At 45.4% G+C, this 50,999-nt stretch overlaps 1 protein-coding gene across 1 annotated transcript; it reads left to right on the forward strand.

The window, feature by feature from the left end:
* The first annotated feature begins 519 nt into the window (after window positions 1-519).
* On the forward strand, window positions 520-29,711 carry LOC121576763 (midnolin). Its single transcript, XM_041890197.2, is given in 9 exon segments — window positions 520-811; window positions 3,302-3,530; window positions 4,916-5,003; window positions 5,228-5,290; window positions 14,388-14,774; window positions 14,777-14,869; window positions 17,415-17,544; window positions 18,010-18,339; window positions 26,142-29,711. Coding segments are annotated over 9 exon segments (1,659 nt in total). The 5' UTR covers window positions 520-735; the 3' UTR covers window positions 26,405-29,711.
* The last annotated feature ends 21,288 nt before the right edge of the window (window positions 29,712-50,999 follow it).

Below are 50,999 nucleotides of genomic sequence, written 5' to 3' on the forward strand. Positions count from 1 at the left end.
CCATTGTTTGATGATTGACTGGGAAGTCATCAGTTGCAGAACTGGTCCCTTGCCAAATAAACCTTTATTTATATTCAGGTAGGCTTGTATCCATGCACTGTGTTTTCCTGCACTGGTTGCCTAGTGATGTTTTCTTCTTTTATTTTTTTTCTGTCGTCATTGGAAGGTTACACCCCCCCTGAAATCGCTACTTCGTTTACTTTTTGTTAAGGTTGTAACTCAGTTGAATATGATTTATAATGTCTTTGTTCTTCTGGATAAAAGTCCTTAGCCTTGTTTACACTACAATAGAAGCGCACTCACAGACACTCTACAAATCCCGTGCATGATTTAAAGCTTTGCCCAAGCACATTCTTTCCAAAGGTGGAGAATGAATTAGGCAGCAGGTCTTGGAAACGAACTCGCATGTGAGGAAGAATTCCGTGGCTACCTTAAATTACATCCTGACATAGCAAGAACCGTAGCCTAATCTCCACCCATATCCGAGAGGGCTCGTTTAAAAGGTGTCTCGCCTCCGGAATTGCGCTTGTAATACGAAAGACCCTGGTGCGTAAACGTCACACAGGCATTTTAGGACAACTGGAACTCAAGCGGTGAGCAAGAGGAGTACAGAGCTGTCCTTACTACAGTCAAGACGCACACATTTGTCTGCGAATTTACTGTCACAGTGGATAGCCTACTGACCTATCTGGATATAGGCTTCTTCCGTCTTTCTCATAGTTTGGGAAGATTTACATGCCAAAGCTGGGGAAACATGTTGGAAAAGCCCAAGCTTTATCGCAAAGCTTTAAAGTTCTCGCCACAATAATTGGTAAGTTACATTCAAACTTTGGACTCATGTCAAACCTAAAGGTAGTCATAATTAATATTTGATAACCATGTACATTGATGATTCTAAAGTTTTAATTGCCTACCTTTGAATAAAGGTAATTTGAGGTGGGTTAGATTTGGAAATGTAACTCTTATCTTTGTTATGTTTATAAAAGGCAACCTGGGGCACCTATTTGATAACGGAAATTGATACATTGTCTCACCGTTTGTTTTGGTTACATGTATTGCATTCCAATGGAGTTCTGCCAACTTCTAAGAGTTTCTAAATTATGCAACTATATGTAGCCAATTAACTTAAATATGAAATTGATATTGTCAACGGAATTGGTGTTATCTGCAGACAGTGAATGTGGTGTTTTTTAATTACCTATGGAATAGCTGATGACAGCACGCATCCATGGGTTATGTAATTATAAGCCGACAACACAGCCTAGCCTACCGCCTAGCCTACCTCTATATAGACGCCAAGTGCAGAGTCTGTGATATGATATCATTATCCCGACTGACCTTAGTCAACTGCAGCTATACTCAGAGGGTAATTGCCGATAGGCTAGCCTACTTGTATTCTCATTCGAAATGTGTTATAAACACCTTCAACAACATATAGATAAGGCTCCCCAAGTGCCTCCATTGACCACTGGATGGCGAGCGAGTATCTTGTTTTTATCAAGCGCCTATCATAAAATCTGTCAACATTTGCTCTACATAGAATACGTGTTTCGCACTTTACTATGTAGGCTACGGTATTTACAGTAGTCAAAGCGGCCCGTTTTAAACTTTTCTCTTAAAGCTATGTAGCCAATGGTTCGGTCAAAGTTAGCTTTTCCAGGATCAGCAGGAACGGCTTAAAACTGGGGTTGGAGAATGCACTTATCTTAAGTAACCTGATGTCTGTGATATTTAGCGGTTGACAAGCATAACAGTCGCCCAAGTAGGGTATGTGAGTTTATGTTGCAGAAGAAATAGTATGTGCATTCAGAGAAGTCAGTGTATAAACATAGGGATAGTTTCCCAGCAGTTGGCAATGAATGTGCGGTCGAACTGATTAGCCAATATTGGCACTTTTTCTTGTAAAGCTGATTGTAGGAATTGCATGAGGTAGGAACCGAACACTGTATATTTCCAGTGTACATTCTCTCCCGAGAACATCTCAAAGATCTGATGAAGAACCGCACTTCCTGAAGGGAATACCCCATCGAATGCGTAATTTGCATACGGTGCGCGATTACTTTAATGGTTTTGGATGCAGCCAGAGGAAGGAAGGGGATGACGTCAGCACGGTACTATTAGTAATGATGATGATAGCCAACGTGTGTAACCTGAGGTTGCTCAACATTGAATAGTACATTTCGTGACATAGTTATAGGAAATGGACAATGTGGCAATTTAAGTGCATTGTGCAACCTACGTGCATTGTTGCCATTGTAGCCTGCATAACCTATAATGAAACATAATCCTAAATTTAAAGACCTACCCACATAAATTATCTATGTAAGAATATGAGGTAGGATGTTTTCAATAGCGCAGTCTTCGGTATTGGATTTGAAATTCCACCACATATAGAGCTGTCTTCTGTCTTCTGTGACTAATATATTATGAATGGCCTAAAGTTGCCTGAGTGCTGGAACGATCCTATTGCTTGACGCTCCAAGGCCTCGCCCCCTTCAAGCCGATTGGTTCTTTGTGACAAAATGGGGTGGGAGAGAAAAGGGGCGGCATCTGTCCTCCACGTGGGTGTAAATCTACTTTTACCATTGGCTTAGATCAACAGCGTCTTCGAGAACTTCTCTTGTGATTGGGTAGAATGTCTGCGGGACTGTGAGAGTGTTTTTACCATTGTGGAAGTGAGCTACTTTGTGACAATGTTCATTGTCGATTTTTCATTGGAGCTGCGGTGGTCATGGATGCACAGCGGAGAGCTATACAGTATTAATCTTATGAGGCTTTTGCATTCTGTAGGTCTTGTATTTGGCTTCAAAGCAGCTTTCAGTCCCATGCATTTTAAACAATAATAAGGACAGAAAGCTATATCCTATATTGCGCATTTTCTCTCAGAAAGGCAATAGTTATTTGCGTAATTGATGGTCAGTGGCATATTGCCTGTGAAAAAAATACTTGTATTGCTGCTTGGCATTCATCCACCTCTGTAGCGTTTAAAAATCTGGAACATTTGGAGTTGTCGTTGGAACCTCTCTTGAGCAAGCTGCATACACAAGAAAATCGCAATAAAGCCTTTCTCTATAAGACTCGTTCTGGGAATATTCTCATGATCTTATCAGAAGAGCGAGGACTCGGGTTTATTGAAACTCTTGATATACAGAGAAAGAAAGGCACCAGGAGAGAGCCTCTTTCTCTCTTTTGAATGCAAGCAGTTTCTCTCTCTGAAAACAAGGGACAAGGGTCTGCGTAAAGGGTCTGCTCGTTCTCCCCAACCCCGCTCCACTCGCATTGTCTCTCCCCCTGACCACAGGCTATCGAATGGACCAACATCCTAGCGCCCGGAGCTGCACCAGCCGCGGGGCTCCGTCCTGCGAGGCCGTCCCGAGTGAACCCTCCATGAATTTGTACATCCATTCCACAACCGGCACACGCTTCGAGCTCTCTCTTCCTCTGGAAGAGACTGTGGAAGGACTGAAGAGAAGACTTTCTCAGAGACTCAAAGTACCAAAAGAAAGACTCGCCCTTCTACATAAAGAAACGTGAGTACACTACATCTATAAACATAAGTATATCCCACTGTCAAATGGTATAACAATGCGTACATTATGTAGTATTTGCTATGTACAAATCTCTGATTTCTATAGGAATCTTTTGCAGTTATTTACATGGTAGAACATTGTGGAGATCAAGAAGTGCATAGGTTGCATATCAGCACTAAATTCAAGGGAAGCAGATATTGGCCAGTATTGGAATTACGCATGGAAACGCACACTGGTCAGTCACGGTTTGGAGCGGTAGCCTATTGATGAGGAAGTTGCATTGATTCCTTCAGCGTTCATTATAAATACCATTAATGATTAAATATATTTTACAAATTATTAACAGCTGAGATTGATGCATTTGCTGAATGAAATGCATATGCGCAATGGTGCATGTTTACTTAATTTGTCCAGCTACCGTCTGATCATTGGATTTGATCTTAAATAAATACACAATTATACTGAGGCTTTGGGTTTAGAATCTAATTGATGCTATCGATACGCAAGGAAGGTTAGATGAAGGCAAAACGCAAGGCATCCCTTTAATTCCTCTTATTTCATGATATATGGGTACAACCAGCTTTCTACAATCTCCTTGCATGCCAGGGAACGCGTATATATTTGTTTCTGCTCACGTTTTATTACGAGGAACCCCCCTGGAGACAATCCCAAATGAATGGAGAGAACATCATTGCCATTTTGAAAAGGGGAGCTCTCGAGAACAATGGTGATAGTTTAACAACGCTTTACAATCGTGTGTTGCACCTTTTTTATTTAAAGTAAACTGAAACTGTATTAGTCGGTTTTCAGTTGAGTCGGATTTTCGTGCATTAAATGACAATGTAAGAGCTGTGGTATGTTAAGGGTAGTCTTTGTCATTTGATGCAAATCGCCCTGTTGCATAGTTTTTTCTTTTAAATAACAACCATCCCACAGCCCCCTAGGATAATCGCCTCCAAATCAAATCATCCCCTAAAACCGAGTACCTTTTTTAATCCTCTCTCCAAATAGCTGAATTTAGGCGCTGCTGACTGCCTTTGTTCAGCTGGAGGTGACATTTAGTTCATACTGTACAGTACAGTAGGCTATGCTTCTCATAAAGCAACACCTCCACTAGCCTACTGTCAGAGTTAAGAAGAGTGACATTAAAGTGACAATGCTAGTGGTCTATGTGAATACATTATCATTCATCAACCTGAACATGACATTAACTTTTTTCCACTTCTCTTTTTTTGACATGATGAGGTCCTGAAAATTACCATTCAGAAAGACAAATGAACCTATCCAGTAAATAGGCTCACAAGTGTTCCTAAATGCATGAGTTAGTGAGTTAAAATGTCAGTTTGGCTCTAAACTAATATGGTGTTTTTTTTTCTCCCCATCAGGCGTCTGAGTTCAGGAAAACTCCAGGACCTAGGAATATCTGATGGGAGCAAGTTAACACTTGTACCTACAGTTGAAGCAGGCTTAATGGTGAGGATAATCAGACAACTCAAAAGTGTGTGTTGTGCTATAAACCCAGGTGGGTTGTTTGGGCTCAAGATAATAACAGTGATATTAATATTAGACAGATTAATGTAGGTAATTAAGTCTGTGTTGATCTCATCTCAGTCATATCTTTGAATGCACAAGCCTTTCTCCTTTGTCTACTAGGCTTACAAGTAAATCATGTTTTTCTCCTTGTCCTTTCTTTGAAGTCTCAAGCATCAAGACCAGAACAGTCGGTGATGCAAGCTTTGGAGAGTTTAACAGAAACTCAGGTAAGAACTCTCTTAAATAATTGTATTTAAGTGGCCTTCATGAATAGATAATTTAGTATACCTGCTTTAGATATCATACAATGATTACATAATTCATTTGGCATACTCCTGGTTTAATGTGAAACTTAAACAGGTTGCCCCTGGAAAAACATGGAGAATTGTGTTTTAAAGTGCATGAGATCTGTTTGCATGTCAAGCTGGAGCAGTCAAATATAGTTTAGAGAAGAGCTAAGATAAGAGTGAGGCTGCTGATGAACACAAGGCTCTTTCCATGTTTAATGTTAGCTTCTTAAACAAGCAAGCTCGCCACTAGGCACTGTGGATATTAAAACCAACACCCTCTGGTCTCCTGGCAACTTCTACGCTGGGTGTATGGGGAGGCAAGCCCAGGCAAACCCCACCCAACATGGGCTGGATTGAGAGTCAAGTCAAACCCCCATCTGTGCAGAGCCCTGGCTGGCTCTCTCTTCTGGCTCTCCCCTCACCACAGAGACTCACAGAGAGCTGCCTCCAGGAAGCCAACATAGATAGACTTAACTCATAAACAGATTAAATTGACAGATGGGCGTTTCGATCAATAGTAGCCTATGAACTTGATGTACCTTTGTGGACCTGTTGAAATACAGTAAGAATATGAGTCGGTGGTTTGGTGTGAGTCACTGATATGATAAATAGTGAAAGTAAAGGGATCAGGTCTGATCTCACCTCCTCAACCTCAGAGAGAGAGCGAGAGAGAGAGAGTCGATGGCACTGACAACAGCGATGACGTACTGTCTCAGCAGCTGACGGACTCCAGGTGTGTTGTTAAGTCTGTGATGCACATAGTTGCAGTAAAAATATGTCACTAATGTTAGATAAGACCTTGTCATAAAATGGACCAGTAGCACACCTATATTTGGTGGTTTTGTGAATGTGTCATTGATGTAGCAAGTTTGACTTCCTAGTAATGTCAAGATAATAAAGATTGAGGACAGAAAACACATACTGGTAAAACACATACTGGTAAAACACATAGTAGCATGTCAAAATCTCAGTGTGGCTTCTCTCCCGCTGATATTTTTCACTGGAAATCCTGGCGTTAGTGTGTGTGTGAGCTCAGCGCCTAGCCTGCCTGCGCACAGCACAGCGGTGACGACAGATGAGTGAGTGTGTTTGTGTGTGTGCGTGGGTGGGTGGATGGGAGTTGGGTGGGCTGGAAGCACGCCTTTCTCATCATGCGGTACGCCTTCGCTGGGCAGCCCACACTGACTGCTGTTTCCACTAGTCAAGGCTTTCCCATAATTCAACAGTGCCAATCTCACAGTCTCTACCCTGACTTGCCTCAGCTCTGCATTCAAGGCCTATTGGCCTCGCCTCTCCTCCTCTCGAGGGGGGAAGGCAGGCAACAGGAAAGGGCATGTACAACAGTTAAGACCTACAGTCATTTTGAGTCACATTGGTATGACTTCCTTCTTCATCAAGCGTGCCTCTTGTCTCCAATACTTTACTGTAAGAATGTGAGCTGGTGGAACTATCGCCTCGTGAGTCATTCAATGGGCTCATATGCACAGCCAAGAATGAAAGCCCAGTAAAAAGAGAATGCCAGTATAAAACTGATTTTATGTGTTTCTATCCGGGATAATTGATTCCTGCTTTATAATTCATGAGGCGGAATGGGACGATATAGATTGGGGAGAGATTACAAATACCGGGTAAGATAAAAAAATAGGAACACAAGAGCTTTCCCATTCGCTTCCTCCTCCAACTTGGGGGTTATCAAAAATCAATCAATGCACTTAGCTCTTAAAAGTGTCTGATAGGTTAACAGATACCCCCCGTATTCCAAAATAGCCAGGCTAGTGGCTGGCTGGCTGGTAACATTAGGAAAAGTGGTAGGTTACACTTCTCTCTCCCTCGCCCTCCTCCCTCCCCCCAAATATTTGTGGTCTGGTCGGGGTTGGAGATCAGGTTTTGTGCCAGGAAGTCCAGTGTGTTCATAGAAGCCCAGCTTATAACGGCTTCTAGTCTGCTTCTGCTTCATATTGGGATTCGGAGGAGGACTCATCACCCTGCCCAGCCGGGTGGCTTCCCGGAAGAGATCTATTTCAGACTTCCGTGGAGCAGGATAGAAAGTGTTTTATGGAAAGGGAGGCCAATTATCGGAATGGCATTCCCCCCCCTCTCTCTCTCTCTCTCTCTCTCTCTCTCGCTCTCTCTCTCTATCTCTCTCTCTCTCTCTGTGTCTCTCTCTCGCTGTCTCTCTTTCTCTCGTTTTTTGCTTAACAACTCTTCCATGGCCCTATCATTTGAATGTGCTGTGGTTTGCAAATCTTGTTCTCTGCCCAGTGCCTGCCTGCTGCCTGCAGTCAACTGTAGGTCCTGCTGTATTCTGGCTGTGATAGAATAGGCTGGACTCTATCAAGGGCACTGGATCCCTTAATTCCTTTGCTTGGCTTCCCAGGCAAATTGTCTCCTGACATCTAAGCTGCATTAAGCCACCACCTCCTGACAGTCCATCAAGACTGGGCTGGTTTTCTCACTCTGTCTCCCGAGAAAGGCTTAGGTTGAGCTGAGCCTGGGATTGTGTCTGTCTGTGGAGCAAACTGTATTTAAGAGGCTTTCTTCTGTTGATGGAAGAATGAGAAAATGCCCCTTCGAGCTTGGACTCAGACAGAGTATAGTGATGTAATGTCTGTGTATGAAAAATATGGTAGGTAGATGAAGAGTAATGTTTACCATGGCTGGTCACAGTCAGCTTCATTAGCTGCTATTGCTTGATGTTGTTTTAGTTTGGAAAATAAGGATTGTCCAGTCCTTTGTATGTTATAGTGAGTGTTTGCTCATTGATGCTTGTATGAAACCAAGCCACCTAACCTAACCATCCCCCATACATTGCCCTTCCGTTCCCCCACCTCTCCCTTTGTTCCACTTTTAAAGCATAAACCCCAGTCAAATCCACAAAACCTGCCTAGCTGACCGACCCTCCAATACAAAATAATGACAGAGAGTCAAGATTTAGGTTCAGGTCTCCACGATGATTCTGTTTTCCACATAGGCTGGAGCCAATTGAGTGAAACAGCACTACAAGGCCATTTCAAAATCAATGTATAGCCCAGCTGGAAGGATAGGAGGGAGGACATTAGGGAGGAGAAGATTGCCATATTGTCCTGGAGGAAGTACACATATTGTCTTTGGGGAGGCGATGTCTTGGCCAAGTCCCTGAGGAGTACATTGTTACATTTCTGCTCTACGTTTTCTCACCTCCTTCTCCCAACACCCTCTTCCACCAGCCTCCGCTGGGCTCTGAATAAGACCCAGCATTGTTATTGTGTCTGAAAACGGACAGATGCAAATAGTGGGATCTAACAATATGAGTCACCTCTGGGTCATATGAGTCACCTCTGGGTCACCCTTCTTGTCATTTCCACCCACTGCCCTCCCACAGGGAGCGTGGCGGGCCGGGCCAGGCAGGGGGAATGCAGGGATGGAAAGGCAGGGAGTGGAGGGAGGTATAGATGGCCTTGGTGAGTCACGGCATTCGTTTTAAGGCATTGTGGCGTGTTGTGTACAGGTTGTTCTGAACCACAGAGGGAGGATGTTTGGAAGGATAGGCGTGACTCAAAGATAAGCAGATGGGCAGAAGGAGGGAGGGTGATAAGGAGGAGGAGAAGGAGAAGGGAAAAGGTCACCTCGAGGTAGAGGAGTGTTCTGTGTGCTGATGGTGGGCTATCTCAGATCACTCTGATAAGGCCTTGTCTTGTCACAGGTCTATTAACTATATGGTTCATTCATGTTCATGTGCTTAGCCACACCTGCACCTTATAGTCATATTTTACTGTTATTTTCTAGATAAGGTATTAGAAGTACATCATAAAGTGTTTGTGTGTGTGTGTGATGTACTCGTGCGTGTTTGCGTGCACACGTTTGTGTCTGCTCAATGCAATTGGTCAATATGTTTCTTTTTCCAGACCCCTGCCCTATACTCACCTTATCAAGATGGTAGTTCATCAGCCAGTCAGACGCTACTGGAAATCATTGTTCTTTAATTGTATTGAGGATTCGGGAGTGGAAGAAATTGAAAAATGACTGAGCCACCATTTCAATATGAGAGCATCAGTCCATCTATAAAACCAGCCTGCTGTCTTCCTACTTCAAATCAACGTTTTCTGTATGCAGGCAGTAGTCTTGCCTTTAAAATGGTAATTTCCCTTTCCGCGTAAATGAATGCTATTAATTCGGAGCTGAATGTGTAAATCTAATTGTATATTGACTGACTGAAAGACAATAGTGAAAAGAGGGACTATTTGTTTCTGTTCCCTATAAATCCTAGCCTGAGAATGCATTAATAAGCTGCTGGAGTGTTTCTGCACCTGTGTAATCTCTTTGTGATTCAGACAGGCACATAGAGGAGGGGTGTCAAGGTGTATTTGAGAAATGGGGGAGATGGATTTGCTGATATTTTCTTTGTCCTATTGTGTGTGTGTGTGTGCATTTGTTTGTTTGTGTGTGTGTGTGTGTGTGCTTGTATGTGGGAGAGAGTAAGAGCGAAAGAGCCCGTGAGTGTGTGTATGATGTCGTGACCATCACTGTTTTTCATCGGCTGGCCACCTTTGTGCTTCAAGTGCTCCTGCAGCATGGTGATCGTGACTGACTGGGCTAGTGTCTGGGAGGCGGTGGAGGCCATGAATATCTTGTTCGGTAGAACAGATAGCCCATCTCCCTGTGTACAAAATATACACACAAACCCTACCGGCTACCGCATCTCAGCACTGTGGAATAATAACGAATGAGGTTTCAATCTACTCCAAATGTTTTATTCATCTATGCTCCTTTCATTTCTCTGTCCTGTTGTAGAGCCAGCATGTGGTTAAGCCTGGCCCTCGTTCTCTCTCTTTCTCCTCCTCTTATCACAGAGACTCGGTCAGAATGTATTCATCAGTTGGAATCATAGGCCTTGTGCATTGGTGTTGCACCATCTTTGATCGCCCAGAGAATGGAAAGAGTGTGTATGAGCGAAGGACGCATTCGCAATAGCAGCAGGTGCTGTGATATGGCAAGGCGAGCGAATAGACTCCGTTTTTAAGTGGATTGCTTTGCCTCTGTTGCCTTAGAACCTTCAAAGCCATTGTGCTTGACTGGAAACAGAGGTAATGTAGAGGGCCGGGGGGATGGAGGGGGGGATGGAGGGCTGGAAACAGGAACCTGATCATTATGCCATTCTGTCTCTTTTTTTTCACCCAGCTCATCAAATTCACTGATGGACAGCTGGCTTTCTGTTTCTCATTCACCCTCTTTGCTTTCTGTTTCCTGTCGGGCACTATTACAGACGGCTATCTCTCCAATGATGGGGTCTTTTGAAGACGGGGCCTGCTTTTAGGATTTGGAGCATGATGCAAGCGGCATATATTTTTTTCTTCTCTTTTGAGAACCATGTTATTGCTTCTTAACCCAGCACCTTTCTGCACAAACAGCGTATCAATAGTTTCCCGGTGCGATCAAAACATCTATGTCGATAGGTGGGTTAATAAGCTGGTTTCTGAACTCCAGCCCTCCCCATCCCTTCTTCACCTGGCTGTTTGATAGGTTGACCAGGAGCTTCTCAGCTGTAATGCAGCTGAAGGAGAAGGGCGATTCCTTCGCTTGAACCCTCCCACAGATCCCTATCCTCTCTGGTCTCTGACGCAAACGCTGCTCAGTTGTTCATGAATGTCAGCTCAGTCCTGTTCCCAGCTCCCTCTCTCTCTCCCTCCCTCCCCCCGTCTCTCCGTCTCTCTCTCAGTACACTTAGTGTGCAAAGGAAAAACATCTGCAAATGAGTTCCTTGAACCACAGGGACCCCAATAACTAAAACGGCCAGCCACAGAGTTGGAGAAAAAAAGAGAAAAGCATCCAGAAGCACACTCTCACTGAATATTTCATCACCATCCACCACCATCTCCTCTCTGACACCCTACCCCCATATCCCTACTACATCCCCCCATCCATCCCCCATCCCTCCTCCCCGGTCTCTGCTTATCATATTCTCCTTTCACTGCATAGCAACCAAAGCCTGCTGCTACGGCTACACAAAATGCCACCCCAGTCGCTACTCCCCCAACAACCAAACAAAATGGCAGATGGAGCAAGATGGTGGGAGGTCAGGTTGAAATGAACAGAGAACCGAGTGTCGTTCATAAAGTGCTATTGTTCCTTCTCAAACACCCAAATAGCTGATAGGCTATCATTGACTTATCACAGCACTGTCTATGAAATGTACTGATTAGAGTACACTTTTTGTCAGACAAATGGACACCTTGTTCTTATGGTTTGTCCTCGCCCTTCGCTCCGCATACCATTCTCACTGCGTCAGGATGATAGGAACAATGAGGAGGCCATTCCTTTCTGTCTAAACATAACAAAACTGGGGCCCTAGCTCACTGCCATTCTCCTCTACTGGATCTGATGTCCTGCCTGACAGGAGCGACTGTCTTCCTAGGGCTTTGGAATTTGTAAAGACACCAAGGAGGAAGGCGGTTGAAGGCTCAAAGACAACTCTGAGAGAGGCTCTTTGTCTGCTTGGTTCTAGAAATCCTATAATTTTTGTCCCTGACATCAACGTCATACTGACTTGTCTCAGGAGAGCAGAATGGCGTGTACGGACAGGGATTTGTGGTTTTCTAGGTAGTGATACTCTATTTGAGACATCTCTGTTTTTACATGATGGTTTCAACAGCCTCTCCTGCAGCATGTACCCCCTGGCTGTTAACTGTTAGTGTTACCTCCCATCTCTCCGAAGACTGACCTATTTCAGGTGTTCCAGTCCACAGCCTCTGGCTCCACCCCCGGCTCCATCCCCGGCTCCGAGTTGCAGCCTGTCCCGTCTCCCGTCCTGTCCTCCCCTTTCAATCTGAGATGGGGGTGCGGAATGACTGATCAGACCCAGGTTGGAATTCCGAGCCCAGGGGCTTATTTGGGTTCCTCGTTTATTTCTGGTGGGAAAATAAGGCATGGACCACAAAGACCTGAGAGTGAGAGATTTAAAGGGCAGGCTGAGAGTTCTGTAGCCATTGCTGAAGTCGCTTAATGCTTTTGTTTATGTGGGCTTGTGGCCTTTTCAGTTATTACCTAATGGGAACATTGTGGTGGGCAGTTGGCGTTGTGTGTGTGTGTAAGCTGATGGTTACAGAGGGGAGAGCTCCACACACACACAGTGTTACGTGTGTGTGAGACACACAGTCTCGTTCGTGGGGTTTAGGTGAGAACTTCAGAATCAGAATTGGCTTTATGAGTCAACCACTGAGACGCCAGGGCCAGGAGTGACAAATGTACCAAGGGAGTGAGGGATGTAAGAAAAAAAGAGAGAGAAAACAGGAGAGGGGGAGCTTGCATATATGAGAGTCTAATTAGAGGTGGGGTTGGGAGCTCAGTATGAATGCATCATGAAGCTCATCTTGGTGTTTTTTTAAATAATCCACACTAGTCTTTAAAGGGAGATGGAATGCCTCTCTCTTCCTCTCTTTCTCAATTGTTCTCTCTCCTCTTTCTCAGCGCAACCACACTGATGTGTCATCCCCCTCGCTCTTCTCCTCTTTAGTCCCACCCCCCCTCCTCCACCCAAATCAAACACAGCGCTGTGACTCCCTCAAGGCCTTTGGCTTTGTGTGTGTGTGTGTGTGTTTTTTTCGTTCTCTTTTGTGTGTGTGACGGGGTTTTGCAAACTGCCTACTCATTCTCCTGACAGCTGTCAGTCAGGGACACAATCAGCTACCCCCTCCTTCTGTTCCATCCCCCTCTCCTCTCCTCCCTCCCTCTCTCTTTTCTCCCTGTCCCACTTGGTTGACTCACAGGTGACCTTTGTGTGAGGAGTTTACTAGAGCCATCTCACCTCATGCTTGTCCTCTGCTTTCTCATGCCTGCCCTTACTAAGAACAGCACTATTATGTTTCAGTGCTCCTATTAGTCATCATCACCATCATAATCAGTCCCTGGGTGTTTCTCAAAATGCGTACTACCATGCTCTGAGCACGTAACTTGGAGCACGGGAGGGTCGGAGTATGAGTCCAAATCAAAGTATGCAAAACGGAGCACAGAGGGCACTTCTCGAATGCTTACTCAGTTTGTACATATTTTGTAGCATCGATGCAAGCTTCAACAGAAAGTATACACAGAAATCTGACGCAACCATGTAAAAAATTACACAACATTTCTTGAAATCAATGGCGGACATTATTTTAGCTGAAGCGAGATAAAATACACTCCAACTTCGGAATGATGTCAATGTTCTCCCTTCACCACCACCACCAGAGCAGTAACAAGGTCTCCTCTGGGCATGGGAGGGTGAGACAACAGGGAGATTGTAGGAGCAGTGTGGCACTAAGTCGTGACAACGCTCTCTGTGGTGTGCCCTGGAGTGAGTGGGTCAGGGCCTCCATTCTTGGCTCAGGGGCCCATTCTCGGTGCTACTAAAATGGGCAGCCCTTCAAGATCTGCCGCAGACCATCAAACAATCGGGTATTATGAGTGTGTGAGGCTGTGGGGCGGGTGCATCCTGTATCGAAGTTCTGATTTTTCAGGCCGGGGGCCAGACAGAAGGGTGGCCTTTGTACGTCTGGGAACGAGGTTCAGACTCTGGACTATAGGGGCATTGGGAACGGGAGTGGGTGGGCGTGGTGTATATGTGTGCACCAGTGTGCATGCTTGATTGTGTGTGTTTAGATGTGTGTGTGTTCTGTGAGTTTTCCAATGGCTCCCTTCATCCCCTCCAGCAAATGTTAATAGCCCAGTGTTTCAGTGTCCAGGGCAGTGATTGATTACAGGATGGGATAGTGTGGTGTATCAGCCTCTCTGCTGGGGCAATTCAATGCAGCTCAATGCACTGTTCTGTCTTTCTGCTCTCACATCCATACATGTGCTTTTGTTCAACTCATTAACAAAGCCCCAAGCCTGGAAAACAATGATGTAGCGCTAACAGGCCTTCTCTTGGTGTGTACATATAGACCTACCTATATCTGGTATATTAAACATTTTGTTAGTATGCATTTAATGTATGTTGCATAAGCATTCAATGTATAGTGAGTTTTTGTAGTCTGTAGTCCATGAACTAGGTGACTCAACTCTCTCCTCTTCTTCCTGTCTCCAGGTCAGTGACTTCCTGTCCGGCCGCTCTCCTCTGACCCTGGCGCTGCGAGTGGGTGATCACATGATGTTCGTCCAGCTGCAGTTGGCTGCCCAGCAGTCTGGAGGGCAGCACTTACAGCACAGGCAGCTCATCGCCCGCGGGGGTGCAGAGGGCACCATGGGACCGTCCACAGGAGCGTCTGGAGGGTTCAGCCGCGCCCCCACCCCCCACCACCACCACTCTCACCCCCACTCCCGCCCCCATCCTAACCTGTCCCAGCCCCACCCAGTGCCCTCCCCCTCTACCAGCACAGTGGCCTTCCCCCCTGCCTCCTCACACCAGCGCTCTCCTCCCATGTACCCCTCCTCCTCTTCCGCCCCCTCAAGTCACTGCAGCACCCCTCCTCCTGCTCTTCGTCGCTCCCACCAGCCCTCCCCGGGCCGACCCAGCCCCAGCCCCGCCTCCGCCCCAGAGCACCCCCCACTGCAGCCCCCTGTCCTGAGGTAAGACCCCCGCCAACCAATCAACCTACCTACTGCTTTATAACACTGTATTACTCAGTGCATACCACGCTTACACAAAGGCGGGCCAGAAAACAGCACACACCATCATTACCTCGCCAGAGACCAGGAGAGATGAAAGGATGAAAGAAAGAGAGGGAAGAAAGAAAGCGGGAGAGGAGTTAATGAGTTAGTCTGTGTAGGTTGTTGTCTTGTTGATCATTAGCCCTCTCGCTGGTCAGCAGGCCTCTATCTCTCTGCAGCATGGAGCTAGGCTATCTATGACAGTTGATTTCCACCAACTTGGTAGTTTTTTTCCTTCTCGCTCTCTTCTTCTGAACTCACATAGAACAGTGAAAAAAGGAAACGGTCATATTTCTTCTTCACTCTGAAACATCCCCCTACCACTCCCCTTTTCGCTCCCCCTCATCCTCCTGTAGGTTTTCACTTTCAGTTCACAGAGCAGAGCAGGGCAGGTAACAGATAGGTCTGTTGTCAGGGACAGTAAAAGGAGCTCCCAGGACTCAGGTTCTTCTGAGTCTTATGTGTCCCTATACGAGGAACGACATGGTTTACATTAGGGTTACTTACAACATCACTCGCTGTTACAACATGGCTGTTATAAACTGGGTGGTTTGAGCCCTGAATTCTGATTGGCTGAAAGCCATGGTATATCAGACCGTATACCACGGGTATGACAAAATGTTTAGTTTTACTGCTCTAATTACGTTGGTAACCAGTTTCTAATAGCAATAAGGCTCCTCAGGGGTTTGTGACGTTGTGTCGTGCATAAGAACAGCCCTTAGCCGTGGTATATTGGCCAATACCACACCTCCTCGGGCCTTATTGCTGAATTATAACATGCATGTTACAACACGAGGTTCAAGTCACTGCCACTTCATCACTTGTAATAAACTGTTCTATTTCAGTAGCATGTTCTATATGCGTCTTATATGACCACGTACAGTGGCCTGCGAAAGTATTCAACCCCCTTGGCATTTTTCCTATTTTGTTGCCTTACAACCTGGAATTAAAATTGATTTTTGGAGGGTTTGTATCATTTTATTTACACAACAGGCCTACCACTTTGAAGATGAAAAATATTTTTTATTGTGAAATAAGACCAAAAAAACAGAACTATTCACCCCCCCCAAAGTCAATACTTTGTAGAGCCACCTTTTGCAGCAATTACAGCTGCAAGTCTCTTGGAGTATGTCTCTATAAGCTTGGCACATCTAGCCACTGGGATTTTTACCCATTCCTCAAGGCAAAACTGCTCAAGCTCCTTCAAGTTGGATGGGTTCTGCTGGTGTACAGCAATCTTTAAGTCATACCACAGATTCTCAATTGGATTGAGGTCTGGCTTTGACTAGGCCATTCCAAGACATTTAAATGTTTCCCCTTAAACCACTCAAGTGTTGCTTTAGCAGTATGCTTATGGTCATTATCCTGCTGGAAGGTGAACCTCCGCCCCAGTCTCAAATTTCTGGAAGACTGAAACAGGTTTCCCTCAAGAATTTCCCTGTATTTAGCGCCATCCATCATTCCTTCAATTCTGACCAGTTTCCCAGTCCCTGCCGATGAAAAACATCCCCACAGCATGATGCTGCCACCACCATGGATGGTGTTCTCGGGGTGATGAGAGGTGTTGGGTTTGCGCCAGACATAACGTTTTCCTTGATGGCCAAAAAGCTCAATTTTAGTCTCATCTTACCAGAGTACCTTCTTCCATATGTTTGGGGAGTCTCCCAAATGCCTTTTGGCGAACACCAAACATGTTTGCATATTTTTTTCTTTAAGCAATGGCTTTTTCTGGCCACTCTTCCGTAAAGCCCAGCTCTGTGGAGTGTACGTCTTAAAGTGGTCTTATGGACAGCTACTCCAATCTCCGCTGTGGAGCTTTGCTGCTCCTTCAGGGTTATATTTGGTCTCTTTGTTGCCTCTCTGATTAATGCCCTCCTTGCCTGGTCCGTGAGTTTTGGTGGGCGGCCCTCTATTAGCATGTTTGTTGTGGTGCCATATTCTTTCAATTTTTTTATAATGGATTTAATGGTGCTCCGTGTGATGTTAAAAGTTTCTGATATTTTTTTAATAACCCAACCCTGATCTGTACTTCTCCACAACTTTGTCACTGACCTGTTTGGAGAGCTCCTTGGTCTTCATGGTGCCGCTTGCTTGGTGGTGCACCTTGCTTAGTGGTGTTGCAGACTCTGGGGCCTTTCAGAACTGGTGTATTTATACTGTGATCATGTGACAGATCATGTGACACTTAGATTGCACACAAGTGGACTTTCATTTCACTTCACCAATTTGGACTATTTTGTGTATGTCCATTACATGAAATCCAAATAAAAATCCATTTAAATCACAGGTGGTAATGCAACAAAATAGGAAAAACGCAAAGGGGGATGAATACTTTTGCAAGGCACTGCTAATAACTACTGTCGAGTGGCTGTATATTTCCTATCACGCACTGCAGGCAGAGTGTTGGTTTGTTGAAGGTTTATCTCTAACATTAGACTGATGTATCCTTTCCTCTCCTCTACAGGCTAACTGTGCTAAGAGCGCCAGTAATGGCACTAGTGCTTCAGCGCACTCCTCCTCCTCCCGTAAACCAGGTGCCATCATCGAAAGCTTTGTCAACCACGCTCCTGGGGTCTTCTCAGGGACTTTTTCAGGTGAGTGAGGGCCAATAGCATTACACTAACACTAAGGCATTAACTCGAAGACTATGGCGTTGCACTCTATCAGTGGCTCAGATTACTACTGTGTCCTACTGGGCCTGGTCTGGGGGTGTTATCTGGGGTTAGATTGGAGCTGAGGGGAGTTGTAGTGGTTTGTAACACCCTCCATTTCTCTCTCTCTCTCTCTCTCTCTCTCTCTCTCTCACTCTCACTCTCACTCTCACTCTCTCTCCTCTCTCTCTCTCTCTCTCTCTCTCTCTCTCTCTCTCTCTCTCTCTCTCTCTCTCTCTCTCTCTCTCTCTCTCTCTCTCTCTCTCTCTCTCTCTCTCTCTCTCTCTCTCTCTCTCTCTCTCTCTCTCTCTCTCTCTCTCTTTTTTTCTCTGTCTGTTTCTCTCTCTCTCTCTCTCTTTTTCTCTCTCTCTTTTTCTCTCTCTCTCTCTCCCTCCTTCCCTCTCTCAGGCACTTTGCATCCTAACTGTCAGGACAGCACTGGGCGGCCCAGGCGAGACATCGGCACCATCCTGCAGATCCTCAACGACCTCCTGAGTGCCACGCGCCACTACCAGGGCGTGCCCCCCTCCCTCACCCAGCTCCGCTACCAGACCCAGTGTGGCTCGCCCTCGCCCGCATCCACGCCGCCCTCACCCCCTCCTTCGCCCCCAGCCACCACCGCTGGCATCGCCGGCATCTCTGCCAAAGCTACCTCGGTGCCTGCCAGAAGCCCCATCTCACCACCCCTCCACCCGCTGGTGCAGTGCCAGAGTCAGATCCGCATGTGCAAGCCCCCTGGTGAGCATTAATAACATCCCATACACACACATGCATGCACACACACACACACACACACAGACAGCTGTGTTTTCACACACACACACACACACACACACACAAAAGGCCCTTCACTGTCTTTGAGCCCCTTGCAGCAGAGCAACAGATGTTGTTGTTGTAGATGAGAGTGATTGAAACGACTCTAGTCAAGAGCTTGTGCAGGAATTTAGATGAGCCGCTTGTCTATTGTAGAGCCCATAAGAGGATTCGTCAACAGCTTTGTTTCTGCGGTTGTGTTTCTATTCAAATGCTGTTCAACTTATTATACCCACATGTTTTGCTGGACTCGATAACACAATTGGATCAGATGCCAGTTCTGATAAACACAATTATGATAAACAAGCTTTTTCTTTCAACTCTCAGAATGACTTTTCAGATCCTTGCTCAAAAGGAAAGAGAAAGAAAGGGAATACAGAGGTTGGCAGATGTTTTTGCGGGGGTTGGAAGGGCAGAGGAGAGGAGTAGGAGGGGGTGGAGAAGCTCCTCTAGGCCTGTTCCAGCAGACCCAGCTGCAGCAGAAGACCTGTCTTTGTTTTTGTCTCTGGGCTGAGAGGATAGGTTTACCCCTTGCCATAGGTTTACCCCTTGGAGGGCCGGACCGGGGATTACTGCCCTCCACACAGAGGCTATGACAGATCCTCACCACTGATAACATTCACAGGCATGTGTCAGGTAGTCTTAGTGCGGAAGCGCATTGTCCCCACTCTGCTTGTTTAAACTTTGCAGAGGAAATTGAACTGTTCTTCCATGAGTCTGCTCTTGTTACATGTTGAATAGAGATGGATAGTGGAGTAGGATCTCTGAATGGCCCCGATTTAAAGTTTTATGTGGTCTCTTTGTTTGAAAGAAAAACATGAATTCCATTGTCCATGGTAGAAAAGGACTGACATCAGCACATGTATTGTAACTTGGCATTGTTCACCGAACACCCAGGGAACTCTGCAGTACCCAGTGAGCCCTTTAAAAAAGTTCTGCACAGTTGAATAATACGTGCTTATTTTCTTAACCCAGGAAGCCCCCTTCCCTCACCACTACTCCTCTTCCACTCCTCCACTCAGCCATCATCCCCTGCTTTTTCTCTCTTTCTTTGTTCCACTCTCCCCCCGTCTCTTCCGTGTATGGGCCGTCCCACTGCTTCCTCAGTCGCTGTCCAAAACTAGCCTCATCTATAAAATCCTCGTCCAGCCCTGGACACCATCAATGGCCGCTTGTGTTCACTCTGACTTTAAATAGATAGATTTATGCAAAACATTTGAGTGCTGAAAGAATGCGCATTGTGTTTGTAGGGCAGTGGGAGGAAGATAAAACAACACACACACTAAACCTCCTTTCATAAGATTGTTGTTTATATCCGGCCTCTGCTAACTGCCCACAGATTAATTTGTGCTTTCACTGAAAAAACAAAAAAGGGCTTAATAAATGCCTTTCGAGTCAGACTGGCGACCGGCTGAATCCACTCACTTATTAATTAATGAGCTGGGGCTTTTCCGTATGGACTGAAGCTGTCTGTTTGTCTGTCTGGCTGGCTTTGTGACTTCGGAAATGCTTGGTGAGGAACATTTTAGAAGGCAGATGACTAAGTGTTCCGGTAAAACCCTGAGACGACGCTCTTATCAGCCAACACCTGGTGAAAGACTTGACAGCTTAACTCTTCGTAGAAGCCCGCTTCCATTGGACTACAGGAATAACTTATGCTTACTGCTTAGTACCTTCCCAGACCTTTAATGTCTGTGTTACGTTACCTCAGGTTGAGACAGCCTCTTGAAAATGTCACATAGCTCTGCTATATCCAGAGAGCTTTTACCCTTTCCACTGCAAGTTCATGTGCAGAGACAGGAGGAGAGAAGAGGGCTTTGAATAAAGAGCTTCGGTCCATCCGGAGATAGCTGGAAAAGCTACCCTAGCGAACTAGCTAGAAAAGTCTGGTTTTGGTTGTGGGGTGGCAGCATGGCTGATTTTGGTGGTGGTGACTGCTGCGTGCAGGTCTTTCTTAGGCCCAGGGCCAGAGGCAGGGCCTGTGGCTAGGTTCTGAGGGGAGGGCTTTAGAAGGGGGTGTTAGGCTAATTGTTAGTTGAATTCCTGTGCTCAGTGGGACCCCTAGCCCCCTTCCCAGCCCAGTCCTTTGTCTGTCTGCTGTGACCCAGGCTCCATACAGGGAGCCAGGCTTAGCCATTGTAGGGCAGAGAAGAAGGGAGAGAGAAGGAAAGAGAAAAACAGGGAGGAAAAGAGGGAGTGAGGGAGCCCTCCATACCTCAGGATTAGACCTCGTTTTAAGACCCACTCCCTCTGCAGCTGCTTGGTTCAACAGATAGGGAAAAAGGGAACAAAATGAGTCCTGAAAAAAGGAAGGGAGGGGGTATCTCTCCTCTCCTCCCCCTCCTGTTTCTTCCTCCTTCTCATCTTCTCACTATCTGTCAGGTCGGGTTAGTCTAGCTCTGGCTCTGGCTGAGGGAGGCAGGGTGGAGCTGTGTGTGCACGGAGAGAAAGAGAGCGAGAGAGAAGGAAAGAGAGAGAGCTAGCGAGAGAGGGATTGGGTGGGAATGGCTAAATTCCTCTCCCAGCTTGTTTAATCCAGCCCAGAGCAAATGGCCTTTGCAGTGGGTGCATTCTACTGGAAGACAAATCTGTGTTGAAATGTTAACGCTCTGTAGTCTGCCACTGCCTCGCGTTAGAGTTGTCAACATGGCTAATTCTGAACTGCTAGCTCTGTTCTACTGTGGAATCTCTTCACCAGGTCCTCCCCTATTCTTTAACCTTTGTCTCAGTCCTTTCTTCATCTCTGGATTATGTCTGTCTCCTCTCCTCGTTTCTGACGTGTGTGTGTGGGTATCAGTGTCGGCCTGACCAGGTGCCCTGAGCCCTCACCCTGCTGCCTCTGTCTGTCGTGCTTCAGCGTGGTTGACCCACCAAGCTAGGGCACCAGGGCACTATGCATAATTCATTGACCAGCATCGCCTGGCTGTCAGCGAGCATGTAAACAGCCACCTGGCCAGTGACACACACACACACACTGCTGAGCAACAGTAACCGAGCCGTCTAACCCCATCCCCGGCCAATCAGCCTCGACCTATAACAGTGCCAGCTAACCAACCGCGTCAGGTGCCCTTTCATTGGCTAACGACAAGAGAGCGAGAGAGGGAGAAAGAAAGAAGATAAAATGTTAATTGTGTCTAAAAGTCATTTAAGAGCTCGTGCCCCTGCAGGGCTGTCGATGCCCTTTCAATGCCTGTCAAAACGGGGACGTTCGCTCCCTTTGACTGGTCTGACTCCTTCAGTTTGGCCCTTTCTTTTCCTCTGGGTTTCCTCTACCTCTTCCTCTCTCTGTCTCTCTGTCTTCTTCCCTGGGCTCCAGATGGCTAGGATGGATGGCAGAACAAAACCAGGGCTGTGTGCTGTCTGTGTTCCCCAGCCCTGTTAGCCTCTGGGCTGTGCTCAGGGCCCAGGCCAAACAGGAATGACATGTGGCTGAGTTGGATGATGGGCCTGTAGCTGTAGTGATGTATGGATGACTAGGAGAGTAGAGGAGCCCAGGGAGCAAGGCAAAGCCACAGAGTGTTGCCTAAGAGTGTCAGGTTATTATTGGGGAATAAATGGGAATTGTGTGAATGTAGTATGTTTTCAGTGAACACGCAAAATTAAGTAGAATAGTTGGGGCTCCACCACTGGATACAAGGATCAGGTCCCATTCAGCTACTGCAGATCGTGGTAGGATTTACTACAAGTACTTAAAAAGCAAGGTTCTTCCTGTATTTAAACCCAGGCTGTTTTTGCTGCAGTTTGAGCCTTCACCCACTCCACCTGATCCGATGGGGCCCAGTTTTTTCAGCTATCAGATAGGATTACATTCATAGAAATAAAATGAATAGAACAGGAGTCTCCATTCAAGTCAAGGATTCGTCCGTTCTATTCATTATATTTCTATGCATTTAATCCTATTGGATAGGTGAAATCCAGATAGATAACTTTTGAAAAATTGGGCCCTGATGCTCGGCAAAGAACACTCTCCTTCTATAACATCACAAGAATTATCAAGGCAAACAAACAATCAACAACACTTGGACAACTGTTACTGAAGCGGAATCTTTAAGGGATCAATAGGAGGAGAAGCTCCTTTAATCTCCTCTGTATCTGTCCTACCGCAGCCCTCCTCCTTCTCTCTGTCCCTCACTCCATCCCTCCTTTCATCCCCCTCTTTGGATGGGCTCTAGAAGGCCAGGAGGCTGACTGACATATTGATTGTTCATAGACTAGCCTCTCTCTCTCTCTCTCTCTCTCTCTGTCTGTCTCTGTCTCTGTCTCTCTCTCTCTCTCTCTCTCTCGCGCTCTCTCTCTCTCTCGCGCTCTCTCTCTCTCTCTCTCTCGCGCAAAATGGTGGTCAGTTGCTACTGCCACAGCCCAGCTGAGATACCCCCCCACCCCCAACCTGCATGCAGTACTGTATGTAAAGTAGCCTGTGTGTTTATGGAGTGTATGCAGTCATTCTCGGAAACAGTAGAGGGTGCGGAGTGTTTGGTTTGGCTGGGTGGAGTTCTGGGATTCCACAGGGGCTTTTGGGGTAATCTCTTCATCCTCCCCCCTCCATACCACCCCTAGTACCACCCACACCCCTCCCATGGGGTTTGTTTTGTTGTGCCCCTCTGTCCCTGCACCATGTCGTACGTGGTCCTCTGTGGCCTGCCCTGAGGGGGGGCTCAGTCAGCTACATCTCTGTGTCTGTGGTGCACTCCTGTCAATGCCTTAAGTCTCTGTAGGCTTTTACTGGGCCTATGAAAGCCCTGAGTGTGTACTGAGGACACACACAGCTCCGCTTCAAGGGGTGACGGGTAGAGACGATGCAGTGCTGATGGAGGAGCAGCACAGGGTGCAGGAGGGTTGCGTGACCAGAGAGAAAGAGAGGGAGGGAGGGAGGGAGGGAGGGAGGGAGGGAGGGAGGGAGGGAGGAGGGAGGGAGGGAGGGAGGGAGGAGGAAGAAAGAGAGGGAGGGAATGCCCTCTGTTGTATGTTCCTTGTTCTCTCTGCTCCTGACCGGTCCCTTGCCTAATATTTGCATGTGGTGGCTTCCAAGAAAATATGTGTAGTTACTTCCTCCTCCTCGGTGCTGAGTGCGTCAGAAGAGCAGTGTGTGTCAGGCCATAGAGAAACCAACAATAAGGAAGATGTGAAGGGTTTCACCCTGCTAGTGATTGTGCTATGCCTTTGTGTTCTTTCTCCCTGCCCCCATCCACCTCTATCATTCCCTCCCTCCCTCCCTCCCTCCCTCCCTCCTGTGTGTGTGTGTGTTCTATAATGAGTCCACGCCCCAGGCTCCAGTCACTCCTCATTAAGCCGGGCTTGAGCTATGTGACCCATGCCTGACCAGCTTTGAGGTGCAGGAGACAACCCCACGTTTGTCTGTGGCTTTAGACTAGAGAGCGAGGGAGAGAGGGCAGCTGGAGAGGAGAGAAAGTAGAGGGCATGTGGTGGGGTTTCTTTTCTGTGTAATTGAAGGGAGCTCTGTAATGACTTAGCCGAGGAGAGGGGAGGAGAGGAGGGAAGGGGGGCGCAGGGGGAACAAAGCCCCTGGCAGAATGTATAGCCGTCACATGCAGGCAGCTGAACAATGCCCCTAACACACAGGAACCCACTAGTTACCACCTATAATACACACCAGGCAGGAAATATAGTCCTGTGGCATAGGACCTCATGTAGACACAGTCTTATCTAGTGAGGAAAACATAGAATAAGTTGTGCAAAATAGACCTTGTTCTGTTTAATGCAGTGCTGCTCCTCCATTCAGCTCTATTCTTCCTAAAGCACCAGCAGGGCTGAGAGTTAGTTAGCATGCATTGCCAGGAGTAGTGAATATTTATAGCCAGAGAATCGCTCTGCTCAATCCGATAAGCAAATGAAGGGAAGAGGTAAATTAAGCCCACACAGAGTCAGGAATTCATTCCGATGGGGAAAGCGGAGGAGGAGGAGGAGGAGGAGGGAGGGCACAATTGATTATGAAAAACTGCCAGCTACATCTGATCCCTTACCCTCGCCTCCCCCATTCCCCATCACCCGTGGGGCGGAATTCCACAGCCCCGCCCCGCCCCTCCCCTCCACCCCTTCACCCCTCCGCCCCACCTAGCCCTCTCTGGGGAGACTGGCCCATGAAGGGGGGTGGTGGGCTGGGGGTAGAGCGGTAGGGGGAGGCAGTGGGATGGGGGCTGAGTCAATGAGCTGGGAGCAGGATGCTGCAGCCATAAAGAAGAAGAAGAAGAAGAAGAGAGAAAAAAAAGTCAAGCTCTCTTCACTTACAATTTCCATTCGCTTGCATTTTCTATTGAAAGCCAATAGCAGTGTCCTCGGCTGGAGATGGATGGCTGCACTAGAGCTAAGGTTTAATCAATAGGTATTTTTAATTTGCCATCGATCCATGTTAAAAGCTACTGCTGCTGCGGCTGCTGTGTGTGTTAGTGTGTACGCACTTGTGTGTTTATGTGTGTGTGTATGCCTGTGTGTGTGTGACTGTGTGTGCGTGAGTGTGTCCTTGCATGTGTGTGTGTGGATGCGCTTTGTGTGTTTGTCCGTGTTTGTGTGTTTTCGAGAGAGAGGGCTTTGGGTTATTGACATTCTAGGCCATTATTTCATTATTTCATTCAGAGACAGATACTAATGGAGCTAGCTAATAGATTGTCTTTGCCTTCCCTTCCTCCCAGCTCCTGAATATATTTATAAATGAAATTAAGGTTGAGTTGGTTGGTGTGGGCAGGCATTCACAATGGAACCAAAGGCCTCTCCCTGGAGATCACCCTCTCCTATAAGCACATCAACAGCTAGAAATTCACTTAGTCACACAGCTCTGACAAAGGCACTCATTTGGAATGTCAGTCGTAGTTATGTGTCTGCATATGATAGGCAGAAATTAGAGGGTATGTGCAGTAGTGTGTATGTGTGCAAGAATGAGTGTGTGTGTGTTCTCTCTGTGATAGTAAGATTTCAAGGAGTCTTCCCAATCATTTTCTCCCAAACAGTGATAAGGGGATTGTGAAGAAGGACACAGGGCTAATAGAACACAGTGGGGTGTTTTACTACACACTCCAGATACTAACACAAGTCTCTATGTGCAGGAGTGTGTACGTGTTTAATTATACTTGTTTCCACAAGAATTTGACCAACTGGGGACATTTGGTTGGTCCCCACAAGTTCAAATGCTATTTCTAGGGGGTTTAGGGTTAAGGTTAGAATGAGTGTTAGGGTTAGAATTAGGTTTAGGGTTAGGGTTTGCAGCTAGGGTTAGGGTTAAGAGTTAGGGTTAGGTTTAGGGTTAGGGTTAAAGTTAGGTTTTCTGGTTAAGGTTAGGGTTAAGGTTAGGTTTAGGGTTAGGGGTTTGGGAAAATAGGATTTTGAATGGGACTGAATTGTATGTCCCCACAAGGTTAGGTGTACAAGTGTGTGTGTGTGTGTCTCAGAGCCTTAAGAATGATCACAGCAGCATGTTTTTTTGTCTCTCTCTGTCTGAGTCACAGCATAGTAATCACTCCAATCTGAGTTTATTTCTTCTCTGCCTGGCCGTAGATAACACTGGATGCACACTAAACACATTGAACAGAGCTCTCTGTTCCCTCTCCCCTCCATCACATATACAACCTCCCCTACCAATGCTTTATTTATTTACTGTACTCTGTACGTCTTGCAAAGCAGGTTGTATCAAAAGGTCATGGAAAAATATGACTGTTTGAAAAAATCTGGTTTGGTCTGTTAATTGACCTTCTGTTTTCCTCTCCTCCCTCCTCCAGGTGACCGTGTGCGTCAGACAGAGAACCGTGCGACGCGCTGCAAGGTGGAGCGTCTGCAGCTCCTGATGCAGCAGAAGCGCCTGCGCAGGAAGGCGAGGCGGGACTCCAGAGCGCCCTACCACTGGCTGCCCAACCGCAAGGCGGGACGCAGCAACAGCAACAGCAGCGTGTCCAGCGAGGGATCCATGGACCTTGACTTCGACGACTCTGTGTGGAAGCCCGACGTCAAGGCTGACATGAAGTCCGAGTTCGTCATGGCGTAATGATAAAGATGAGGATACCGATTTGCTGGATAATGGAGAGGCAGACTCTGGGGATTCACCGAGAGGAAGTTGGGGATGCTTTCGGAGGTGTGGAAAACAGGCTGGAGCCGAGTGTGGAGCATGAAAAAAAGAGAGAGAGGGAAGAAAGCTAGTCATCCTCTTCTCTCGCTGTGACAACCAACTGTCACACCAAAAGGCTCCCTGCTGACTTTCGTCTTGTCATGTCCCCCACAGCCTCCTACCATTAGAAATAAACAACAACAAAAACAGATTTTTGACATTTAGACTGGGAACGGATATGTCTGAACTTACGAGACTACAGTTATGCATATAGACTGCAAATACGTACTACCTATGAGAATAAAAAAACAGAACTGAGCATAGCAGACTTGGATGGTGGTGGTGGTGTTTTGGTGTGGGGGGTTTTTTCATTGATTTTTTCAAGCAGAACTCTGGAGAGAGATCCACACTGGACTTGTGAGCAGGAGTGATGGTGACTGGGGCCGTGGTGTAACTATAGACAGGACAGACAGACAGATAACCGCTGGCCCCAGAGCCATCCCTGGACTACTCTAATGGGCATTCTAGGTCTCCACTTCACCGACCAGAGTCAACTTTTACTTATAGGGTTATCTTTTTATTTTCATTTGAAACGTATTATTATTTTTTCTAAAGAACTATGTAGCATTGTTCACAAAGCATTCAGGTTTTCATCAACATTTTCAAAAGTAGTCATTGATTTGCCAATTTTTCATGATTTTGGAACAGCAGGTCCGTGTGCAGGAAGTAGGATATGAGGAGCAATGAAATGGTCATTTGACTAAAGTTCAGACTATTACATAAACGGCAACCTCAGTGACATACAGTAGGATATTAATAGGAATTAATTAATGAATAAACAAAATGAATATTAATGGAGTGCTTTAGAGGATTTTAAAATCATGATAAAAAAATGTATATGGAAAGAAATCTGTTTATTTAACTTTTCATCTGCTGTTTTCAAAAAACATTAGTCCAGTTTGGCTTGGGTCAAACCATTCATTAAATTGATAACTAACAAACGTATTCATCCGATCATTCATCAGCTCATTCACTCATTAGGGTCATAACAAATAATAGAGAAAAAATCCCATTGAATCCAACTTGTGTCTTACAGACCTATTTCACTTATAGGTGGGGATCTCAAATGTGTGTGATATTTGGAAGGGGTTTATAAGTGTGTGTGTGTGTGTGTGTGACATTTGTGTATATTCATTGAGAGGGCTGATTCACCCCTTTTGTCACTCAAACCATGGAGGTTCGGTACAGACGATACTCTCCATTCCTTACCATTCAGATGATTTAGACATATGTCGGATATATTCCTTTTTGATCCAACATCACCCTTTTAACCAAGGCCCTTGTTAGAAAAATGTGATTACGTCAAGCTACGTTCTAATATTGGAAAAGAGAGGTGGAAGAAAGCTAAGAAATCCCAAGCAGGGAACCTGTCTCCTCTTTCATCAACTAGTGCCTCCACCAGTGGACTCCCTCACATATCAGATTAGGCCTTTGACAGACTTGCTAAGAGATTTGCTGCTACATGGGACTTTGATAGATGGGGGAAAATAGTAACTTTTCTTTGCATGCAAAAAGTGTGAATTATCCTGATAATTTTTTTTGTTGGAAGAAAACAAATAGAGGAGAAATGGGTGGTAAAGGAGGTAAAACATGCATGAATAATGATCAGCTGCTTTTGTTGGTTAGGTTTTTATGTTCTGAAAAACAACAGCAGTGTCCTGCTCCAAGTATTCTCAAAGCAAACCAAAACAGAAGACTGGACTCATATCTTACCCTGAACTGAACATTCCCTGGACTGTGATGAGCAACTGACTTTCCTCCCTGAACGCTAGTTCAACCAACACCTTTCTCCTCAACACAGAGACAAGGACCCAGGCAGCAACCAACTATAACCCCTCTCAGCCTACTTAATAACATAGTGTTCAACAAAGTGCATGTTTGGGCTAACTAACAGGGAAACCCATTGTACCAGCGTACACATCCACAAACCCAAACTTGTATGGAGAAACACACAATGTCTGACCACCCTACCATGATTGCACTCACAGAGTTTGCAGTGAGAGATTACCTTGTTTGGTGAACCTCTTCTTTTTTTAAGTGGCCTTATCTTTCACTAAACAAGACAGGTGTGGACTGGGGGACATGGTGGGGGCATTTGTTTCTTTCTTTACCTGTATTTTGTCACAACGCTATTGTCACTGAGCATTTGGGCATCTCTTGTTTGTGCTTTTAGCGGGTGAAGTCTATTATGTCAAGGCTTCTGTGCCTTAAACGTTGCCCTTGCAGTGTGTGTGAGATATAAGATGAACAAATTATTTACTTTGATTAATTAATTCATTTAAGAGTCTGTAACCACATGAGAGCTGTAGTTTTTAGGGGTAAGCACGTTGAGTGAATTAATATTGATGCGTTTGTAATCTGTGTTTGTTCCTCAATCGATTTTCCCATTTTCTCCATTGTGTTGCCATGTTTGTTGGTCTTCTTTGTCCAAACCCCCCACTCTGTCCTGCCCACCAACAAGCTGAAAAGCAACACATTGACAAAACAAAGTACCTGAGGTGGAAGTTTTGACTGCAATGTGCAACTATGGCAACAAAGTGGCCTGACTCTGACTTGGCAGGTGTCCTCTGAGGACGTGAGACGACATGACATGCACTTCCTGTCTCCTTGGATAAGACATTTCAAAGGACAATTTACTCCCCCCTAAATTTAATAGAATTTTGTATACATGTATGAACTATACTCTGTGTGTGCCTCACTTATGTGTGAAATAATAAAAAAAAAAGATTAAAAGATGAGATGGGACGGGACAAAAGAAGGGATGGGGAGGGCATTTAAAAAACAGTTTGTTGGTGGAGTTCTGATCACATCATTTAAGTTGCCTGTTATTTCTTGTAGCCAACCATTGAAAATAATGACAAGAGTCAAGAATAAAATGTACAATGTTCTAGCTATAGACCGGTGTAGCACATGTGTGACTGTATTAATTTATGAAACCAAAATGGTAACTGTGAATTATGTATTTCTTTGTGCATTTTTATAAGTGGGACAAGGTGGTTGGGATATTAGCAACGACTAATTCCTATGTCCTATTTTGTTTTTGGTGGAATATAACGGAAATCAAGTTTCCCAAAAAAACAAAAAAATATATAAATATATTTTTTTTCTTAAGCAATACATTTCAGTGTGACTTGTGATAGAACATTTTTCTTTTTTAGGTAATAAATAAAAATACAAAATGAGTAGACCCAATTGTCCGTGTTGGTGTTCAAATCCTTATTGACGAATATTGAGTTTTGAGTATTGAGTGAAATGTACCGAATAAGAGTTGTATTTCATACGAGAGTCTGTTTCTTAAGCTAATCAGATAGCAGTTACATTATGAAAAAGAAGAAGAGCTAGGAAGTGCATTGATAAAGTATCACTTTACCCATCATATAGAATGGCAAATATGTTAGCTAGTATACCTGCAGGCTAATTTTACCACTGGGGAGAAGGATAGAAGAGGGAGATGGGAGAGGGAGAACCTCTCAGATTAGAGCTGAAAGAACAGACAGATGAGATCTCCCTATCTCTCAGTCAGGCTGAGGATGAGAGGAAGTAGAGAAGAGAAAATAAGTGACAGATTGGAGAGAGATAACAGCAGTAAGAGTGGAACATGTGCAGCGAGCTCTCTGACGCCTGCAGTTACATCGTCAGGTTCTGAAGCACACACTCTCAGATTGGGGAAGGAAGGCTGCTCAGAACAGAACAGAACAGAACAGCATGTCTTGGTGATGCGGAAATGCCTGAAAGGCTTGCACTTGAAAGGACAAAGCTACTGTATGTCAAGGCATTGCTGCTCAGAATATGTCAGGATAATGCTGCAACACATTCCCTGGATGGATGTTATTTACAGGGCAGAAGCAGCAAAGCTGGGAAATTTAGAAAATTGCTGTTTTGGAATTGGTAATGTGTGTTGCTATAGTGATCTTGTAACGAGGTCTGCTAAATTATGGCAGAATTTTTGCTACTAAAGTGGGTGGGGGTACAGTAGAGTAACACTTAGGAGGAAGAAGCAATTTGTTTAATTTTAGCATTAAGTGCTGAAGTGCTGTGTAGTACTATGATGTTCGGAGTCCTTTAGCAATCACTAATAATCTACTTTGACCAAATATGTGGTCCTTCCTTCCATATGATTTAGGCCTTGGATGACCCACACACTTATATCTCTGACGTGTTATCAGAGAGTGATGCTTTTGCTATCTGATTAGAATGCAATAAATAGCATCTGTGCCAACCTCCAGCCAGCAGATGTATAGCCTTGGTTACACCTCCATGTTGATGGTGAAGATAATAGCCAAGGACTGTAAAGGTCTATCCCTCACCCCTTTCTTTCTCCATGATGATAGATGCAGATAATCAAACCCTCCCACTCGCTGCCCTTCTCTACCCACCAGATACATGGCGTACAGCAGGGAATAAATCCTCAACATGCCATTTTAATAAGGAAGCCCACAATGCAGATTAGCCATTGATCAGCGTCCCCCATTTGATTCGGGATCAGTTCCCAGAACTAAACTCTGGATTGACCCTTTTAGCTGAGAATAGGACTAGAACTCAGAAGAGTTAGTAGCTGGCGCCGACGAGGATGGCGGCCTCGCTACTAGCTCTTAGGAGACGTTGTGTTATTACTGCACTGTCGGAGCTAGAAGCACAAGCATTTCGCTACACCCGCAATAACATCTGCTAAACACGTGTATGTGACAAATAACATTTGATTTGATTTGAAGGGAAACCTCTATCATAATCAGAGAAGTAACTATTCCGATGATATACAGTATGTGAGTCCATTTGGGGGAGAAATGTAAAGAGACCCAGTGTTGTACCCTGTGGTACCCCAGAGTTATTGATTTGGTCACCCCTCAGAAAACAATAGAATGTATGGATGATAATGTAATCGGGTAGAGTAGAATTGGTGGCATCAAACCTCTAGCAGGCAGACATTCCTTGGTGCAGGTGTGTAAGAAATTAGGTTTGCCTGTTACCATAACTGTCACAACTGTCTGTCTGTTCTGGCTTTTGATCAGTTAAGAGAAACCCATAGCTGTAAACAAACAAAAACACAACTGAGAAAAAAAGATGCTGACATACATTTGCTGAAAATATCACAAACCCAATTGCACCCCCTGTACATTTGATGTCTTTACAGTTTGTGTATTTGTCACGAGGTGGAAAGGTGAAAGGTTATAGGTCTGGAATGTTTTTTATTTATTTCACCTTTATTTCACCAGGTAAGCCAGTTGATAACAAGTTCTCATTTACAACTGCGACCTGGCCAAGATAAAGCAAAGCAGTGCGATAAAAACAACAACACAGAGTTACAGTGGGGGAAAAAAGTATTTAGTCAGCCACCAATTGTGCAAGTTCTCCCACTTAAAAAGATGAGAGAGGCCTGTAATTTTCATCATAGGTACACGTCAACTATGACAGACAAAATGAGAAGAAAATAAATCCAGAAAATCACATTGTAGGATTTTTTATGAATGTATTTGCAAATTATGGTGGAAAATAAGTATTTGGTCAATAACAAAAGTTTCTCAATACTTTATTATATACCCTTTGTTGGCAATGACACAGGTCAAACGTTTTCTGTAAGTCTTCACAAGGTTTTCACACACTGTTGCTGGTATTTTGGCCCATTCCTCCATGCAGATCTCCTCTAGAGCAGTGATGTTTTGGGGCTGTTGCTGGGCAACACGGACTTTCAACTCCCTCCAAATATTTTCTATAGGGTTGAGATCTGGAGACTGGCTAGGCCACTCCAGGACCTTGAAATGCTTCTTACGAAGCCACTCCTTCGTTGCCCGGGCGGTGTGTTTGGGATCATTGTCATGCTGAAAGACCCAGCCACATTTCATCTTCAATGCCCTTGCTGATGGAAGGAGGTTTTCACTCAAAATCTCACGATACATGGCCCCATTCATTCTTTCCATTACACGGATCAGTCGTCCTGGTCCCTTTGCAGAAAAACAGTCCCAAAGCATGATGTTTCCACCCCCATGCTTCACAGTAGGTATGGTGTTCTTTTGATGCAACTCAGCATTCTTGGTCCTCCAGACACGACGAGTTGAGTTTTTACCAAAAAGTTCTATTTTGGTTTCATCTGACCACATGACATTCTCCCAATCCTCTTCTGGATCATCCAAATGCACTCTAGCAAACTTCAGACGGGCCTGGACATGTACTGGCTTAAGCAGGGGGACACGTCTCGCACTTCAGGATTTGAGTCCCTGGCGGCGTAGTGTGTTACTGATGGCAGGCTTTGTTACTTTGGTCCCAGCTCTCTGCAGGTCATTCACTAGGTCCCCCCGTGTGGTTCTGGGATTTTTGCTCACCGTTCTTGTGATCATTTTGACCCCACGGGGTGAGATCTTGCGTGGAGCCCCAGATCGAGGGAGATTATCAATGGTCTTGTATGTCTTCCATTTCCTAATAATTGCTCTCACAGTTGATTTCTTCAAACCAAGCTGCTTACCTATTGCAGATTCAGTCTTCCCAGCCTGGTGCAGGTCTACAATTTTGTTTCTGGTGTCCTTTGACAGCTCTTTGGTCTTGGCCATAGTGGAGTTTGGAGTGTGACTGTTTGAGGTTGTGGACAGGTGTCTTTTATACTGATAACAAGTTCAAACAGGTGCCATTAATACAGGTAACGAGTGGAGGACAGAGGAGCCTCTTAAAGAAGAAGTTACAGGTCTGTGAGAGCCAGAAATCTTGCTTGTTTGTAGGTGACCAAATACTTATTTTCCACCATAATTTGCAAATAAATTCATTAAAAATCCTACAATGTGATTTTCTGGATTTTTCTCATTTTGTCTGTCATAGTAATGTGTACCTATGATGAAAATTACAGGCCTCTCTCATCTTTTTAAGTGGGAGAACTTGCACAATTGGTGGCTGACTAAATACTTTTTTTCCCCACTGTACATATGGGGTAAAACAACATATAAAGTCAAAAATACCACAGAAAATATATATACAGTGTGTGCAAATGTAGCAAGTTATGGAGGTAAGGCAATACATAGGCCATAGTGCAAAATAATTACAATTGGTATTAACACTGGAATGATAGATGTGCAAGAGATGATGTGCAAATAGAGATACTGGGGTGCAAATGAGCAAAATAAATAACAATATGGGGATGAGGTAGTTGAGTGGGCTAATTTCAGAAGGGCTGATTGAGCAGGAAGCAGAGGCAGAACACAAAAGACAGTTTAAGATTTATTTTAAGGCATGGTTTTCCATTGTTCCATTTCAACACATTCCAGTTTCTCCATTCCATTATTTTGCTTTGTTTCCAAATTTTTCATAAATATCATTTATCTTCCTCTTTATTGTTAAAACCATGCTAGTTAAAATACAGACATACAAACCAAAAAAACTGAAAGGGGCACAGGAAGCAATGCAGCCGAGGAGGCAGGCGTCCATCTTCTTAAAGATCTCACTTCAGCTCAAACAAAATCCATAAGCCATGTGCTTTTACCAAAACAAGACATCCCATGCTCTGGCAAAACCTAAGCTCCACCATGCCTCCAGATTGCTTTCACATCTTATGGGCAGCGCCAAGAAACACGCAACAGGGGGTTTAAATACATGCAGCTCAAGTCACATGACCATGCAATTAACCAATAGAAATGCTTGTTAGGTTAAACATGCAAATTAGTCACACCTGTGACATATTCACCTGCCACTGTAGGCGTCTATTACCCTGCTGTGTGTTGTACTAAATGAACAAAGAGAGAACTCTTGCGTTCACACATGCTGGATGTTTACAGTAATGTTACAACCATGGGTTGATGAATTTCCCAGAAGAGGCCCTCTGTTTTTACGCTGACTTGGTGAACCTCTCTGCCTCCACACTTTGAGTCTGTTCACGGCAGGCCTGATGTTACTGTGTGTGTGTGTGTGTGTGTGTGTGTGTGTGTGTGTGTGTGTGTGTGTGTGTGTGTGTGTGTGTGTGTGTGTGTGTGTGTGTGTGTGTGTGTTTGAGTTGAGAGTGAAACGGAGCAGGAGGGAAAGATATAGAGACCGTCTGTGTTCACTGAGACCACAGCTGCCACCACAAACTGAAATTCCTGTGGCTCTGGGATACAGGAGTCTCTGGTGGAGTTCAGTACTGTTGGTGGGTTTTCACTGTTCACTTTAAACTGTGGTCTCAGACCAGTCAGCCTCAGTTGTATACCCCACGTGTGACAGAGAAGAGTGCATCAGTGGGAAAAACCTTGACATCTCACTAAACAACAACATTGATGATAGGACATTATGTTACATCCTTTATATTATGTTGCTGAATTTCTGTTTACAAATCCAGGCTTGCTTTGTTTGAGTTGATTGGATACATTTTGATGACAACCAAAACAAATAGATTAAACTCAACTGTTTATGAAGTCTTCCTTTGTGTCTAATGGTTACTCAACTCTGTGAATATCGTGTTGCATAAGAATCAAGTCTACAATGAGAAAACAACCTCTTGTGATCAAGTCCTGGCCGAAACCTGCGTCTGGGTAACGAACACATTGAAAGGCTGCTCTCATGGACACAAACAAACATTAGAGCAGAACTAAAATCCTCTCAGGCTCTCGTGTACGGCTATAATTCTCATGGCTTCTGCTGTTGGGATTCCGTTGCCTTTTGTCCCGTTCTTGTTTGTCCCTGCTCACTTAAAAGATAAGAATGGTGATCTGTTTGAAATAATACCTGGTGGATATTTATGCAGCTGTAAGCTGAGGGGACCTTTGATATCTGTTCAGGCTCTCTTCCTGCAGTCCTCTGTGATGCACTGCACAGAACAGCACATGGAGAGTCAGTTGAACAGCGGGGGCAGCTGTCCATTCACATCAATGAGGACTGACCCCTCAGAGCTGACCTTAAAGCATGCCCACGCATGACAAAGGGGTCAAGGTTAAAATAGACCTAGCGTAAACAGGATGTAGACCAACACAACCATGTGGCGGCCACTATTCAACTGTTAACTGTCAGTGGTGATAGGTGTGGTAGGAGAACATGTCTCCTTTCTAGTGATAGAAAGATGAAGGAAAGTTCAAATGTTTCTGAGAAGGATCCACATCAGATTGAGTCACTGTTAAGAAGGGTATAGGAGTAGTATACTGTGGGGCCTACTGTTTCTTTATGCAAAGTTCAAAAGTACCACAAAGTGAAGGTGCGCTTCTCATGATAATTTGGGTTAATATTCAGGTTTGACATTCTGGTTGTGTGAGGTCCTCCACGTCCCCACCTGCTAAAGGCGATGTGGTCGATCACAGTAGAATTAGCTGGTGGCCTCTTCTGCGACTGTGCTGAACACTCTTTATTTGGAGGCGTTGCTTTCTTTTCTTCTTTCTAGTAAAGAGCAGGGCTTGGCTTGGCATGCAGATGCTCCGGTGACCTTTAGCAGCTGTGGTGAGAAAGATGGCGAGCTGAGCTGAGCTTGTTTCACCTCGACAGGCTCTGCTCCCATCCGCCCTCCTCTACGCTCCGCTCGCCTGGCTGCTACCACCTCTCACCTACAAAGCCACAGCCAGTCACAGGGCGCCTTTACAAATTAATAATCAGTGGCTGGCTGGCTGCTCGCCTGTTGCTCATACTCCCATTTACTGGCTGTGACACGGGCCCTAACCTGACCTACACACCAGCCCTTAACACTCCCACCACAGCGTGTTCAGCGTAGGCTGAACCTCTGTTAGACACTCATGCTCCTTGCCTAATTAGGAAGCTGTCTAACTTAATTGTAATGTGTACTGCTGCTCCGAGCTGACCAGGCCTGCTGTACAAATCTTGTGTTTTATATAGTGGACTGCTCTTCTGAAAGGGCAGGGCGAGGCAGGCAGTGTTTTGGTTGCCTTCCAACAGGTGCTATACAGCAGCCTGAGAACAGTACTGTAGGCCAAACTCATATGCATTTTCATTTCACAGAATAGTGCCACATTTACCGCCCTCATCAGTAAATGTGGCACTATGAGTTATGGAATGGCATTACAGTGGGGAGAAACAGCTGAGGTCATTGATACATAGTGCAGCACAGGGCTGGATATAAGGGAGCTGGCATGACTCCAGCTCTACGCTGCAGCCGAGGCCCAGGCAGAGGAAGGAAGGTCCTCATGTCTGCCCCTCCCTCTCTGACGCCAGGGCAGGGATTCTGCAAACAACCCAAAATACATCGGATAGTCAGCATAATAAAAGAGCATACAGCTGTAAGAATAAAATATCACAGCTGCTGCATTCTTAGATGCAGCATTGACTCTTTGCCATTGTGTCTACCTCAAAGTAGTCTCTCTACGAGCTCTTTGCTGTGTATGCACTGCTTTCACATTCTCAAGGCTGGCCTCAGTGGAAAATATGATAAACCCACTCATGGCCAAACCGCTGCACCCTGCTCAAAGGTCTCTGTCTAGGTGTTGAAGTATGAGAGAGAGAGAGAGAGAGAGAGAGAGAGAGAGAGAGAGAGAGAGAGAGAGAGAGAGAGAGAGAGAGAGAGAGAGAGAGAGAGAGAGAGAGAGAGAGAGAGAGAGAGAGAGAGAGAGAGAGAGAGAGAGAGAGAGAGAGAGAGAGAGAACGGCCTGTTTTAATGACATAATGGTTGTCTGCTCAGCAGTTTTATGTTATCAGAGGAAGAGGAGGTGGCTGGGAGGACAGATGGTCAAGATCTCTGGTGAACATCACAGACAGGCACAGAGAATCTCTCACCCTTGAAAACACACACCTAAAACATGGTTTATCATTTGTGACCAGTGTTTATATATGTAATGGCAATGCCAAAGAGCACTATTAATCACATGAAAGAGCAGATTTTGACCAAGATAGACCACTTTTTGGTTTTGTAGCTACAATTTCACGGTCTCTTGAAATAACATGTCAAGCTGTCTAAACATTTGCATTCCATTTGCCTGTTTTAAGTAGGGATAATTCGTTGCTTTGCAAATGGGTCGAGATTGGAATGTCGGACAAGAGGTTTGGAAAGGGACAGAAGGGTGTGTGCGTGCGTGTGTGCGTGCATGTGTGTGTGTACACTCGCACACCTTTGTATATTCTCACATGTATGAAAGGAATTCACTTAACTCGTCGTCAGGAAGACAGACATGCTTATGATAATCACAGCCATGTCCTTAACCATGTTTATTTTATTTAGGGAAAGCCCTGAGCTCATTGTTCATAAAACCCCTTATATGGTATTGCAAACACATCTTAGTAACTCCTCTGGAGCACACACACACAAAATGAATGAACACAGGAAGCCCTACTCTGGCAGGAAGTGGAGAGTGCTTCCATGGTAACAAACTGAAACCATAAGCAGCGAGGAAGGCTCACCTTTATCGCTATCTTGACGTCATTTCTAGTACAGAGAGACGAAGAGGGAGCAGCTGCGGGAGACATAAAACAAACAAAGTCTCAAATGAACTTTCAAATGCTTACAGAAAATGATGAGAGCACTGCCAAATGTTTTGACAGCATTGTCCTTTAACAAAATCTATTTTGGCAAAGGCCATATGTTCGCTATGTACTGTATGCAATCAAGGACAGTGTTTAAGTACTGCAGTCTAAATAATGACAGCCGTTGCTCAAGTGTGACAAATACTAGAAATTAAACACCATGATAGAAGGGCAATAACGATGCATTGTTATTTTCTGATGTCATTGTTTAAATGTATTGTTCAAGTAACCTTATAACCTTGTAACCCAGTTGTTTGTGTTATGATATGTATTGAAAACACATATCCAGTTAGGCATTATCAAAATGATAGGTCACAATCTGAAAAGTTAACTGGCTTGGTGTCAGTGATGCTGGATATCAGTTAGTAACCACGTTTCCATCCACAGTTTTTATGCGAGTAAAGTCATACTGTATTAAAAAAAATCACGACAGCTGTGATGGAAACAGGAAGTTTCGGTACAATTTTATTAATGCCGACAGATCATTTGTTCGTTTGACAAGGTGGGATCTTTTTGTGTCGGTAAAATGTATAATGCGAGAAATGGCGGTGGAAATGCCTTTATGCGCAAATATTGATATAATAACCATCATATCGAAGTAAACTTGGAGTCACGCGATGATATGGTATGTGATCCTCCCACTACGACTCGGGAAACCATGCAGATTATTGCGGTGTTTCGTATTAGGCTACAGAAATAAATAGTGATGAACTTCACAGGGTAGTGAAAGTGTACGGTGATTTTGATGCTCCTTTCCAATAAATATCGAGGGTCTTATTCTGGTGACATGATGATCGATGCTTGACTGACGTCACAAATAAAAATATTCTCGCTCTTATCCATAATAATCTCATCATGTAGATTTGCCTACCCGCACTGTATCTGTGAGCTGTTGGCTAGAGCGCACGTGCCATGACCAGAGTAGGCACATTTGCTATTTAACGCAACTGTTTTTGTGACAAAACTATGCGTAGAGTTGAAAATGCGATGGAAACACACTGAACTTTAGATTTTTATTCAGTACATAAAATCTTAAGCGAAAAACTACATTTTTTTGTGCACTACCTCATAATATACTGATTTTTATCTGCAACAAGTCTGTTTGGTGGAAACACACCACTGGTGGGAAAATGCACATATTTTCTTTATACGGATTTTAGAATATTTACATGAAAATCTGTCACCAATTGGATGGAAACCTAACTAGTGACACTATACCTTTGGCCTACTTCTTATCTCATAGTATATAACAGAAACAACTCTGCTATTTTCATTGGCTTCATATATACTGACAAAGCAGAATAAGTAATTTAGCCTTAGAGACCTGGCTATATAATCTTATTCATTATGATCTAAAAGGCTAAACTGATTCTATATCAGCACTCCTACCCTGACTATATGTCAATACACGCCCAGACCTGCCTGGGTAGAATGCACTTGGCATGGATGCATATTATTTTGGTTCCTCTAAGTGTTGTCTGTTTGAGGTAAATCATTCCCTAACAAAACTCAAACAACTCAGTGGGACAAAAAATACCAAGACAACTAATGTAAAATATACTTGGTCTGTAAAATGTACATAGGTTGAGAACTTTTTTGAAACAGCACAGTTGAAATATATAGGTCAAATAGAAATCAAAACTGGATGGTCTTCAGAGATAGATGGGAGGGGTTGAGGATAGCTGAAGGATGGGACTAAAAACGAAGAAAATAAAACTATTGTAAAATATACTGTGTCCGTAAAATGTATATAGAATGTGTAAACTGGAAGTAGAAGCCTAAGTGTTGCTGTCAATACGTTTACTCCAATTAGGGAAGGGGTGGTAGGGTTAGGGGAAAAGAATAAAGGAAAATATGTTTAAAAAAATAATAATATATATATATATATACAGTATATGTATTTTATATACAGTACCAGTCAAAAGTTTGGACACACCTACTCATTCCAGGGTTTGTCTTTATTTGTACTATTTTCCACATTGTAGAATAATAGTGAAGACATCAAAACTATGAAATAACACATGGAATCATGTAGTAACCAAAAAAGTGTTAATCAAATCAAAATAGATTTCATATTTGAGATTCTTCAAAGTAGCCATCGTTTGCCTTGATGACAGCTTTGCACACTCTTGGCATTCTCTCAACCAGCTTCATGAGGTAGTCACCTGGAATGCATTTCAATTAACAGGTGTGCCTTGTTAAAAGTGCATTTGTGGGATTTATTTCCTTCTTAATGCATTTGAGCCAATCAGTTGTGTTGTGACAAGGTAGGGGTGGTATACAGAAGATAGCCCTATTTGGTAAAAGACCAAGTCCAAATTATGGCAAGAACAGCTCAAATAACCAAAGAGAAACGACAGTCCATCATTACTTTAAGTCATGAAGGTCAGTCAATGAGGAACATTTCAAGAACTTTGAAAGTTTCTTCAAGTGCAATCGCAAAAATCATCAAGTGCTATGATGAAACTGGCTCTCATGAGGACCGCCACAGGAAAGGAAGACCCAGAGTTACCTCAAGTAACAGACACATCTCAACATCAACTGTTCAGAGGAGACTGCATGAATCAGGCCTTCATTGTCAAATTGCTGCAAAGAAACCACTACTAAAGGACACCAATAAGAAGAAGAGACTTGCTTTGGCCAAGAAACACGAGCAACGGACATTAGACCGGTGGAAATCTGTCCTTTGGTCTGATGAGTCCAAATTTGAGATTTTTGGTTACAACCGCCATGTCTTTGTGAGACGCAGAGTAGGTGAACGGATGATATCCGCATGTGTGGTTCCCACCGTGAAGCATGGAGAAGGAGGTGTGATGGTGTGGGGGTGCTTTGCTGGTGACAATGGCAGGGATTTATTTAGAATTCAAGGCACACTTAACCGGCATGACTACCACAGCATTCTGCAGCGATACGCCATCCCATCTGGCTTGCGCTTAGTGGGACTATCATTTGTTTTTCAACAGGACAATGACCCAAAACACACCTCCAGGCTATGTAAGTGCTATTTGACCAAGAAGGAGAGTGATGGAGTGCTGCATCAGATGACCTGGCCTCCACAATCACCCGACCTCAACCCAATTGAGATGGTTTGGGATGAGTTTGACCGCAGAGTGAAGGAAAAGCAGCCAACAAGTGCCCAGCATATGTGGGAACTCCTTCAAGATTGTTGGAAAAGCATTCCTCATGAAGCTGGTTGGGAGAATGCCAAGAATGTGCAAAGCTGTCATCAAGGCAAAGGGTGGCTACTTTGAAGAATCTAAAATCTAAAATATATTTTGATTTGTTTAAGACTTTTTTGGTTACTACATGATTCCATATGTGTTATTTCATAGTTTTGATGTCTTCACTATTATTCTACAATGTAGAAAATAAAGAAAAACCCTTGAATGAGTAGGTGTACATCCCCATTAGAGCGGCTGTATGCTGTATGACCCTGAGTGGTTGAGCCTGCTCTGAGGCTGTTGCTCCCTATTGTCTCTCTCCCCACTGGCTCGTTAAACCAGCAGCATTCACACCAACGCTACAACAATCCCTCACTAATTATGGCTTCACTGATGGTAATTAGGCCCTAATGCTGAAGTAGGCTACTGGTCTATTAGCATGGAGGCTTGGAGATGGGGCTCAGACTTTGTTTGGCCCTCAAGGCCAAATCCATGAAAGAGACCCTACTTAGATTGGGTGTTAGGTGAAGGGCAGGGGGTAGCGTTGGTAGGGGTAGAGTGGGGGAACTGATAGTGAATTGGGCATGTGGTGAAGGTGGGTGGGGGGGGGTGCAGAAGGGGGACTGGGGGGGGTCTGGGGTGTGGAGGAGGAGGAGGAGGGGGGAGGGAGGGAGGGAGGAAGGGGGGGTAGACTTAACCCTGAGCCACCCACGCTGAGCCTCCTCTGAAATGCCACCTAAATCTCTCCAGGAACCCCCCACCCCCCAGAACACACACACACATACACCCTGCCCCTCACCCACTCACCACCTGCACGTCTGCTTGTTTGCCTCCTATAATCATCCAGACAGATTTGTTCTCCTCCCCTCCCAGACCTGCCTTCTCTCATTCCTCCCTTCCTTCCCTCACGCCCTCTTTCTCCTGAAACAGCCAGTTGAACGACGGGGGACAGGTGCTGGGGTGGCCTGCGTTTCACTCCTCTCAGAACATGTCTTCCACTCTCAGAACATGCCTCCCCCACCACTGAGGAACCAGACACTCTGGGAGTCCACCAGGAAGTGATGTAAGTCAACAGTACCAGAGTGTTACACTGACTGTCAGTTATGAGCCAACCAAGAACATAACTCCACTCAGAAAACCAATCCTCAGAAAACATCTGTGTGTTCTGTTCAGCATGGTCTTATGCTTCAGAGCTGGAACTGCCCAAATGGACTGTCATTAGAACTAGTCCACGTCATCAGGTTACACAGGCCCACTAATCCTCAAAGGGCCAGCGGTTCTGCAACACTGATGTTATTAAGGCACAACAGTCATCATGACTTATCATAGGGAATCCTGACATGTTGATTTCATTCTGTCATAGCTGAGGTATACCCATGGAATTGGTCGACAATAGATGAGGCATTGCCCCCAGTGACACATCCACTAACGCCGGTGAGCTGTCCCTCCAACAATATGGAGCCTCATAGAGGAAGGGTAGGTGCCCCGATGATCAATGGGGATTGTGTGGTGGGGCAGGTGCAGAATGGATAGTTGTGACTGATGTGGTGCCAGGCCCCGTACGCATGTTGCGGGGGACCCGGGACACTCCGGGGAATAGGTGTGTATTGGCGGGCTCTGCAGACATCAATTAGATGGACTCAAATAAATGTGCCCTTAACCTCCCCCTACATATGCAAAAACTGGCCATGTGTTGCTGGGTGGAATTGACTGAGAGCTTTTTCCACAGATTGTTTTTCACTTTGACCGTGAGAAGGCTCTCAGATACACAGATATCTTCACTTACTGCTTTAACAGACGCAGATTCTGTAAAAACAAACATAGTCATCTGTCGTTGGCCAAATTATCTGTGTATTTTTATTCCTGGTAAGGAGACTCGGTTCATTCTCTGTATGAATACTGCAGACTTTTCTGCACTCATTTCTGGCAAACAACTTTTAGCAGAACTTCAAATAACCATGTGCTCTGTCATAGCTGTAGTGGAAATAGGATGAGGTGAAATCTTGACGTAAACGCTAACATTCACTTTGAGTTATTTTAACATCCTGACACAGTAAATTACCATTATCTTACAAATGGTCTGTTGGGGAATAGAGAACTAGCATACATTACGATACATTTATGTTATGTTGAATCAGATAGATATTAAATTAGGAAGGGATAAAAAGCATTCAAACTGCTTTATCTATTATTTTTACTGAACGAGATTGTTACATACAGCAAAGCCAAACAAATCTTGCTTAGAAAAAAAAGAAGTAAAGCTTTGTTCAAATACATATTTACTTGGATAAAAACAACCAGCCTTTTCATTTCTATTCATTTATGTGGAATTACTGCTCTACATACAAAAATGCCATACCTGGGTATGGGGGCCTGGGTCTGGTCCCCTTGGAGACGGGAGTTGGCCCAGGTCTGCTATACCTGGGCCTGATCAAATAACAAGCTGCCTGAGCTCTTTAAAATGAAGCTTCCAGTTTACTCTGGGGCAGCTGTTAGAGGAGGAAGACTGCTGCTGCTACTTCTATCGCCGACCACGTCACACCCTGCCGCCGATGACCTTGTAATCAGAGGGGGACCATACATGTGTGAGTATGGTTCAATAGTTCGGTTCAGAATGGCTCGCTGCTCATGCATGTTTTCCTCTCCCCCTCTGTCGCCTGAACTGGACCGGACCATGGGCTGGCTGCCGTTTTACAGACGCTTGATGATGACGAGGAACCACTGCTAAATGACTACGACAAACAAACCAGATGAGCGACTGCATGGCTATCTCTGAGGTTCAACATATATGGTTGGTGTGAATGCATGTGTGAATGGTGTGAACACGTGATTATTGTTTGTTTTATTAAAAACCCTTGAAACCTTATTAGCATTGTCTGTGTGGTGGCCTGGGATCAAATAAATCTGTTTTTGATGCACGCGCACGCACACACACACACACTCACATACATACACGCACGCACACACACACTCACATACATACACGCACGCACACACACTCACATACATACACGCACACACACACTCACATACATACACGCACACACACACACTTGCGCATACAAATACCTCCATGCAGGCGAGAAGAAAGAGACTATAAAACTGACCATGTCCATTATGGAGATATATGTTAGTGAAACCATGTTGATGGTAATGGTAGAGGAATCTGACCTCTTGGCTGGAGTGATGACCTGATACTACACCTCCAGCCGCACCTCACCACCTGCAATTCTACACATTTTGCCATTGGGTGTAGAGAAAATACTGCAGTTTTAAAGCACATTTTCTGCAATTTCTACACATTTTGCCATCGGCAGACAGAAGAAATATGCCGTTTTTGAACTAATATCCTGCAATTCAACCAATTTTAACATTGGGTGGAGCGACATTTTTGCAGTTTAAAATAAACCTTCCTGCAATTCTACACATTTTGCCATGACTTATGCTATGCTAATATGATATCTGATTGAGAATGACTAACAAAATCAATGGGGGCCCCCTGGAGATCAGGGCCCTCGGGCACTTGCCCTCTGTCCGTATTCGGCCATGATTATTACAAGATTAGATAGCTGGCTGGACTAACAACCAATCTAAGAATTGTTAGCTGACATGGCTACTTGAGTGACTGTCAGTGACTGACATAACAAGATAAAAACGGTTTATGCACAGCCAAATTTCAAAATTGCACCTGGTGTATACTACCTATACTCTCAATAGTTGTCGGGGGGCCCCCTAGCAGCCAGGCACCCTAAGCGACCATTTATGCCTGGGTCCGGCCCTGCTTGTCAGAAACTGATGAATAAGACTATTTTAATTGTCCCCTTACTGTCAATATGTCAGTCTGAAATGCCAACCGGTGACTTCTGGTTGCAGATTTACTAGTGGTTGCAGTTAATAACAGTCTTATTCATTGGTCATACAGTAAGTCAGATGTAACCTATACGTCACCTCGTTGACCCTCTGGTGAACCTTGAACGGCCCCACAAACCGGGGGCTCAGTTTCTTGCAGGGCAGGCGGAGTGGGAGGTTCCTGGTAGAAAGCCAGACACGATCCCCAGGGTGGAACACAGGGGTCTCACTGTGGTGGCGGTCTGCCTGTTCCTTTTGACAATGGACGGCGCGCTGGAGTCTCACGTGAGCGTTGCTCCACATTTCTTCTGCGCGCTGGAACCCCTCATCAACCACAGGAGCTTCGGTCTGGCCTGGGGTCCACGGAGCCAGGGCCGGCTGAAAACCCAGAACACACTGGAAGGGGGTCAACCCAGTGGAGGAGTGACGTAGCAAGTTCTGGGCGTACTCTGCCCAAGGAAGGAATCATGCCCACTCACCTTGCTGGTCCTGACAGTGACTCCTCAGGAACCTCCCCAGCTCCTGGTTCATCCTCTCCACCTGCCCGTTGGACTGAGGCCGGTACCCGGAAGTGAGGCTGACAGTGACCCCGAGCTTCTCCATGAAGGCCCTCCATACTCGTGATGTGATTTGGGGGCCACGGTCGGAGACGATGTTCTGCGGAAGGCCATAATGCCGGAAGACCTGCTGGTAGAGTGCCTCAGCGACCTGGAGAGCAGTGGGGAAACCAGGAAGAGGGATTAAATGACAGGACTTAGAAAATGTATCCACTACCACCAAAATGGTGGTGAAACCGTCAGAGGAGGGGAGATCGGTTACAAAGTAAATGGATAGATGTGACCAGGGTCGCTGAGACACGGGAAGCGGCAGGAGCTTCCCTGCTGGAGCGTTCCGGGGGGACTTGGTTTGGGCACATACGGAACAGGAGTTGACATAGCGAGTGACGTCCTGCGCTAAGGTGGGCCACCAGTATTTCGCAGAGAAGGATTGGGTAGTGCGAGAAATACCTGGATGTCCAGCGACGACAGCTGTGTGCACCCAGGTCAGCAGTGTAAATGCGCTCTGGAGGACAATTAGTGGGTGCGGGCTCCCTTTCCAGAGCCTGGCGGATGTCTGCATCTACGTCGTAGACCCCAGGAGCTACGACTCGGGAGGATGGAATTATGGGCGCATTCTGGACAGGAACCTCCCCCGAATCGTAGAGACAGGACAGCGCATCGGCCTTGGTGTTCTTAGAACCTGGGCGATAGGTCAGCATGAAGTCAATCCTTGTGAAGAAAAGGGCCCACCTTGCATGGTGCGGATTCAGCCTCCTCGCTGTCCGTATGTACTCCAGGTTCCGATGGTCGGTGAGAATGACGGATGCTTCCTTGGTGCCCTCCAGCCAGTGTCTCCACTCCTCTAATGCCAACTTCACCGCCAGGAGCTCACGATCACCGATGTCGTAATTCCTCTCTGCAGGGGACAGTTTCTTAGAGTAAAACGCACATGGGTACAACTTCTGTGGGTTACCCTGTCATTGAGACAGAACTGTCCCCACGCCTACCTCTGAAGTGTCCACCTCCACCACAAAGGATGTCGTGGGATCTGGGTGTTTCAGTACTGAGGCGGAGGTGAAACGTCCTTTGAGTAGACAGAAGGCTTCGTTGGCTGCTGGGCTCCACACCAACCTACGGGGCCCTCCTTTAAGGAGAGAGGTGAGAGGAGCGGCGACAGAGCTGAAGTTCCTGGTGAAGCGGCGGTAGAAGTTGTCAAACCCCAAACACCGCTGTAACCCCTTTATGGTGGTTGGAACTGGCCATGACCTGACTGCATCTACCTTCTTGTCGTCCATCCTCACACCCTGCGGGCTGATTTGGTAGCCTAAGAAGTAGACCGTCCTCTGGTGAAATTGGCACTTCTCAGCCTTGATGAACAGGTGGTTGGCGAGGAGGCGTTCCAGGACTGCTCGAACGTGAATGATGTGATCCTCCAGGGTAGCTGAGTAGATCAGGATGTCATCGATAAACACAACCACTTGAGCATGTCCCTGAACACCTCATTAACGAATGCCTGGAACACTGACGAAGCATTGGCTAAGCCATATGGCATCACCAAGTACTTGTAGTGTCCAGACATCGTGCTAAATGCCGTCTTCCACTCATCCCCCTCCCGGATGCGGATGAGATTGTATGCACTCCGCAGGTCCAGTTTGGTAAAGAACCGGGCCCTGCGGAGCTGCTCGATGGCTGACGGCACCAATGGGAGAGGGTACTGATACTTTGTTGTGATTTCGTTGAGTCCTCTGTAGTCAATGCAGGGACGTAACCCTCCATCCTTCTTGGCCACGAAGAAGAAACCAGCCAATGCAGGGGAAGTGGACGTGCGGATTAAACCTTGTTGGAGCGCCTCTTGGATGTAATCCTCCATGGCCTAGGTCTCAGCCACCGACAGAGGGTAGATGTGTCTGCGCGGAGGCGCAGAACCTGAAAGCAGGTCGATGGCACAGTCCCAGGGGCGTGCGTCTTGGAGAATACCTCCCGCAGGTCCTTGTATACCTCTGGGATGTTGGGCTGAAGGGCAACCACAGGACTCTCAACCGACGTGGAACCACAGGGGACAGGGAAGCAGGTCTTCTGGCATTCGGGTGACCAGTCTGTAATTCTCATTCTTGACCATGAAATGGTAGGGTTGTTGCGTTGAAGCCAAGGGAGGCCGAGGATGATGTTGTGGACTGGTGCACTGGTAATGAAGAAGGGAATGTTCTCCTGATGAATGGACTCCACGGTGAGGGTGAGTGGTTGAGTGATGTGGGTGACGGTACCGGATCCTAAAGGCCAACTATCCAGGGCTTGAACCCTAAAGGGAGAGGAGAGCGGGTATGAGTTGATGTTAAGAGAGGAGGCAAGGGTGTGGTCAATAAAGTTCCGGAATCCACTAATTCTGTAGACATAGTACATATAGGACAGTCAGATAGTGAAATGGACACCAAAAAGAGCCTAGTAGACAGTGATGAAGATGGAATACTCACTCCTGCCCTAGTGGGTGGAAGATGACGTGACCATCCCTCTGCTCTTGTGGATACCCGATTCGGACATGCTGGACACCTCTGGAGCTTGTGCCCTCCTTTTCCGCAGGACAGATAGAGCCCCAGCTGTATCCGTCTGCGGCACTCTGCCGCGGGGAGACGAGTGACCCCTACCTCCATGGGTTCAGACTCTGATCCAGAGTGTTCACTGAGGGAGGGAGGGAAGCGATGAGTGTACCGGCACTCCCGAAGTAGGTTATCGCGTACTCAGCAGCTGGTTCCCCTGCCGTAATTGCAGTAGCCGCTCATCTCCCTCTCTGCCCTCCGGGGGATGATCAAAAATAAATTTAAACAGAGCCATGAACCCCTCATAAGAATCAAGCTTCTCCTCTCCGCTCTCCCAGACGGCCGTAGCCCATTCCAACGCTCGCCCAGTCAGCAGAGAAGTCACCGTGGCAACCTTGGACCTCTCGTGGTGGGAGCTCCCCTCTGATGCGTAAAATAGAGGGAGCACTGAAGTAGGAAGCCACAGCATTTGGATGGTGTACCGTCATATTTATCTTGGAGGGATAAATGTGCATCGCTGACCTGAGCGGGTTGATGAATGGGCTGATGTGCTGGCTCGCTGGGTCGACTGGTTGTAGAGTATCCTCCGCTGGATGAAGGCAACGCCTTCCTGGTGTGTTTGAGACGTTGAACACTGCAAAGAACCTCCTCCACAGCTGATCCCAGTTGTGCCAGCTGGTCATGGTGTTGACGTAGAAGATAACCCTGTTCATCGACCGTCTGAGAGATATTCGAATTTCCTGATGCTTCCTTGGTTTGAGTCGGTATTCTGTAACAATGACGCTGTGAGTCAAGAAGCAGGTGCAGGGGAATCGTTTAATAAAACAACAAACATGAAATGAGACAGCATAACAGTGGCGATATAGCACGTACACCAACAATACCAACTGAGGAATAAACGTAAGGGAGGGACATATAAAGGGGAGATAATGAGGAAGGTAATGGAGTCCAGGTGTGAATCATAATGATCTGCAGGTGCGCGTAATGATGGATGCCAGGTGTGCATAATGATGAATCCTAGGACCGGTGGTTAGTATTCCGGCGATGTCGTACGCCGGAGGGGAGGAGCAGGAATAGACGTGACACACGTACTTATCAAGAGAACATCCCTGATCATCCCTACTGCCTCTGATCTGGCGGACTCACTAAACACAAATACTTTGTTTGTATTGTAAATTATTTCTGAGTGTTGGAGTGTTCCCCTGGCAATCCATACATTAAAATAACAAGAAAATGGTGCCGTCTGGTTTGCTTAATATACAGTGGCTTGTGAAAGTTTTCACCACCCTTGGCATTTTTCCTATTTTGTTGCTTTACAATCTGGAAATAAAATGGATTTTTAGGGGGTTTGTATCATTTGATTTACACAACATGCCTACCACTTTGAAGATGCAAAATATTTTTTTTAGTGAAACAAACAAGAAATAAGACAAAAAAACAGAAAACTTGAGCATTCATAACTATTCACCCCCCCAAAGTCAATACTTTGTAGAGCCACCTTTTGCAGCAATTACAGCTGCAAGTCTCTTGGGGTATGTCTCTTTAAGCCTAGCACATCTAGCCACTGGGATTTTTGCCCATTCTTCAAGGCAAAACTGCTCCAGCTCCTTCAAGTTGGATGAGTTCCGCTGGTGTACAGCAATCTTTAAGTCATACCACATATTCTCAATTGGATTGAGGTCTGGGCTTTGACTAGGCCATTCCAAGACATTTAAATGTTTCCCCTTAAACCACTCAAGTGTTGCTTTAGCAGTATGCTTAGGGTCATTGTCCTGCTGGAAGGTGAACCTCCGCCCCAGTCTCAAATCTCTGGAAGACTGAAACAGGTTTCCCTCAAGAATTTCCCTGTACTTAGCGCCATCCATCATTCCTTCAATTCTGACCAGTTTCCCAGTCCCTGCCGATGAAAAACATCCCCACAGCATGATGCTGCCACGTTTTCCTTGATGGCCAAAAACTCAATTTTAGTCTCATCTGACCAGAGTACCTCTTCCATATGTTTGGGGAATCTCCCACATGGCTTTTGGCGAACACCAAACGTGTTTGCTTATTTTTTTCTTTAAGCAATGGCTTTTTTCAGGCCACTCTTCCGTAAAGCCCAGCTTTGTGGAGTGTACGGCTTAAAGTGGTCCTATGGACATATTCTCCAATCTCTGCTGTGGAGCTTTGCAGCTCCTTCAGGGTTATCTTTGGTCTCTTTGTTGCCTCTCTGATTAATGCCCTCCTTGCCTGGTCCGTGAGTTTTGGTGGGCCGCCCTCTCTTGGCAGGTTTGTTGTGGTGCCATATTTGTTCCATTTTTTAATAATGGATTTAATAGTGCTCCGTGGGATGTTCAAAGTTTCAGATATTTTTTTATAACCCAACCCTGATCTGTATTTCTCCACAACTTTGTCCCTGACTTGTTTGGAGAGGTCCTTGGTCTTCATGGTGCCGTTTGCTAGGTGGTGCCCCTTGCTTAGTGGTGTTGCAGACTCTGGGGCCTTTCAGAACAAGTGTATATATACTGAGATCATGTGACACTTAGATTGCACACAGGTGGACTTTATTTAACTAATTATGTGACTTCTGAAGGTAATTGGTTGCACCAGATCTTATTTTGGGGCTTCATAGCAAAGGGGGTGAATACATATGCACGCACCACATTTCCGTGATTAATTTTTTAGAATTTTTTGAAACAAGTTATTTTTTTCATTTCACTCCACCAATTTGGACTATTTTGTATATGTCCATTACATGAAATCCAAATAAAAATCCATTTAAATTACAGGTGGTAATGCAACAAAATAGGAAAAATGCCAAGGGGCATGAATACTTTTGCAAGTCACTGTACATTTCTATGGTTTGATTGGATTTCAACACCTGAATACAAAATAAGGTTTAAATCCTCCTCTTTGCCTCTCATTGGCTGAGCCCAGCTGGACAGACAGACACACAGACTTCTTTTGTCATTATGAGAGGCCAGGGGACGGGATCCCTCAGTGGAAG

Source organism: Coregonus clupeaformis, chromosome 11, assembly GCF_020615455.1.
Source record: "Coregonus clupeaformis isolate EN_2021a chromosome 11, ASM2061545v1, whole genome shotgun sequence".
NCBI classification, from domain to species: domain Eukaryota; kingdom Metazoa; phylum Chordata; class Actinopteri; order Salmoniformes; family Salmonidae; genus Coregonus; species Coregonus clupeaformis.